The following is a 68,858-nucleotide window of genomic DNA, read 5'->3' as shown; positions in this document are numbered from 1 at the left end:
GCGCGCGCCCCCTGCTGCCTGCTGCGAGAGACGACAGTCTCCCCCTTCAGTCCGTAGGTTCCAGGAGCCCCCCACCCTCTCACGTCGTGGGGCGTTCTCACAGCCTCGCTGGGACCGTGCCCAGGAGGGACAGGCGCTTAAAAAGCAAAATGGTGCCTCCATGAATGGGATCAGCACCCCCTGAGGCTATCATCTCATTTCACAAGGGGCCTAAGTGACTTTCCTGGGTCTCGTCACACAGCAAGTTAGATAATAGGACCTGACCAGAGTCTAGGTTTCCTGACAGCAAGTCCAGGCCCCTACAAACTACTGCCGGAACAGAGAGCTTAAATTCTCCAGGGCACTGTAAGAGGAGCTCCGCAGAGACTGAGAAAACTGGGTTCTGCCTCCCACGAGCCTCTAGCCCCAGAGCAGGTGCAGGTGCACAAACAGCCCAGTGACCAGCATCGTGCACCTATCTGTTCTGTCTCTGGGCTGAGCCTAGCCAGGCAGCGAGCACTGACAGGACCCTCCCCAGCACCAAGTCCAGGTGTGGTCCCAGCCCGCAGAAACACCAGCCCAAGAAAGCTCTAGATGCACCCCCACCCCCAGAACTGAGGCTGTGGTTTGGATAACCAAGGACTGTTTGAATAACCAAAAACTGGACACAACCCAAATGTCCTTCAACAGTATAATGGAAAAATTGTAGTACATTCATCTTTGTAATACTCTACAGCAACGAAGAGTAAACATACAAACACAAAACTTGCAAACACAAAACTTGCTACATACAGGGCTACATACACAAAACTTGCAAACATAGTGCTGCGTGAAAGAGACAAGCTGAAGAATGATAATTACAGTATGATGCTACATATCTAAAGTTCAGAAGCATGCAAAACACCTCATGCTATATGTTGCTTATGGATAAGTAACTGTGGAGCAACTGCATGAGACCATGAATGGAAATGATAACCCCAACTGGAATGGTAGTTAACTCCAGGGAATGGGACTGGAGAGAGGCTCAAAGGGGTTGCGTATGTGTCTGTAATGTGCTTTAAAAAAGAAAAACTGAAGTAAGTGTGGCAGAAGCTACAGTAAATAAAATTGGATGGTGGCCTCTTAGGTATTTACCGTGTTTTTATCTATAATTTTCTTAGAGTTTGAAATATTTGATTATAATTTTGTAAATGGAGGGGAGGAAAACAATTGCTTACCTAAAAATAAGCCCTCTGATAACCTGCTTTCAGGAGCTCAGCCTGCTCATCTCCCCACTTGACCATTCTCCTCCATCTTTCATCTCATGCACTGATGTTTTTCTTTCCCAACTAGAATCCACATGTATGTGACCTCCAAATCTACGTCCAGCCCAGAAACCTTCTCTGATCCAACACATTGTCCGGTGTCTCCACTGGCCCATGTTTCTCAGATACCTCATCTTCAAGACATCCAAAACTCTCCCCTCCAATTGCTGGTTGCCCACAGCTGTAAAGATGTGTGGGGAGAAAATATACACCCAAGCATCTTGTTGAGACTTTTGAATGCTGATGATAAGGAAACAATCTTCCAAGCTTTTCAACAACAGAGAAGGCTTTCTACAAATAAAAATTAACCTGACAACAGACTTTCATCCACAAGTGAAATTCTGGAAAATGGCTATTAGAAACAGTGAAACTTCTGCACATACAGCACCAAAGAGAGACCTTTAAAATAGTTTTGAGTAGAAAAAGAAGAAAAGGAAGGAAGGAAGGAATTTATACACAATACTCTTATATAAATTTAAAACATATATACAAAACCACCCTACATGTTTCACATGGATCCATAAATAGTAACAAATAGCAAATACACGAGAGAGAGGCTGATTGGGGTGGGGGGGAACTGGCAAGAGGATAAGGATAAAGAGGAAAAGACAAAAAGAGGAGTGGGGTCTGGTATGGACCTCTGAGGGTAATGGTCATGAAGGAGTAGGAGAGCCAGCTCTCTGCTTCTGAGGTCTAAAAGCAAAAAAGAGTCATTAAAAAAATTTTTTTTAAATATTAAATGCAGAAAAAAGATTGAGAGTCATTGGATTAAATGATGATGCAGAGTGACAGCAGGGAGAGCTTGTAAGAACTTGGATTCAGGTATGTATTTTTGCTTAGAAAAGTGCTAAGTTTCAAGTGATATGTGATGTGTTTGGCCCAAATCAATCCTTACCCAGAATTCCCTAGAAAAAGCTGACACCCTGGTGATCTTGAACCAGAAACTCAAGCTCATGGCAGCCTACCTGGCTCTTTTTTTTTTTTCTTTTTTAAGATTTTATTTATTTATTTGAGAGAGAAAGATAGCGAAAGAGAGAGAGAGCATGGGGGGGCGGCGAGGAGGAGCAGAGGGAGAAGGATAAGAAGACTCCACACTGAGCACGGAGCCCCATCCCACAACCCCGAGATCATGACCCCAGCTGAAATCAAGAGTCGAATACTTAACCAACTGAGCCACCCAGGTGCCCCTACCTGGTTCCTTAGGGGCCCTGAAAGGAGCACCTAGCCAAAGGGGAAGACACTAATCAGGCTGATGAGCGGTTTCCTGCCCTGCTCACATCTCCTCCCTGATACCCACATGTATGTGTGCACAAGCCTCTGTTCTATGCCAGGAGCTGTATCTTTATTACTCATTTTAGATTTCACTAAATCCAAAGAAGTGGGCTGTATTAGGTGAAGCTGACATCAGTTACATTCATTCATTTGGTTTATTCATTTAACAAATATTTGTGGACTGATCATTCTGTGCCAAGCTCAGTTTCAGGCACAAAGAGAAAAAGCAATAAACAGAGCAGATAATCTCTGTCCTTGAAGAGCTTATATTCTTGTTGAGAGAGATAGTAAAAATAAATAAGTTAGTAAAATACACATTTATTGGATGGTGATAAGTACTACAAAGAAAAATTAAGCAGTACAAGGAAATAAGGAATATAAGACAAGGCAGAGAGGGTCAGGTCAGGGAAGGCCTCATTAAAAAGATGACATTTCAGCAAGGACCTTAAGAAGATGGGGAATGCGCCCTACAGATATCTAGAGGACAAGTGTTCCAGGCAGAGAGAACAGAAGTGCAAAGGCCCTGAGGCAGGAGTATATTTGGCCAAGGGAAAGCCAGAGGCCAGTGTGGCTGGAGCAGAGTGTGTGCGTGCATATGGGGAGGGGGGTATTGAAGAGTAGTGGATGAGATTAGAGAAGTAAGAGTTGTCAAGGGCCTTATCAGCCCCTACCTGGAATGACTTGGGAAGTCACTGGAGGATACTGAGCGAAGAAGTGACATGCTCTAACCCGATCTACCAGAACCACGCTAGCTGCTGGGTTGAAGACTGAAGACAGGCAAGAGAACAGACAGGTAGCTACTGTAGTGATCCTAGCAAGAGACATGAAGCTTGGCCCACGGTAGCATCAGTGAAGGTGGTTGGATGAAGTCAGATTCTGGGTCTATTTGGAAGGTAGAGTCTTATGAGAATGATGCTGATGGACTGGATATGAGGATGAGAGAAAGACTGGACCCAAGGCTGACTGCGTTTTTTGGCCTGAGCAGCTAGAAGGATGAAGTTGCCACTTTCAGGGATGGGACAAACCATAAGGGGAGCAGGATGAGAACAGATGAGGAGGCATGAGGCTCACTCTGTGACTGTGCACATGCCTGATGGAAGCCTAGGTCTGTCTGACTCGCAAGCCCTTTCTTCTTTTGCTCCCCCACACTGCCTCCCCGGAGAAAAGGCAAAGCAAGCAGGGTCCTGTCCTTGCCTCCTCTGCCTTCCCCCAGGTCAGCATATTCTGGGGAAATCATGCCTTCAAACACTGGGCTGTAGTTAGTTTTTAACCTGCTGTGGTAAGTTGGCTGCATCGTCAAAGATTCGTCCATTTAGTGAACAAGCATTATGACCTGTCATTGTTCTTAGCCCAAAGTCTGGCCTGTCACTCCCCTCCCGTCACAGCTCTCCCATCCTGAGAAAGAGTCAGGCCACGGGATGTGTTTTGTCATCTGCTGTCATGTAGCTAACCACTCCCAAACTTGGTGGTTCAAAACAACAACTACTGTATTTGCTCACAACTCTGGGGGTCGGGATTTTGGGCAGAGCCCAGCTGGGATGTTCTGCTTCATGTGGTGTCAGCTAGGATTTCTTAGGAGGTTGCAATCCGGCTGGCTCTGCAAGCGTAGGACCTAGGCATCTGCACCGGGCCCCATGCTCAGAGAGGCCCTGGGGTTGATCTAATGCTCTGCTGTTGCTATTCTTGAAATTCATAATCATTTTTGAACAAGGGACCCTATGTTTTCATTTACAGTGGGCTTCACAAATTGTGTAGCTGGTCTGGGTTGCTATCAGATGCCTGGGACTGGAGCATTCTGGATAGCTTCATTCACAAATCTAGGGTCTTGGCAGGGTTGGCTGGAAGGCTGGAACCTCTCTAAAACTCTCCACATGGCTAGTTTGGGCTTCTTCAATGGAAGCTGGATCCCACGAGTGAGCATCCTGAATGGCAACAGGAAGACTTCAGATCATAAGGCCCAGCCTCAGAAGTTCCAGTCACTTTTCCCACATTCTATAGGCCAAAACAAGCCAGAGGGCTAGCCTCGATCCAAGAAGAGTGGCTGGGGACATGGCAAGGCCTCCTTGTAACAGATTATGTGTGAAGAAAGTATTATTACACCCATCTTTAGGAATATACCCTACCATATGATATGTGTGTCCTGTCTGCCCAACAGGCCAGAGAAGGATGTGTTTGCTGCTTCCCCTCCTGCCCTCTCCCTCCCTCTGCCACACTCCCACTGGAGCCTAGCTGAATTGGTTTGTCTTAGATAGGGCAGGGATCTGTTTAGTCCACTTAGACGCTGAAAATGACTAGAGGACTGGCCTTGAGCCAGAGAGTCTGTGAGGCCTGTTAATCACTTACCAAGTAAGGTAGTGGGAAAAGGGTGGGCTGGGTGAACAGGTGAAGGAAGCTTGGGTTCATGGTTCTACCCCTTTCCCTCTGAGCAATGAGGACAATTGGAAGGAGGAGTCCAAAGCAAGTATAGAGCCTTGCTACTCCAAGTATGGTCCCCAGACCAGCAGCACGAGCTTCACCTGGGGGTGTGTTAGAAACGCAGAAGCTAAGGAACCAGCTCGGGCCTACTGAGTCAGATCTATAATTTAACGAGACCCCGAGGTGATCTGTATGCATGTTAAGGTGTGAGGAGCTGACAGACTCTGGAACAGCAGTTCTCACCCTGGCTGCCCAGTTGGAATCACCTGGGAAGGTTTTATAAGTCCTGATGGCTTGGCCACACCCCAGACCAACCAAATCAGCATCTCAAAGTGGAACCTGCATTAAGATGTTTTGCTCCTCACTAGACAGTTCCCGTGGGGAGTGAGGAAGCCAAACTCCAAGCCCTTCCTGAGTGAGGACTCCGACATGCCTCTTCTCTGGAAAGCAAGAAGTCAGGGCTGAGCTTCCTGTGAGGTCCAACCCTCCTCACCAGGAGCTGTAGACGTTCATTTTCCCAGATTATACTCCAGACCCTGCAGGCTCTGGGTTCTGCCCATGTTCCCCCTTCCCACGTCTACCCCTATGTGTGAAGCCAGGACTCTAAGGGGCAGCTCTCCATGTAAGTGTGAACAGCAAACAAATCAGTCTGGACACAAACAAGGCATTTCCTAACAGGAACCTCAGTTCAGTGCTGAACAAACAGGCAACCAGAGCCCCCGCCCCACTCCCAGACCTCCAGCTGTCAGCAAGGCTCAGCCTCTGCACCTGGCCTGGAACGTGAGCTTTCCTGGGACTTCCAGTGCTCCCTCCCACCCAGTTCTCTCCCAATCTGTCCCCAACCCTGGACTCAACCTCCCCCAGCCTTAGTAGGGGGTGGCAAAAGCTTGGTGACAACCCCAGAAACCCACCCGTGTGGATGAGGGGAGGTCTAGGCTGGTACTGCAGAGCCTGTGACAAGTCTGTTTTCTCCCTGCCCAACACCACCCAACATTTATCTGAAGACTCATACATCTCCCACTACCACCATCACATCTCCATTTTCCTTTCTTCTGAGCACAGAAACCTCTTTCTAGATGGTTCTCTCATCCTCTCCCCTCTCCAACTGCATCTGCTTACAAGACACTTGGAGAGGTCACACACACTATAATCCAGTTCTTTTTATGTCTTTCTATTTCAACAATGCCCCTGAGTTTCTGCATCTTCAGATTGGGTTCTAATGCCCATGATGCAGAGAGGAGCTAAAGACATGGGCGGTGACTTTAAGAAAAAGAACCAATACCTTTGTTTGGTGTTAGAAGTTCCAACAGTTATGAGCAGTTAAAGCAAGGTAGTCTTTAAAAGAATTTATCCTCTTTCACACACACTCTTCCACTACAACGCCATCCCCCATTCACCCCAAAGGAAAAAAAAAAATCTCACCCCAAGGGCTGTGGGCAGGGAACAGAAATCAATTCAATGAAACTCAATTTCAGCCATTTACATTGACACCCTCATCATGGAATTTAGAGTCAGATGGACCTGGGTTTGAGTTCAGGCAGTTCACCAGCTGTAAAACAGACCACCTAACTCTCCAAGATGCAGTTTCCTCCTCTGTAAAGTGGGAATAACAGCATGGCTGCGGGGATCAAGAAGGCAGCACCAAGGGGCGCCTGGGTGGCTCAGTTGTTAAGCGTCTGCCTTTGGCTCAGGTCATGATCCCAGGGTCCTGGGATCGAGCCCCACATCCGGCTCCCTGCTCCGCGGGAAGCCTGCTTCTCCAGAGCTCTCCCACTCCTGCTGCTTGTGTTCCCTCTCTTGCTGCCTCTCTCTCTGTCAAATAAATAAAAACCTTAAAAAAAGAACGAACGAATGAAAGAAAGAAAGAAGGCAGCATCAATATGCACCCCGCACAGAGCCTGTGGTAGCACAAGATTTGATAGAGGACCATCCCTCTTTCTTGGCCATTTCTTCAGAAACTGGAGGAATAAGGAAGATCCAGAATTCAGTTCAGCAAATAGGTTTGTGCTTACTATGTGCTAGGCACTGGGGCAGGCATGGCTGCTGGCCAGAATGGCAGTGGAGATGCTGACTTGGGTCTTGGGTTGTCACAGGGGGTCACAGGGGCATGGTGTAGCATGAGCTGGAGGCTGAGTCCTGGACCCAGTTTTCGCTTTTGTGCAAATCACTCCCCACTTAGTTGGGCCTCACTGTCCTTCCTTTTCAGCACAAGAAAGGGCTTTGGCTAGTTTGCTGCTAAGGGCCCAACCAGCTCTAAAGTACTCTAAGCAGGTAGAAAACATACTAGTATCACTGCATGAGGCTTGTTTGCCCCAGTCCTCATCCTTCCTCTCTGATCATTCCTTCTTCCCTCTGTCTTCACCCATCCTTAAAGCTGGGAGGCCCCGAGAGGCCCATACTATAGCTAGCCCTTCTCTCTTCTCTCCCAACATTTTCTGTCTGCCTAATCTCACCTACTCCTTGCCTTCATAAGCTTCCCTCTCTTTGAAGGTTATCTGCAGAGGAAAGTTTCCTCCAAGGAGTCTTCCTGGATCTCTGAAGTTATAACTACTCTCTATCCTTCCTACTCCCATAGAATCTGCCCCTTTAGTCTGACAGTTGTGAATCCCTCCCCCCCTTCCCCCGCCCCGGGGCCCCAGTCATGAGATCGTGAGTTCCCAATGAGAAGAAACTGCATTCTTCATTCCTTTGTACCCCTCATTAACTCAGCACATAAAAAAGGCCTCAAACAAATAGATGTTTGTTAACTTCAGTCTAATTGAAGAGCCTAGGATTTCAGAGAAAGTCTTAAAAGCAGCATACATAAGAAAAAGTTAGGAAACAGTAGGTAACTGCAAAGTGCAATGTGTGTTGTCCGCATATATAGTGCTTCCCCAGTGTCACGGTGCATCCTGGGGAGAGAGGAACAAACAACCCTGTTTGCTCTTGACCTGTCAGGGCAAGGGGATGCAGGAGGGGCAGCACAGGTGTGGGCTGGAGCTGAGGCAGCCAGGCAGGGGGAGGGGGTGTGGGGTTTCCCTACGGTAGCCCCAGGCCTTCTCATCCTGTGGGCTGGGCTTCCCTGGGCCTGATGTGTGTGGGCCCTGCGCTTGCCCCACTTAGCACCTTTCTCCTGGATGCAAAAGCCACCCTTTGGAAAGATGAGAGAGGTGGAGAGACACCCTGCAGAAGAGAGGGCAAAAAGGAGAAAAGGGACAAGAATTCTCGAGGGTGTTGGGAGAAAGGGCAGCAAAGGGGCCCCCACAACACATCTTCTCCAACTTCCTAGGTCCCAGTGGCTCTAGGACCCTGACTAGGGCTCAGAATGTTGGTGTCCATAGCTGTGCTTTTTCCCTCAATCCAGAAAAAGAAACTTGTTCTCTACCTAAGTGACATAATCCAAGGGCCAAGCCTAGCGGTCAGTAAACATCAGCAATTAGTGTTATTACCCTTTCCCCTCCTTTTCCTCCTACACTTCAAACCTATAGGCAAGTATAGAGAATAACGAAAAGAATATCCATATGCCCACCGCTACATACTTTATCAAACATCTATACTACAGTTGTTTTAAGAAATTAAATGTCACAGGAGCGCCTGGGTAGCTCCATCAGTTAACTGTCTGACTCTTGATCTCAGCTCAGGTCTTGATCCCAGGGTCATGAGTTCAAGCCCCGAGTTGGGCTCCGCGCTGGGCGGAGAGAGAGAGAGAGAAAGGAAAGAAAGGAAAGAAAGACAGAAGGAGGGCAGGAGGAAGGAAGGAAGAAGAGAAAGAAAGGAAAGGAGACAGAGGAGAGAGAGCAAAGAGAAAGAAAGAAAAGAAAAAAGAAATAAACTGTCATAGAAAATGGGCAGCCTATATGCCCTGCCTAGTCCTGTTCCCTTCTTCCTCCTCAGAGCTCATCCTTATTTTTTTTTTTTTAAGATTTTTATTTATTTGAGAGACAGAGACAGTGAGAGAGGGCGAGCACAAGCAAGGAGCGGCAGAAGGAGAGGGAGAAGCAGACTCTCCACTGAACAGGGAGCCCGATGTGGGGTCGATCCCAGGACCCTGGGATCATGACCTGAGCCAAAGGCAGACGCCCAACCCACCGAGCCGCCCAGGCGCCCCTCATCCTTATTTTAATTGCCGTAGTTTTCTTGCTCAACAATGTCTTTATATGCTTACATCACATATTTATGCCTTAGGTTATCCATGTTTTAAACCTTTTTATGAAGAGTGTAGCGGCTTTGTAGTGTGTCAGCTTAGCTAAGCTAGGACTACATTTCCCAGAATTTCCTTCGGTGCATGGCTGTGGGCTCAGGCTGGCCACAGGAGAAATCTGCATGATAATTGGCAACGGAAGTGAAGCCGAAGCTGCCTAGCTGCCTGTTTACACCGCGTAAGGCAGGCCCTGGGATGGCTCGTGCATTATGACAGGTTTGCTGGCTCACCTTGCTGATGGGGGAGGTGGGGGGAAAGCAGCTGGGCACAAAGCTCCTTTATTTCCCATCAGAGCCTCTTCAGTTTCCCCAACTCCGGCGCGAGGTGTGGATTTAGTTCTAAAACGAAGGACCAGATTCTTCTGCAGGTCACCTGCATGAACAAAGCTAGAGGCTTACAGATGGTGTGAGACTGAGGCAGTTTCCAGCTCTCTCTTGCTCTTGCTCCTGGATTCCAATTTGTCCTTGCTCCCCCACTTCACATCCATCCTTCCTTCCCAACTGCCTGTCCCTGGATTTAGTCCCCAGCCACAAAGAAGTAACAATCTTATATAACCAGCTCCCATAACTGGGTACAAATTCTCATGATAAAGTCCTTATTCTTTGTCATTCCTAGTCATCCTGCTTCTCAGATCGGATCCTGACTAATCCAGAATATGCTACCAGGCATGGTTTCCAAGAAGATCAGAACCTTAGTGAGTGGTGGGTTCTCTGAATTTGGTCTGGATTATAGAATTGATTCTGTGATCTAAATAGATTTAAAGGCATAAATGAGGGCGCCTGGGTGGCTCAGTCAGTTAAGTGTCTGCCTTCGGCTCAGGTCATGATCCCAGGGTCCTGGGATCGAGCCCCACATCAGGTACCCTGCTCAGCAGGGAGTCTGCTTCTCCCTCTCCCTCTGCCCCTCCCCCTTGTTTGTACTCACTCTCTCCCTCTCTCAAAATAAATAAATATTTTTAAAATATAAAGGCATAATTGACCCCTTACCAAGGATTACCAAGGGTTACCAGGGGTACAGGGATCACTGGTACTCCATGTCATAGAACGGGAGAAAAATATTCTTTAAGTGATCACCTGTAGACAATTGTAATTTGGTGCTTATTGAAGTCAGTGTTTTGATTGACTATTTGCTTGAATATAATTACAATAAGATTGGTGGATTGTTAAAATGCCCTGAAGAATTTGGGGAAAGAATATGATGAGTCAGGGCTTTAAATTCTCATCTCAAGATCCGTGTAAGGGACCTGAAAGTTTCTATGGCTGACCAAAGAATTCCTTTTACAGCAAATGAGGAGCAACAATGGGCTCGGGCTCGTGGAATTTACTGGTCTTATCATGTTCCCCATCACCCTGAAGCAGCTGGCCTGAGGGAAGAGTAGAATGGCCTTTTGAAGCCTCGGTTATGGTACCACCTGGGTGGCAACACCTTGCAGGGCTTGGGTCATGTCCTTTGAGATGCAACATGTTCTCTCAGTCAGCAACTGACATATGTTGCTGTTTCTCCCAAAACAGGGATTCATGGGTCAGGAAGCAGAGGTTAGAGATGAGAACAGCTTCCCTCAACATAACACATGGTGCTTCTCCAGCAAAAAATGCTGCTTTCTGTCTCTGAAATGTTGGGTTCTGCTGATTTAGAGGTATTAGTTCCCCAAAAAGAAATATTTCCACGTGGAACACAGAAGTGGTTCCACTGAGCTGGACGTTGACACTGGACTTGCTACTTTGAACTTGTCTTGCCAGCGAATCAACAGGCAAAGAAGAAGGTTATTGTCCTGCCTGGGGTGACTGTCTTGACTTCCAAAGGGGAGAATGGGGAGTCTCTTGGTATTCCCATTCCTGTGATTAAAGTCAATAGCAAAACTACCACAACCCAATACAGGAAGAAGTGTTAGGGGTCCAGACCAGAAGCCAAGGTCACCTCACCAGGCAGGGAGTATGAAATGGGAAGAGGAAGAGTATTTATAAATACCAGCTAAAACAGTTGCAGAAGTGAGGATGAAACTTTTCTTCTTATTTCAATGTAAATATTTTTCTGGTTTTTTTTTTTAAAGCTTTTATTTATTTGACAGAGACACAGTGAGAGAGGGAACACAAGCAGGTGGAGTGGGAGAGGGAGAAGCAGGCTTCCTGCGGAGCAGGGAGCCCGATGCGGGGCTCGATCCCAGGACCCAGGGATCATGACCTGAGCCGAAGGCAGCCGCCCAACCAACTGAGCCACCCAGGCGCCCCAATATTTTTCTGTTTTAATAAAAATATTTCCTTCCCCTCCCCATTCTCCTACTGTCTAAATAAATTTTTAAGATTATTTGTCAGTAATTAAGTTACAGGATATCACAGCAGAAATGTGCCTCAGCTAGAAGAGAAATGAACATCACCGTAGTGTGAATCAAGAGACTTTGTATCTTCTTTGGGTGGGGAGCATTAAGAATGTACTTTTTCTTTCTCCATATCGATAACCACTTGATCTCACACGTTTTCACTGTGCAAGGGATAGATGCATCATGTTAAGCAGAAGTGCAAGTTTGCTATCATTTGCTTTCAAACTTTATTTCAAAGTTAAGCATAGTGAAAACGGGTATTTGTGGATGCCAAGTTGACCAAGGATGGACTATGGTGGCTTTGTACAGTGTCAACTTAGCTAAGTTGAATCTCACTTCCTAGAATTCCCTTTCCTGTATGGTTCTGGGCTAGAGTTGGCCATAGGAGAAATTTGCGTGACATTTGAAAAGAGGGAGTGAGGCAGCCATGTTTATTCTTGGAAGGTCACTATAGGGTCAGGGCTCTCCATTCTGTTCCACTGACCCATTCATCTATCGTTATGCTGATACCACACCATGTTTATCATTCTAGCTTTATAAGGAGTGTTGATATTGGGTAAGGGGAGTTCCTTCATCTTATTCATTTTATTCATACTGTCTTAGATATTCTTGGTGTTTCAGTATATAGTTTTTGAATCAGTTTGCCAAGTTGTACAATTCCATAAATTTTTAAAATTCTACTTGCCTTTAAGATAATTTTGGGAAGAATTGTCATCTTTTGACATTGAGTCTTACCATCCATATATTCAGATCTTATTCTATGTCCTTCAATATTGCTAATTTTCTCTGTAAGCATTTTACACATTTTTTTTTTTAACAACTGATAATCAATTTATTAAAAAGGTTGATTTAAGCATCTGCAATGGTGACTTCAGCCTCAACTCCTGGCTCAATACTGATGGAAGTAATCTGCTTAACAATCTCCGAAGGACTGTGCAAATCAATGAGTCGCTTGTGGATCCTCATCTGAAAACGATCCCAGGTCTTAGAACCTTCACCACAAGGAGTTTTTCTTGTAGCGATTCTCAGAGTCTTGTTAGGCATCCGAACTGGTCCTTTCACTTCGAGATTCTTTTCCTTTGCGCCTCTGATCAAGTCAGCACATACCTTTTCCAAAGATTTTACGTTGCGGCTGGTGAGAGTAATTCTGATTCGGTGAATCACCACCTCCGGTTCCACGGGTGTCTTTCCGGTGTCTTGAAAAGCCATGGCTGCGGCGCGGCTTCCTGACCGACTTGTTCCCATTTTACACATCTCTTAAGTGTATTCCTGTGTATTTTATAGTTTATGATGCAGTTACAAAAGAGATATTTTCAATTACATTTGCTAATAATATTTACCTTTACCAATTCTTATATATTGATCACATTTCCAGAAATCTTTCTCTGTGGATTTGCTTAATTTCTCTATAGATAATCATATTGTCTACAAATTCTTCCAACTCTTATATCTTTCTTTTTGTGGCTTATTGTATTGGCTAAGATTACCAGTACAATGATAGACACTGTGGTAATGGATATACATGTCTTATTCCTGACTTTAATTGGCACTGCTTCTGAAGTCTTATTTTTAAATATGATCCTTGCTATAGATTTTTTTTTTAAGATTTATTTATTTATTTGACAGAGAGAGAGAGAGAGCACAGGTAGGGGGAGTGGCAGGCAGAGGGAGAGGGAGAAGCAGGCTCCCAACAGAGCAGGGAGCCCAACATGGGGCTCAATCCCAGGAACCTGGGATCATGACCTGAGCTGAAGGCAGACGCTTAACCGACTGAGCCACCCAGGCGCCCCTTGCTATAGGTTTTTTGTGACTATCCTTTACCCTTTAGTTTGGTAAAAGGTGTACTTTTTAAATGAGTTGAATTTTATAAAATGTTTTCTGTACCTATTATTATATTTTTTCTTCAACCTGTTTATACAGAATACTACTTTGATGACTACCTTTACCCTTAAATTTACTAAAACTTTACTTTTTTTTAACGATAAAACTTTACATTTTTAAATTATTGTAGAAATTGATCAAATGTTCCTTCTGTATCTATTTTTTTTCCTTCTGTAGCTATTAAAAGTGTTACATATTTTTCTCTCATCTGTTAATACGGTATATTCCTTAAAAGATTTTATGATGTTGGGGCATCATTTTTTTTTAATATAAACTGCCAAATTTGAATTGCTAATATTTTATTTAGCATTTTAGCACCTTAGTATCTTAGGATAATTGGTTTATGATTTTTATCTTGTAAACCATCTTTTCCTGGTCTGAATATCAAACTTAACACTATCCTTAAAAATGATTTAAGTTAAAAAAATGATCTGGGTAGCTTTCCCTTTTTTCAACTCTCAGAGAGCATAAAATCAGGACTACTTGTTTTATAAAACTATTGGAACTGGATTCTTTTTTGGGAAGAGGGGAAAGTGGTTCATAAAATGTTAACTACTAATGAACAGTTAGTGGTATATTGTTTTCTATTTTTTCCAAAGTCAATTTTGACAATTTATATTTTTCTAGAAAATTACCTTTTTCATATAAGTTTTCAAGTGTATTGACAATGCTATTCATGATAATTGCTTACAATAGAATAATCTTTGTTTACAACCTTACTATGTCATCATTCCTTATAATTTTTATTATGCCTTTTCTCTTTTTACTCTTGATAAATCTTGATAGTGGTTTGCTGATTATATTATCTTTTCCAAAGAACCATTTTGGGTGATTTTGTTGATCTTCTCAACGTACTGTCTTTTTCTATTAACTGTATCAATTTTTTCTATTTCATTATTTTTTGTTTTTATCTGCATTTTTCTTCTATTTTCTTTAATTTTTTTCCCCTATTGTTTTTTTCCCCACCTACTTATGTTGAACACAATTCATTTTTTGCTAGTCATTATTTTTATTGTTGCTTTTTGTTACAGAAATTTTTTTTTAAGATTTTTATTTATTTATTTGACAGAGAGAGACACAGCGAGAGAGGGAACACAAGCAAGCTTCCTGTGGAGGGAGAAGCAGGTTTCCCCCAGAGCAGGGAGCCCCATGTGGGGCTCGATTCCAGGACCCTGGGATCATGACCTGAGCCGAAGGCAGACTATTAACAACTGAGTCACCCAGCTGCCCTGTTACAGAAATTTTTAAATATAAACAAAAGCATAAAAAGAGTACTATTATGAGGGGCACCTGGGGCACCCCTAAAAGGGGGGCAGTATATATGTGGAAAATTTCATCATTTCTCTAGAAGGTAATAAAGGAAGTGAACAAATTTTTAAAAGAATGGTAAACAGAAAATACAAAAGAAATAGGAGAAAAAAGTCCAAATCCAAAAGCATTAACACAACATAAAAGAGAACCTTAGCCAATGTTTAAATGAGATGAGTGGTTCTAAACCAGAAGGGGATGGTAGGCCAGGATAGCTTTCCCAACTTCGTGGTTCTTGAATTTGCTCTTAAAGATGTTTTTGTGAAGGGCTAAAAAAAACAATATGAAAATACTGTTCCCACATCTCTGCCTGAAGAATCTGCTAGAAAAAAAACTTCTGACAACCAAAATGACAGGACAGAAAGCAGCATAAGGTATAGTGGCCATGATCATCTCTGGTCCTTAACATCACAAATCTAAATCTGATCAAGTCTTTAGCTCTAACTCCCAATTCACAGGAAATATGGTGGCCAGAGCAACATGTTAAACCCCACAGGGATGCAATCAGCCAAATCCAGACTATGGGACACTCCGTTTGACATACTGCCCATCTTCATAATTAAATAAAGCAGAAGAAAAAAAAGATGAAGAGAGAACCTATAGTTTAAGGGTCATAAGAGACATATTAACCAATTGCAATTATTGGACCTTATTAGGAGTCAAAGAAACTGTATAAGTATTTATGAGGTAATTGAGGAAATTTGAGTCTTGGAAACTGAATGACATTAAAGACTATTGGTGTATTCTTTTAGGTATTATAATGGTATTTTTTAAGGTATGATAATGATAATGATTTTAAGGTATGATAATGATAATGATCCTTTGCTGGTTTGGGGCGCCTGGGTGGCTCAGTCAGTTAAGCGTATGACTCTTGATTTGGGCTCAGGTCATGATCTCAGGGTTGTGAGATCATGCCCCACATCAGGCTCCATGCTAGGCGTGGAGCCTGCTTGGGATTCTCTCTCTCCCTTTCCCTCTACCTACCCATCCCTGTCTAAAAAAAAAAAAAAAAAAAATCCTTTGCTGGTTTGGAAGCATGGATTGTATTTCTATTCTTTTAGTCTTTGTCCATAAATTTTTTAAAAGATTTTATTTTATTTGAGAAGACAGAAAGAGACAGAGCATGAACAGGGGAAGCAGAGGGAGAGGGAGAAGCGCACTCCCCACTGAGCAGGGAGTCCGATGTGGGGCTCAATCCCAGGGCCCCAAGATCATGACCTGAGACAAAGAGGCTTAACCAACTGAGCCACCCAGGTGCCCCCATAAATTTTTAATATACAATCTTAACTATTATTTTTGCCTACTAATAAATAAAATTAGTCAATCACCTTAACAGGCCATTGTTTAATATGCTCAATTTTATTATTGCTGTTGAAAGTTTAGTTTTCTAATTTAAAAAAATATTAATTGATAGTTGATGAAAATTTATTGACAAATTAATAGATCTCTATGCTTATTTTTCTTGTGCCTCCTGAATTTTGTTTTTTCTTGCTAACCTACTCTTTAATATGTCTCTTATAAGGAAGGGTCTTTGGGTAGGAAACTAAGGCTGAATAATATTCCATTGCGTGTGTATAACCACATTTTGCTAATCCATTCATCCATTGATGGGCACCTGAGTTGCTTCCATGCTTTAGCTATTGTGAATAATGCTGCTGTGAACACGGATGTACAAATCTGTCTTCCAGACTCTGCTGTCAATTCTTTTGGGCATTAATTTTTATTAATTTAGAATGTCCTTTGTCTTGTAACCTTTTTTGATTTAAAATCTATTTTGCCTGATATTAGTATAGCCACAGCTGCTCTCCTGGTTACTATCTGCATGGAATATCTTTTTCCATGGTTTCACTTCCAATCTGTGTCTTTGGATCTCCAGCGAGTCTCTTGTAAACATAATATATTTGGATCATTTGCTTTTATCCATCTGTAAACCTCTGCCCTTTTTTCCCCTACATATACAGTAACTTTTATCTTCAGGCACCAGGCCAAAGTGAAGAGGAGTTTTGCAAAAGACTGTAGGCACTTCTATTCCCCTACCCTTTGGGAGAACAAATATGAGAACCATCCTTGTGAGGTGGTATCTCCTGATGGAGGGGACAGAAGTTGCTTTCACCTCTACTTTCAGCAAAGGGTACTTGTAGCTTCGGATGGCAGGTGTCAAATTCTGTAATACTTAACTTTATTTTATAAATACAACAAATGTAAAATTAAATGATGATGATATGGTATTTTAACCCAACCCAAATAGGAATTTCATAATTTGATAAGTCTGATTGAAATAAATGTTCAATACAGATAATACAAACTAAGAAAAACATCTGCCAGCAGTCAGTGAAATGGATAATAATAGAACAGAACATTACATTTAAATAGTTATACTGAAATCAAAGAATAGCAAATTTACAAAGGATACAGAGAATATGTAGATCTCACATCTACAAAGTAGTAAACTAAGACTCAAATGATTAAGTGATGGAAATAGCTTAATGCAGAGAAAAGCTTGTGTCAAACCCCAGTTTTGTCATTTACCAGCTGCATGATCTTGGCTCTTGTTAACTTCTCAGAGTTTTAATTTCTTCACCTGTACAAAGTAAATGTATTATCTAATTTACAAAGTGGCTATTAAGATTAAATATGATAAAATACCCAGCTCAATTTCTCAAAGCCTAATAACTGCTCAGTAATTATTACAATCTTATCCAAAGTCACAAAACCTACTGGCAGAGCTGGTACTGGAACCCAGGTGTCCTGTTGGTTAATGTGCTGCCTTTTCCAAGGCTGCACTGTTTCAAGGCTTACATTTAAGTCATTTTATTTTTTTTTTAAGATTTATTTATTCATCTGAGAGAAAGAGAGAAAGAGCTCTTGTGGTGGGGAGGGGCAGAGGGAGAGGGAATCTCAGACTCTGTGCCAAGTGCATAGCCTGAAGCAGGGCTCCATCCCATGGCCGTGAGATCATGACCTGAGCCAAAACCAAGAGTTGGTCGCTTACCCCACTAAGCCACCCAGGCATCCCTAAGTCATTTTAATTTTTTTTTTTTTTAAGATTTTTATTTATTTGACAGAGAGAGACACAGCGAGAGAGGGAACACAAGCAGGGGGGAGTGGGAGAGGGAGAAGCAGGCTTCCCGCTGAGCAGGGAGCTTGATGTGGGGCTCGATCCCAGGACCCTGTGATCATGACCTGAGCTGAAGGCAGACGCTTAACGGCTGAGCCACCCAAGAGCCCCATCCCTAAGTCATTTTAAAACTAAGGATCAGTTCCATTGGTATACATATGGATGGACACATGCATATGACTTCAACCTATTTGTATTCTCCCTGGAGGACATAACTAGATTAATTTCAAAGTTGACCTTTGATAATTAGTATTATGTTCATACATGAAGTACAGCACATTAATAGGTCACTATATCAGTGAATTTGTGAATCTCAAACAGGAAGTAAGGGAGAGCCTATGAAGAAATGCTCATGTGGAGCTCTCCTCCCTACATAGTACCCACCCCCCTTAATAAAAAAAAAAAAAGTTGCATTTTTCCAGTTAGACATGGTAGACCATATTCAGTGGAGTATGTCTGACTACCCTCGGGGTAAAAACAAAGAAGTTCTTTCTCATTGGATGGGATATACTCTCTGTCTTTTGATTGGAGAGTTCAATCCATTTATATTTAAAGTAATTACCAGTAAGGAGGGACTGACTTCTGTCATTGTGCTATGTGTTTTGTTTTTGTTTTTTTTTTAAGATTTTATTTATTTGCGAGAGAAAGAATGAGAGACAGAGAGCATGAGAGGGAGGAGGGTCAGAGGGAGAAGCAGACTCCCTGCTGAGCAGGGAGCCTGATGCGGGCGGGACTCGATCCCAGGACTCCAGGATCATGACCTGAGCCGAAGGCAGTCGCTTAACCAACTGAGCCACCCAGGCACCCTGTGCTATGTGCTTTCTATATAGAAAGCCTTATAGCTTTTTTGTCCCTCATTTCCATCACTACTGTCTTATTTTATGTTTGGTTTTTTTGGTTAGTGAAATGTTTAAATTCATTTCTCATTTCCTTTTACGTATATTTTATAACTATTTTATGGTACCATGAGGATTACATTTAACATCCTAAAGTTATAAAATTCTAATTTGAATTTATACCAGCTTAACTTCAATAGTGTAACAAAAACTCTGCTCCTTTACAACTTCATCTCTTTCAATTGTTGATATCACAAAATTACATCTTTATGCATTGTATGCCCCAAAACATAAATATTCTAAATACTGTAGTTTCTTAAATTATGTAGAAAACAAGATTTGGAGTTACAAACCAAAATTACAAAAATACTACCTTTTACATAAAATAATTGTCTTTTCTTTAAATGTATTTATCTCTTAAATCATGTAGAAAACAAAAAGTACAGGTACAAACCATTGTTACAATTAATTTTTAAATTTTTGTGTTTTTTAATCAATCAATACTTCCCTTTATAGCTTCAGATTTTGACTCATCCTTTAAAAATCTTTTCCCTAACACCTACACAAAAATAAATTCCAGACCTAAATGTAAAAGCTAAAATAACAAAGAATAATAACAGAATATCTTCATAACTGGGGCAGGCAAAGGTTTCTTTTAAAGGACCAAAAACAGATTATTAAACTTAATTAAAATTCATAATTTTTGTTCATAAAAAAAACCCAACAATAAAAGAATGAAAAGGCAGGCTACAGAATGGGAGAAGATATTTGCTTCTCTGTATATTGCAACAAGGAACTTGATCCCAAAATATCTATATCTATCTATATGTAAATCATCTTACAAAAAAAGAAAAGATAGTAACCCAACACAAAAATAAGCAAACTACTTGAACAGGCACTTCACATAAAAGAGGATATCCAAGTGGTTGATAAGCTTATGAAAAGATGCTGAACATAAATAGTATTCAGGGAAATAAATTCAAATTAAAACCATATTTTGCTAAACTCACAAAGCTAGCAACTTTGCTAACCTCTCTTGCTCTATTTACTTATGTTTAAATTGGGAATATTAATGTCTGTCCTCAGGAATTTACAGTCTGCGGAGGAGTAAGTGAAATAACAGAAAACAGATAACTATGTACTGAAATACAGTGAATCGTGTACTGAAAATCCAGAGCTAGAGGGGCGCCTGGGTGGCTTAGTCAGTTAAGCATCTGCCTTCGGCTCAGGTCGAAGGGTCCTGGGATCGAGCCTCATGTCAGGCTCCCTGCTCAGCAGGGGAGTCTGCTTCTCCCTCTTCCTCTCCCTCTGCCCCTGCTCATGTGCTCTCTCTCACTCACTCACTCTGTCTCTCAAATAAATAAATAAAATCTTAAAAAAAAAAAGAAAATCCAGGGCTAGAGATACAGTGACTATATTCTTTACCAAAAAATCAACACAAATAAGACTTAAAATGTTCTTAAGCCTTCTATCTTGTAAGTTTTATCTTGTTCTTTGTCAACTGGCCCTAATTCCAGGGTGCTTGCTCCTGCCAGATTAGCCCATGGTGAGTCTCAGTGCATAAAGTGACATAGACCAGACACTTTATCTTGGCCTTATAAATCTGTCCCCATCCTTTCACTGAACCCTTTTAAAGCTTAGCCCAGCTCATCTACCAATGTAAATAGCCTCTCTCCTCCTCATAATGGTTACCATTTAGCTAAAAACACCCTCTCATTTACAATCCCATCAGGTGAGTATTATTTTCTCACCCAAGAGATCATTCCCATTTTACAAGACATTGGAGGCTTGGAGTGAATAATCCACTTATCTGAAGTTACAGAAATGTTCAGTGGCAAAGCTGAGATTTAAAGACAGGTTTATCCAATTCCAAAATCTACATTTTCTATCACTGTGCTCCACTGACCCCCAACAGCATGAGCTGTTACTGTCTTTGTGAGTCTGAAGAGGTGGGTGCTCGCATCTCTCCTCACAGGCATGCTGTTGGCACCTGGGCACTGCCATCTGCAGCGCGGGGGGGGGGGGTCCTCGGGGTGGCACAGCCCCACCCTCTTAGAGGAAAAGCTCCTTAAAAAGAAATATGTTGGGGCGTCTGGGGGGGCTCAGTTGGTTAGGCGTCTGCCTTCGGCTGGGGTCATGGTTTCGGTGTCCTGGGATCGCGCCCTGCATCAGGCTCCCTGCTCCACGGGGAGTCTGCTTTTCCCTCTGCCTGCCGCTCCCCCTGCTTGTGCTCTCACACACTCTCTCTCAAATAAGTGGGAAAGGAAAGGAAATATGTTGAGAAATGGAATGGTGTGTGTAGGATTTGGGAGTCAAGTTTCACTTGATACCCCCAGTGGCTCTTCTGAGTTTGCATTCCACCCACACCCGTTCCCCAGAGCTGTCACTGGTGTCTCCTCATCTCTGACCCAGCACCCTCTGGGCAGACCACAGTAATCCTAGACCTAGGACTAGCTGGGCCACCCACTGATGATTTCACCCACAATTTCAGGTTCCAGGCTGCCTAGGGGGTTTGTCCAGAAGGTGGGGCCAGTAGTTGCAGAAGTGGGAAGAAAGGCAGGGCAGGAGGCTGCTTTACCTCAGCCAGGTTCCTCTAGTCCCTACCTGGCAGAGCAGACAGGGGCATGTTGTGTCCCAAACAGCTGATGCCTATTGACAATGGCATGGAACTGCCCTCGACCTGATTGAGTAGTTTCAATGTTAGCCATTAATGTGAGGAGGCAGAATGCAATAGGAGCCTGGGAAGCAAGAATCCCTCTGAGCCCCACAATCACAGCACAACGCTCACCATGCACCAGGCTAATTCTAAATGCTTTACAGGCGTTAACTCGTGTAATCCGCACAGCAACTCCACGAGGTACCTACTAGTATCACCCACTTAACAGGTAAGGAAATACAAACAGTAACTTGTAGTTTGCCCAAGAACAACAGCTAGTAAGTACTGATTATTCATCTGTAAAACAGGGATACAAATGCCGGCCCTAAACCTACATAACTCAAGTTTTGTACACAACTCCTATGCATTGGTATTTCTTAAGCTGGAACCGTTACGGTTTTTCCTCTTCCACCTTTTGCGATATAAGAAAGATTTTTTTCCAGTGGGGCCCAGGTAATGTGGGTGGAGAAAGTTCCTAGAAAAAATCCAAAAGAAATTGGTAACCGTGGCGGTGTCTCCCCAGGCAGGGGAAACTGAGTGGCTGGGGGGGGGGGGGGGGGTTCGCCGGATGGAAAATTTACTTTTCACTGTATTTATCAAGATATTTAAATTAAATAATACATTTTTTAAAAAAAGGTCTGCTTAGTCCCAGGTGAATCTGGGAATCTGGCCAGGGCTTCTGCTTCAAAGATGGTGCAAGGATAAGGCCAGGCCGGCGCCCAGTGGTGGAGTAGCTCGCCCAGGACCACCAGGGAGCCACAGCGAGCTCAGGATCCTTTCCTGACCGCACCTGGGTGGGCATTTTCAAACGCGGAGGGACGAAGGGAGGGAGAGAGTGCCCACCTTGACTTGGTGGCGCGCACGGGCTTTGGAGGGTCGGGCGCCGCGGCACGCCGGAGGCACCCCCTCCGCGTTTGGAAGAAAAGGCCGGCCCCCCGCCCCGCCCCTCCCCGCCAAATTTAAGAGCCCTCGCCCAGCGCTGGGGCTCTTCCTGGCCAACAAGTCTCTCTCCCTTTGTGCGGGGTGCTTCCCCCCTCGCCTCCCGCGCTCCCCGCACGGCTGCCCACAGGCCCTGGCTCCTCTCCCCGGGCCCGTCCGGGCGGGGATCGAGCCATGCCCAGCCCGGTGCCGCGAGGCCGCCGGCCGCCCACTCCCCCCGGCGCTCGGGACCAGCCCCCGCGCTCAGGCGGTTCCCCGGCGCCCCAGCGCCGCCCGGCCGGCCCAGGCACACCCCGCGCTCCCGGGCGCCTCGAGTCGTCCTTCTCCGTCGAGGCCATCCTGGCCAGACCCGCCCGCCGCGCGCCCGCCGCCGCCGCCCCGCTGTCCGTTGCGGTCGGCGCCGCCGCGAGGCTCGGCACCGCTCCCTCCCGGTTTCCCGCGACGTGGCTGCCAGCCTACCTGGGCGTGGGTCTCCACCAGCCGCGCCCCCAGCCGCCCGGGCCGGGGCTCCGCGTGGCTCACTTCTGCGGCCTCCAGGGCCTCGGCGTCACAGGTACGAGGTGCCCGGGCGCCCGCGACCTGGGAACTGGGCGGGCGGCTGTAGCGTGGAAGCCGCGGCAGTGGGCACAGGGTAGAGAAGTCCCTGAGTTTGAGGACCACGCCCGGTCGGAGTGGGAAGGGGCCCTAGGACCCTTGACCTTGCCGTGGAATCCGAGGCCAGAGAGCGCAGAGACTAGACCGCCGCCGCACGAGGCTTCCCCCGCACGCACGCTGCGGAGGAGGGTGGAGGTGTGTGTGAGCGCGGGTGCGGAGCGGGACGTGCGGGTGGCTCAGAGGGGGCTTCGGTAGGCCCGGCCCGGGGGCTGGGGCTGCGGCGTGTCCCCTCAGAAGGGATTTATAGTCTCTCGCCCCCTCCACACCCGCTTCGGATAACGCTTGGTAGCGCAGACTCCTCGCCAAAGCAGCTCTCTTCCCAAACGAACGGCCCCGTCTTAGCTGGGAGAAGCGGCTCCTGCGGTGCTGAGGCTCAGCGAGGAGCTGTTAGGGAGCTGACAAATGCCCAGCCCCCGGTGCCGCGCGCACGGCTCACGTCCGTGGAGCTTAGGCTCCACACTGAACTTGCTTTGAGCCTGCTTGCATATAGCGCTCTTAGAAGGGGAACCTCGGGCTGTGGGGCGCAGGCACTTAAATCCCAGTGAGGATTTAACTGTTGACCTAACCTTCTCCTCTAGCATTAACATCCACCTACAGGAGTTTTTGCCATTTTGGGCAATTTGATTCATGCTTCCCCACCTCCCCTTGAGGAAAACAGGAGCAAAGTTAGTGCAAGCCTTGTCAACCCATACCAAGATCGATGTAGCACAGTCTTACTTGGTGCTTACTCCCTGGGCTCTCCCCCTTCTGCATTTCCATCCCTTTCTGCTGGGCATTCTCCACCCCACCCCACCCCCATTCTAGGCTCTCAACCCTATCCGAATTCATGCCACTGCATCTGAGCGATATGCGCATAGCTCCAAGCCAATTTTCCCTAACTTCCTCAGACAGCTGAGCTCTGAATTGCAGTTTACTGCTTTATATTACAGTGATCTCATTTTCAAGTTAGTTTTTGCATAGTTATTACATTCATACAGTTGAAACTTCAAAATGTTTACGAAGTTAGATGGAGAAGAGTTTCCCTTAACATTCCTGTCTCCCAGTCACCTGGTTAACCCCACCCCACCCCACAAGCAGCCAATGATACCAGTCTCTTTATTCTTCCAGAGATGTTTTATGCATTTGTGTGTGTGTGTATACATATGCTCTTTAGGCTTAGAGCTGGCTCACTGCTCAGGCCTCTGGGGCACCCCAGACTGGGCTCCAGCAGAGGAACTTCAGGACACTGAGAGACCCCAAAAGAGGGTTCGGACTATGTTTAACTTGAAGCAGCTGGAAGAGTTGGAGAACGTGTTTACAAAGCAGCACAATCTTGTGGGGAAGAAGAGAGCTCAGCTGGCGGCCCAGCTCAACCTTACGGAGAATCAGGTGGGAGCAGGGACTCCTGCAGGACTTGGGCTGTACCTGGGGGCCGACGCTGCTCTCCCGAAGGCCCTGGGTGAGGTTGGGGGGAAGACATGGGCCTTCTTCCTCTGTGCCAGGCCACTGGGGGAGACAAGCCCTAATCACTAGCACACTCCCTACATGAATGATGAAAATAGTCCCATTTGATGGGGCGCCTGGGTGGCTCAGCCGGTTAAGCGTCTGCCTTCGGCTCAGGTCATGATCCTGGAGTCCCGGGATCTAGCCCCGCATCGGGCTCCCTGCTCAGCGGGAAGCCTGCTTCTCCCTCTCCCACTCCCCCTGCTTGTGTTCCCTCTCTCGCTGTGTCTCTCTCTGTCAAAAAAATAAATCTTTAAAAAAAAAAAGAAAATAGTCCCATTTGAAACCACATTATGGGAACAATACATATTAATCTAGAATTTTGCATGTTAAAAAAGGAGGTGACAATGAAATTATGTTCAAGGGACTAAATTTTTTAAGATTTTATTTATTTGACAGAGAGAGATAGCAAGAGCAGGAACACAAGCAGGGGGAGTGGGAGAGGGAGAAGCAGGCTTCCCACTGAGCAGGGAGCCCGATGTGGGGCTCGATCCCAGGACCCCAAGATCATGACCTGAGCCGAAGGCAGATGTTTAATGACTGAGCCACGCAGGTGCCCCTAAATATTAAAACTAATAAACATTCACTTGACCTCCATATTCTCTTCCAGCCACTACACCATTTTTCTGCTCTTTTCATAGGCAGACTTCCCAAGAACTTGTTATAGTTCCTCTCTCCATGTCCTCACTTCCCATCTACGTAACTCATTCCAGTATGAATTCTTTCCCTCCCATTCCATCAGAACTTCTCCTCAGGGTCTCTTAATGACCTCCATGTTTGCCAAAGTCAGCAGATGCTTTCCTTTCCTCATCTTACTCCCCACTTAGTACAGTTGACTACTTCTCTTATTGACACGCACTTCTCTTGGCTTCTGGACACTGCATTCTTGGTTTTCCAGCTCTCTGGCCACTTCTTCTCTGTTACCTCTGTTGTAGGGTACTCTTCTCTTTGTGACCTCATATTTGTCGTCCACCCCTCTAGCTGATCTCATTTAATCCCATGGTTTTAAATACCATCTATAAGCCAACAACTCCCAGGTTTGTACCTTAGCCCACCCCCTTTTTTTTTCCTCCCCTCTCTCGCATGTACATCTACCTAACTTCTTGAGGTCTCCACTTGGATGTCTCTGGGTAGGCATTTCAAACTTAACAAGTCTAAACCTCAGTTCTTGACTTTTTTTCTCTCCAGATCTGTTCCTTTCCCTACTCATGGCCCCACCATCCGTCCAGTTGCTCAAAATACCAAGTCATCCTAGATCCCTCCTCTCCCACTTCCAATCCATCGCCAAGCCTTGTCACCTGTACCTCAAATACAGCTGGGATCGCTTCATTTTTCTCCATTGCCCCCAGTTCATCCTGGTCCCAGCTCTTTTTGGATCATCGCAATAGCCTCCCAGCTGTCTCTCTGCATCCCCTTTCATCCATTCTTCACAAAGCAGCCTGGTACGCAGTTCACTTGAGGTGCAAACAGGACTATGTCACATCCCACTTAAAAGCCTCAAAACTGATACTCCTTACCCATAGCCTCCATGGTCCTGGGTGATCTGGCCCCTGCTGACTTCTCCTACTGTCCCTTTCTTTACTTCTCCATCTCACTCTCAGATACTTCAGCCTCTTTTCTGGTCCTCAAACACCCCAAGCTTTCCTACAAGTTGTCTCCTGATCCATCCTGCTTTTCTTTGTCCTCATTAAACTGGCCTCTTATCCTTTGAGCCTCAGCTTAAGTGCTGGTTCCTCAGGGAGGTTCAAACCCCCATTTGTGTTTTTGTTTCCATGTTTGTTATTTGTCTCTCTCTGGACCCTAAGTTCCATGAGGTCAGGGACCATACCTCTACTGCTCACCCCGTATCAGCATCACTTAGGATGGTGCCTAGTACATAATAGGAGCTCAATAAATATTTGTTGGATGAACAAATGGTGTCTGAAATTCTAGGGAAGGGTGTTTTGGAGGAGATGCTTCTTTTAGAAGAAAGAGCAAATGTGGGCACTGTGGAATAGGGGAAACCGTGGGACTGCTGGTCACATTCTAATCTCTGACCATTGCCTCTGATTGTAGGTGAGGGTCTGGTTCCAAAACCGCAGGGTCAAGTATCAGAAGCAGCAAAGGCTGAAGCTGCCAGCTGCGTCTGCCATGGCTGCCTCCCAGGATGAGCCCTCCAGGAGCTCTGATGACGGCGTTCAGAGAGAAGACACTGAGTCAGGAGTGGACAGCTGAGGACTGGGACAGAGGCTCAACCTAGGCTGTCTGAGCTAGTTCTTCTTGGGGGCACACACTGGAACTGAGCCTTTTTTCTTCATATGTATAATGGGTGCACTGACAGCTTCGTCCTCCCAGAGCTGACAGGATGTCTGTAAAGTTGTTAACAGTGTGCTAGGCCCAGGCCTAAGTGTTCAGCAAGTGTTAAGGTTTCTAGGACTCACCTAGAGGTGGGTCCTGGGGGTGTGGTGTTTGCACCAGCACCGGCCTCTCCAGGGATTAATCTTTTCCTGGTCTGGCTGTGGAGAAGAGGCCTCCTTGAATCAGTGTCTGGACCTAGAAGCCTCCTCCCCACCAGAGATGGTGGAGTTGAGAGCAAAGAGGGGGGAAAGGTAAACCAGTTAGCCTCCTACCCCTCAGAGTTTCCCAAAGTTTTGTTTGAACTGTTACCATTTTCAGGAGCTCAGCCCCAGCTGCCTACTTAGGAGCAGACATGCTACCCTGACTATCATCTTTTTCCCTCTAGCTACCCACCTTGACACCTCTCCATCATTACATAAAATAGAGCAGTTTGGCTCTGCCTTTGTCAAGGCAGGCATTTTGTCACAAACTCTCCTGTATTTCCATGAGACAGTTATAATTTCTCCCCCTTCAGGACCCTAACTCATGGTTCCCTTTCCTTCCCAGGAAGCTGCTCAGTTTCTAGGAAGCCTACTGATAGCCTACTCTTGTGATTGCTCTGGAATCAGCAATTCCAGAGCTGATTTCTTTAATACTCTACATTTCTGGGCAGGCCTCTGTTGACGGTATTGATAATGTAGAATGGCTTCTGGGTACTAAGCTGTGCTAGTGAAAGAGGCCTGCCCTGCCACCTGGTGGTGGGAGAAGGCACGGTCCCCACTGCTGTCTGCAGTGTTCTGAGGGAGAGCAGAAAAGCAGGGAGCAGACGTGGCCTTGGAAAAACCACATGCCTCCAAGTGGTGGTAGACCATCCTCTCCTAGACACTAGGCCACGGGCTTGAGGGAGGTCAGGGTCCAGCTTCAAGAGCCCTTCTCTCTCCCGGTCTTCAGGGAAATCCTTCCTAATGCTGGACCCAAAGTCAACTGTTAATCAAAGGGATCCAGCAGCATCTGCCTCTTCCAGCACCTGCCTCTTCAATTGACTCACTTTTTAAAAATAAAACAGTTAACCTATTCAGCAGTTACTGGGCTCTACCCAATCCCCCAATGTCACCATGAGACCGTAACAGAAGCAGATACATGTCCTTTCTCGAGCACAGAATCCATTGGAGGGCAAGGAAGTAAGGCATGGTGGTCAGGCTTGGCTGTGGGGACAGATGCTAAAAGTCAGTGGTTTCAGCTATGTGGTGTCCTGAATGAACAGGCCCCTCTCCTGTTACCAGGACAATGTACATATGCACACTCCTGCATACAATTTCAGGGGTCCTCAGACTTGAGGTCCACCGTGTACCCCCTAACACCACCCCTAGGCTGCAAGGTCCCTATGCCCCTGAAGAGTCTGAGAGAAGCACAAGTCCAGCTTGAAGGCCCAAGGAAAGGGGAATTCTTGCACCCGACCGAATAGGATGGATAGGTGCAGTAAGCTAGTCCCTCCTTTCTGGTAGATCAGAGAGGGTAGAAGTCGGCCGGCTGCCTCCCCCCTCCCCCCCGCCCCGACACACACACACACGCTGCCTCCCCCCGCCCCGACCCACACACACACACGCCCCCGCCCCCGCCTCGGCTGGGTCCAAAGAGCGCTGGACAAAGCGGGCCAATGGGTGGACAGAGACAACAGGGCATATAAACACGAAGTGGACACAGACACATCAAAACTATACACACACCCATAGGCTATAATACACAGGTACGTACGAAGACACGAAAAACCGCACAGATGTAAAACACAAAGGCAGACCCAGTTGCATCCAGCCACCGAACCAATCGACCTAAACATGTAGATTAAATTTAGATTCGGACTCGCTAGGGCGCAAACCCTCACAGCCTCAGACACACACGCCGGGGGCGGGGCCGGGAGGGGGCGGGGCCTCCGGGTCGAGGCGCGGTCAAGGGTCAAAAGGCGGAGGCGCGCCCAAGATGGCGGCCTCCATGTGCGACGTGTTCTCCTTCTGCATGGGCGTGGCGGGCAGGGCCCGGGTCGCCGTGGAAGTCCGCTTCGTAAACAGCGCTAAGGTGAGGCTAAGGCGGATCCGCCGGGAGCCCTCTACCCCGTCCGGCCTTGGAGACAGCCCCATGGGATCCCAGGCCCGAAGCCTAGAAGCTCCTCTGCGGCTCGGACTCTGCGGCTCGGTCCCTACTCGCGACCCGGGGGCTCCCTGTCTGTGCCTGCGCGCAGGCTTCCGGGGAGGTCACGCGGTGGACCGGGGTCTCCGAAGTCTCCGTGCGCGCGCCCCCTTCCCGCGGGACCCGGTGCGCCAGCCGGGAGCCCTGCTCCCGTTGCTCCAGGCGGGGCCGGGGCGGGGCCGGGGGGAGGGTGACGCCGGGCTTTTGGGGCCATGCTGGGGACTTTGCCTCTGGGCCGCAGGTATGGTGGGCGGGGATATGCTGAGCAGAGGGAACTGAGGTATAAAAAGGCGTGGGTCCTCAGGGAACTTTCGGAGTGAGATTTGGAAGTGGGGTGTGGAGAGAGACTAGGACCCTTCACAAAAGGCCTCGGAATGCTAAGGAATTTGAAACAGAGCTCGAAGCCCGTGGGAGCATTTGAAGCGTTTAAACAGAGGAGTGACATGATTTTGTCGTTATACTATTTTTGTTTTGTTTTTTTTTGTCGTTAGAATATTATGTTTTAAAAGTTAATTGTAGAAAAATGCTAAAAATGCATATAAGGAAAGAGAAGGTAAAAACCACTCATAATCCTATACTTATGCAAATATGTGGATATTAAAATTACAATTTTGGAAATCGCTGTTTGATGTAGCAGTAAATCAAGGTCAATAAACCTATTTGTAAATATTTTTAAGAGCCGTTTCAGGGGATGGCCACAGCGCATTCAACCAACTGCTTATTTATGGACTTTTATGTTGTATTTTATTTTTCATCCCTGAGGTCAAAGGACTTGGAGCTCAATTTCTGTGCACACATCCTTTTGTTCTCTCCAGCAGAGTATTTTTTTCCTAGTTAACTTTGCCAAATTATATGTGCAAAATGGTATCGCTTTGTTTTCATTTACATTTCTTTGTTTACTGAGTAGTTTGAGTAATTTATCATGTGTAATGGCTGTGTGTATCCCTGGTCCCCCCCCAAGATGTCAGCCTTCTAGTCAGTCACCTGCCTCCTGCTCTCCCCAACCCAAGCTTCCATTGCCTTCTTTCCACTCCAGACACATCTGGAGCATTCCTCTCCTTCCATGATAAAGCAGCTCCCCTTTATCCTTGGCCTCCTCAGCCGCTCACATCTCTATCTGCACACAGGCCTCTGGTATCCTTGATCGGCTCATAGTTTGATGGTGTCCGGGTTCCATCACTCCTAGCACACAGAGATAATCACCTTCCCATGCACTGTACCCCCTATCTCTCAGCCCCTCCTCTCTTCCCTTCTTCCTCTCACTTCATCCCATCAGCCCCTCTACTTGCCCAATTGTCCTGTCCCAGCCTTCTATCAAACCCCACTTCTGGAAGAACGAGCTGGCCAGCCTCTCCATGCCCACATCTGATCTGCAGCTGGAGAAGATCACATACCCACTTAGACATGGTGACAAGATGGATTGTCGCAGGCTTTTTGCATCTGTATTCATCAAGTGAGACTGGGTCTGTAGGTTTTTTCTTTGTGCTATCCTATCAGGTTACCACATCAGAGTTATGCTTGTTTTTTAGTAAAATGGAGAAGCTTTCCATTTTTTCTGTGTTACTGAGTAGTTTAAATAGCATGAGAATTACTTATTCTTTGGCTTGAGAGAGGTGGCTCATGAACCATATGGACCTCACATGGTTGTTTGGACTATTTTCTCTATTGCTTCTCTGGATATTGGCAGGAGTGATCTTTCAAAAATTTACCAACTACTGTGCCAGGGACAGGACCATTCGGAACATGATAGTGTCTGACCAAAGAGGATGGATGCCAACCAGAATGTCATACTGGTGTGGGTCAGCCAGATATCGGCACTGCTTCTTTCTCTAGGCTTTCTTCCTTTTGAATTCAGTTCTGGTAATTTATATTTTCCTAGAAAATTATCCATTTAGTAAAGCTTTTAAAATTTACTACATAGTCTTAGAATTTTACACAAACTTTTTTCTAAAACTTATTTTTCAAGTTGGAACTATCTTTGCAAGTTTATGCCCTTTGCATTCAGGTTCGCTTCTCTCCAAGCCTCTTGGTGATATTAATGAGAGCTGCTTTTCTTGGAACACTCTTATGTTTGGGGGATGAGTGGTTTTATAAAGGAACCAGCTCTGATTCTGTTCCCTTTGTTTTTGATTACTAAATATTTTCTGCATTTCGTCCTCTGGAAAGAGAAAGACATTGTTGTTTACCCAGCGTTGAGATTTGAGATTGTCAGGGATAATGTGGGTCCATGTTCATCTCCCTTTGTCCCATAGAAGAAGGCTATCTTTTCGTTTTGCTAGATTGGGTCCAGTGCTAAAAGGCATGGAGGTGGGGTTCCAAGAAGACAACTAAGGGTACATCAACGGCTTTGGCCAGGGGTTTTGTTCCAGCTGTCCCACTCTGCGGTTGGAGCTCCCAAAGTTGTTCAGGGTTGAGATCTGTAGCTCATGGGTTGCTCGGGGCCATCCTGGTCTATACATCCCTGCTTCTCTGACTTTGGGAGGTGCTGCTATCTAGCCACAGTGCCAGTGCTAGAAGGAAACAGGGAGCTACCTGAGAGGCCACATGACGGGACGATTTACGGCTGTGTCAATCAATCCATCCCTCCCTCCCTCCCTCTCCTCCTTCCTTCCTCTTTCCTTCTTTCCTTCTTTCTTTTCTTTCTTTTCTCTTTTTGTGACAGTTCAGTGCTAGCAGGGGCAGCACGCCTCTTCTCTAAGTGAACCGTGGGCATAAGTGCCCCACAGGGCCAGTAACTGCCTGGGTCCTGAAGCTATCTCCTGAGTCCCTCTGCACCTCCTTCATGTCTTATGTGATGTGTACAGTGCTTTAGACCAGAGCTCCTCAGACTTTAACATGCATGTGAATCACCTGGGCATCTTGTTAAAATGCACATTCTGCTTCAGCAGGTCTGTTTGCGGGGGGGAAGGAGGGGCTGAGATTCTGCATTTCTAACAGTCTTCCAGATGATGCCCATGCTGCCCATCCATCACGTCATTTTGAGTAGTAAGGAGCTAAAGCTCATAAGGTACATTCACCTGGGCTGAGGTGCATCCTGGAAACTACCTGGTAGGTATTATGATAATATTTTTCATATACAAAACAGATGCAAAGAAGTGAAACAGTTGGCTCCAAGGTCACAGCAGGTAGTATTAGGGTTGCTGCTAGGATTCGTCATTCCTTTCAGTCATTCCTTTCCCTAACACTGAAAACTGGCTGGGTCCTGTGAGTACCTCACGGACCAGAGAAATACGGCACATTCTCCCCCAAATTAGGCCTCCCTCTTCTGTGGCATAGGAGCCCTCTGCAACCCTGAGCAGCAGCATCACTGCCAGGATCCTGGAGGGGCGCATGGGTGACACCAAGAAGACTGCCCTGTCATTACCAGCTCCTGGTACAGGAGCCTCGGTGCTCCTGCGGCCATTCCAAAAATTCTGCTCCTCTGGCTGACATGGTGGCTCCCTCCCCATCCCAGTCCCTCTGCTCTGAACAGGCTGAAAGAAGTGTGACTGAAAGTAGGTCAGAGCTGCATTTCCAGAGGAGGCAGTTATGGAGGGTGCTGACCTTGCTCCATGAACCCTCCCAAGGCAGAGGCCTCTCCTGAGATGGAGGCCTGTGGGGGGTGATGCTGGGCAGCCCTCCGGGAACCCTTGGAACTGGGTCCTCTTTCTCTCCTTATGGCCATCCTATTCCTTCTCTCCCCTGGTAGGGAAAAGGGCTGTTTGCCACACAACTGATCCGGAAGGGGGAGACCATCTTTGTAGAACGGCCCCTGGTGGCTGCGCAGTTTCTCTGGAATGCACTTTATCGCTACCGAGGTAAGCACATCTCGTCCACTCCTCGTGGCTGCTGGGCCCAGCTGCGTTTGTGCATGGAAGACAGTTACATTAGCTGATGTCTCTGGGACTTCAGGTGTTGGGAGAAAAGTTCATCTTCCCTTGGAGAACCGTGCCTGAGAGCCATGCTTGTCTCTAGTCTCAGGGCATTTGGGGAGTGAGCGGTTGAGGGGCTCTTCTAGCCTGCTCCCTGGGGGCACTGTCCCTCAGGTGGAACTCAGTCTGAGCCAGAGTATAAGGGCCTGGGTGTCATGTTAAAGGGCTCTGTGCCGAAGTGCAGCCCTCCACCAAGAGGAGGCCACGTGCCCTTTGGTCAAAACAGGTGGAGTTAGGGGTCAGAAGCAAGTAGGATGCCCTTAGCTTTTCCAGCCACATGCTTTTTTCACACTTTTCTTAGGCTAGAGACAAACATGAAGGAGGGTCAATTGGCTGCAGAATGTGGGGAAAGTGCAGTCTGGGGGCTAGGAGGGAAGCTCCACAGACTAAGTCCCATTGGGAAAGCGGGGAGTGCCTGACAGAAGGGATGGGACTCCAGAGAGGGAAGAAAACCAGTCTGCCTTGGAATGCATGTGAAATTATTCACTCATTCTGTTCTTTAACACAGTCGTTCATTCACTTACTTCCCAAATGTTTGTTGAGCACCTACTGTGTGCCAGCCACTATTTTTAGCCCTGGGGATACTGCTGTGAACAAGACAAAACATGGCCCCTGCTCTAAAGACACTCACATTGTCCTGTGTGGCTCTCTCCCTCAGCCTGTGATCACTGTCTTCGGGCACTGGAGAAGGCAGAGGAGAATGCCCAGAGGCTGACTGGGAAGCCAGGCCAGGTTCTGCCTCACCCCGAGCTGTGTGCCGTGCGCAAGGACCTCCACCAGAACTGTCCCCACTGTCAGGTGAGCATCCCCAGGGAGTGCACCTGGAAGGGGGCGGGGGGAGGGGCCTTAGCTGAAGTCCTCTGTGAGGAGACAGGAACGACAACAGACCTGACTGACCTGCTTGGAATGACAACAGACGTGCTTCTGGCCCCTCTGAGCCATGATGGAGGGGAAGACATTCAGAAGGCTCCATTACTGTTCCAGTTATTTTGTCCTTCCTGTCCCAGTCCCACTGTCTAGAAAATAGGTCTGGTGGGAACTTGCCCTCTTCCCGGGAGCCTGGCAGGGGCTCTTCTCTCTACCTGAAAGCTCTCTCCTTCCCATAGTTTAACAAGGCTGGGTGCCCCTCTCACGTGCCCCTGGGGCACCGTGTGCCTTCTGCTTTCGTGACGCCACTGAGCTACTGCTCGGGCTGCTCAGGGAAGGAACGCAGTTAGCGGAGGTGAGCACCACTGAGGGATGTCTGCGCCTCCCCCCGTGGCCGGATCCTAGGGTGTTGACCTCCACCCACTCCACCAGGTGGTGTACTGCAGTGCAGAATGTCGACTGGCAGCTGCCGAGCAATACCATCAGGTCCTGTGCCCGGGGCCCTCCCAGGACGACCCCCTGCATCCTCTCAATCAGCTGCAGGAGGCCTGGAGGTAGGTAGCATTTCATTTCTTCTTCTCTTTATCTTCCCTCTCTGCCTGCCTGCCTGAGACCAGCAGAGGCAGTCATCTTTCGGAAATTGCCATCCCACAGGTTTTTCCTCCATCTTAGGGTTAAACAGAGGTCACATCACCTTCAATGTGAGCCGCCAATCCCACCAACCTCAGCATTTTACACACTCCCAGGAAGAGCCCCATTGCGCCCATAGGGATGTAAAGGCCTGCCCACGTCCTTGCCAATAACTTCCTCTCTTTGGTTATGAATGGAGTGGGTAGGAAGGATTCTCTGTAGCAGTCAGACCGGGCTTCCCTGAACGCAGCTACTAGGGAGGGAATTTCTAGGCCAAATCTTTTTCTTTCTCTCCAGGAGTGTTCACTACCCCCCTGAGACGGCAAGCATCATGTTGATGGCCCGGATGGTGGCCACGGTGAAGCAGGTGAGCCCACCCGGCCCTCCCAGGGAAGCCGGTTCTGACCTCGTTTGCCCCTTGGCCTCAGTCTCCCCCTCACCTCGAGAGGGAGTATTGCTTGGATGCAGAGCTCCCCCTGGGCTGTGGAAATATCAGGAGCAGCTAACCATAGGTCTGGCAGGAGACTCTGATCTAGGAGAGGGCGTCCTGTGCGGCATCAGGTCATGCACTCAGCTTTCAGGCGCCACTTTCTCAGGATCATGTCTCGTGTGTCAAGTGAGAGGAGCCGCTCCAACCCCTTCTATTAACATTGAAGCTCCACAGCCTCATCCTCCTGTTTCTCCGAGTGGTGTTGAACTGGCTAGCCTGGCCCAGCTGGAGAGATGGTTGGGTGCGGGTGTTGGGGGGGAGGGAGTCTCCAGGCTGAGGAAGGGTCTATCGAGAAGCTCATGTGTGCTGGTGTTTCCCTGATGGCAGGGGCTTCAGAATCACGGGCTACCCTCCCACCTGGGCACAAGGGGCAGCAAGGAGGTGGGTGTCCCTGAGTCCACGCATGCACATGCATGCACACACGGGCATATATGAATGTGACTTTGAAGTATATTTGTTCTGCTGCAGGCCAAGGATAAAGATCGTTGGATCAGGCTCTTCTCCCAGTTCTGTAATAAAACAGCCAATGAGGAGGAGGAAATTGTCCACAAACTCCTGGGGGACAAATTCAAGGTTAGGCTTCTCCTGTGATCCCCCCACCCCCAAAAGCCTTGGATGTTCTGTGGCTGCCTGACAGGAGCTCCACATTTGGTCCCTTCCCACCACAGGAAGAGGTTAGAGCCTGGGGCCAAAAATCTATTCAGAGGGCCTATATTCCTGCCACTATTTAACTTTGTGACCTCATATGGACCAAGAGTTGAGAAGTGGGGTGATGACAGAGGAAGGAGGGGTTGAGCGCCCTGACATGGTAAGGCGGAATCTCATGATAGGATGGCAATGGGCAAGTCAGTTATAATGGAAAACGGAGGACTGGGGGTCCACAGGATGAGGGAGCAGCATGAAACAGGAGGATTTTAGCTGCCGATGTGCTGAGTACCCACTCCCACCCAAAGATAACACATTCTCACTGAAGACAGCAGACTTCCATGGAGAAGCTGCCTGAAGGCACAGGCAGGGTTTTAAGGGCAGCTGGGGTGGGCCTTCCTACATTCATTCTGAGGAGAGGAGGTGGGGAGTCAAGCTGGTCCGGAGACCAGGTCAGGGAGCCTGGAAGATGGTGGTGAGGACAGACATTCCAAGCCACATTGCCTCAGCCCTCCTGGTACAAGCGCTGGAAAATAGGGAGGAGGGGCGCCTGGGTGGCTCAGTCCTTAGGCATCTGCCTTCAGCTCAGGTCATGATTCCAGGGTCCTGGGGTCGGGCCCCACATTGGGCTCCCTGCTCGGCAGGAGGCCTACTTCTCCCTCTCCCGCTCCCCCTGTTTGTGTTCCCTCTCTCACTGTGTCTCTCTCTGTCAAATAAATAAAATCTTTAAAAAAAAAAAATTGGGAGGAATTTGGGGTTCGCCACCCTGGGTTGGAACAATCCACCAAAGTGCTAAGGTTCTTTGGAAATAAAGACTCTGTGGGCTTCCTTTGCCTTCAGGGAAAGCTCTTCTACAGAGCTGGCCCTTTTTCCTTCCCTCACCTGGTCTTTTGGGCCCTGCCTGGGTGCTAATGGCAAATCCCCACGTCTCTCCCTGCTTCCCCTAAACCAGGGCCAGCTGGAACTTCTGCGGAGACTCTTCACAGAGGCCCTTTATGAGGAGGCGCTCAGCCAGGTGAGTGTGGGGAAGGTGGGACCAATGGCCTTCTACTCATTCCAGTTCTCCAGGAGCAACCAGGTTAGCACCTCCTACTTGGAGAGCTAAGCCAGAGCTGACTTGGTATGAAGTTGGGATGGGACTAACTCACAGAAGACTTCCCAAATGGAGAGTTATATCAGGAAGAAAAGCGAGTGGTTATAACCTGAGCACTCATTTTTCTTTCTCCCCACAGTGGTTCACACCAGATGGATTCCGGTCTCTCTTTGCTCTTGTTGGGACCAATGGCCAAGGAATTGGGACCAGGTTAGGAGAGAATGTTCCAAAGCTATTGAACTTGTTCCTCAGGGCTGGGGTGGGAGATTGACAGAGGAAGGTAGCACACCTCCTTTCAGGATTAGGTTGGGGTAAGGTATGATTCTGTGGCCGGAGAGCTGGACTGGACACAATGGTGGGAGTCAGAAAGACTAAGGTGGTAGAATTTGCTCTTGGGAGCCCTTGGTCTGTTGGGGAAGATGGGCCCCTTCCCTGGAGAAAGACGTGGGCTTAACTTGCCTGGAGGTGGAGAGCCCTGTGAGCTGGGCCTCCTCCTCTCCACCCATGGATGCCTGGGACCCCCAGCTCCCTGAGCCAGTGGGTCCATGCCTGTGACGCTCTGGAGCTGAAGCCTCAGGACCGAGAGCAGCTGGACGCCTTCATTGACCAGCTGTACAAGGACATCGAGGCAGGTTGGTGAGATGGAGCCTTGGTCTCACCCAACCTCGGATGCCCCCCAGTCAGACACACAGTCTTCCTCTGAGGGAGTTCTGACCTAATGGATGGGGAAGATAATCCCTCTGCGCCTATGGGAAGCTTCAGATCTATCCACAGGACACGTAGATAAGCCATGACCCTGAGATCCATACAGAGGCTCAATGCTGGGGGTGGGGGGTCCTGGACAAGTAAGGTGATATGTACAGAAAAGCTCGTGCCTCCAAGAAGCAAGTTCAGGGGAACTGGTAGTGACCAGGTGGCAAGACAGGAGAGCCACTGCTATCCTCATAAGCCTGGGTTCCTTTGCCCCCCAATAACAGCTGCATATTACTGTCTTACAGCAACTGGCGAGTTTCTTAACTGTGAAGGATCTGGCCTCTTTGTGCTTCAGAGCTGCTGTGAGTCCCGGTGTTGAGGAGGGGTGGCCCCTTGTAGGCTGGTGGAGAGGAGTCTGGGAGCAGGATTAGGTCTGAGCTTCCTTGGGGATTCTCCTGGGCCTTTTCGTTCCATCATTTTCTCATTCGTTCATTCACTGGACTTAATATATGTGTATACATAAAACCTTCCAGTGGGCCCGGCCCTGTGCTAAGGCAGGACACGGAGTTTTGATTCTTGCAAACGGAAGCCTTGGTTTTGCACCACCATTGCCCTGCCAGGTTTGGGAGGGGAGTGTTGTGAGGGCCTGGGACGGCTAGAAGGCGAGTCTCCTTAGCACCTGACAGGGAGGGGCAGAGCCAGCTCACACCATTGTCTTTTCCAGATCTCAGCCTCTCCCACTCTGGTTTCCTCACTGTAAGCCCCCCTCCCAGGCCATGGGGCCATTCCGCCCCTCCCAAACTAGGCTTGCAGAGGGCCTGGCTCAACTGTGGCAGGACTGAGTTCAGTGGTCGGGCATGGCCATTCCTTTCACAGCCCCATCCCTCCCTTTGTGGGATACTGGAAACAATGGAGAATCAAGTTGCCCAGGGCCGAGGACAGCAGGGGCAGGGATGGCAGGTGGGAGGGGGTGGGAAGAGGGAGTGCATTTTGCATTTGTGCCTTGCTGTGTGGTCTTCAGGAAAGAGTACTGGACAGGGAGTTGGGAAACTTGGGTGCCAGGACCTGCACGGCCCTAGCGGGGGTCAGAGAAGAAGGAAGGATGGGAGCCGGTGCTCTGCAAGGCTGTTACTTTTGTTAGTCAACAATCCTTGTGACTTGCCTCTCATGATCCAGGTAACCACAGCTGTGTCCCCAATGCAGAGACCTCCTTCCCAGAAAACAACTTCCTTTTGCATGTCACTGCCTTGGAGGATATCAAGCCAGGAGAGGTGAGGGGGCTAGGAGCTGTGGGGTGTGGGCGGCGGTGGGCCTTGCACGTTTTCCCTCAGTACTGGGAGCAACAGTGGCTAGAGCCCCAAGTTCTGGCTGTTTGGTTGATCCCCACATGCCCCAGGGCAGCCATCTTTTTACCCATGATTATGCTCTAGCCCCACCCTACCCCCCCAGTTCTTCGAAAAATAACCGGAAAGCCTCAGAGCAGTGACAGAGAGACAACTATATGCCCAGCTTCTTCTTCCTAGCCACCTTTCAATAAATCCACAGCTTCTAAGAAAGCAAGAGATGGCTCTTGGTGGCTTGGGCTATGGTGTATGTGTGCGTTTGGGGGCTGTTAGCACAGTGCACAGAGCCTTGGTTGACTCTTCTTCCAGGGCGGGTAGCACCATGTCAAGATAACCTCTGACCCCAGCCACAGACCTTGGCCGTTGACTGCCTGTAACCATGGCCTGAGGCTACCCACAGTCCCCTCTCCGTCTCAGACACAAGCGGTTTGAGCCTCTTGGCGGTGTGCTGAGGGCACAGGGAAATGGATGAGGGCTGGCTCCTGGGAGGTGGGGCAGCAGGTGGGGAGTCCCTATTCCCATGTAAGGGAGAGCACAGGCCATCAGACCCCACCTCTTCTGTGCCCCCCAGGAAATCTGCATCAGCTACTTAGACTGCTGTCAGCGCGAGCGCAGCCGTCACAGCCGCCACAGGATCCTCAGGTGCCGGCCGGGGCTGCGGTGGGCGGCCGGGCTCCCGGAGGCTCCGTCCTCATGGCTGCCTGACTTCGCCCTTCCCACCCTCTCCCATCCCCTGCAGAGAGAACTATCTGTTTGTCTGTTCCTGCCCCAAATGCCTGGCAGAGGCTGATGAGCCCAATGTGACCTCGGAGGAGGAGGACGAGGATGAGGACGACGAAGAGGAGGAAGGAGAGCCAGAAGATGCAGAGCTGGGGGATGAGATGACTGATGTGTGATGTTACCCTGCCTGGAAGGGGCCCTGCCCCAGACCCTGCAGGAAAAGGGGGCCTCCCCGCAGAGAGGAGGCTCGGAAGGAACTCCCCACTCCCCTTGCCTGCTTTCTCCACACACACCCCCTCCCCCACCCCCCCATTCCAGCTGTTTCTGCCGGAGGGTAGGACGGAGGCTGGACACTAGGCCCAGGCACTCACCTCCCACCAGACCTCATGCCCTGGACACTGCTGCTGAGTGGCTCAGGCCCTGCGCTGTCCCCGAGCCTCTCAGAACTGCCCCCGCACAACACGCGCGCGCGCACACACGCTCCAGGTGTGAGCAGCTGCAGCCAAGGTCAGGCCCTAACAGCGTTTCTTCCCCTTGGCCCCATGGCCATGTTTACCTGTCCACCTGAGGCTTCACCCCTTTCAGCCTGCTTCAGACGGGATAACAAGATGGCAATCTGAGGACGGCCTGACCGCACTGAAGTGAAAGGAGGGGGGGTGAGCTGCCTCCACCTTCTTCCCCACCTCCCACCGTTGCAGCTGCTAAGGCAACTGCCTCCTGCTAGCACCGCTGGGAGAGGCAGGAAGGAGCAACCTGGCCTCCAGAGCACCTCCCTGGAGGCTCTGTGCCAGGGACACTGAACCAAGGGTATACTTCCTTCTGTCCACCTCCTCATCCCCACTATTTGGACATCTTGGGGAGTGGAGATTAACCCCTTCCCCAGACTCCGGAATCTCTGTACCTTGTGCCTTGCCTCTCAGGCCCTGGCACAGTGGCTGGCCACATGGGGTATGAAGAGGCCTCTGCCTCCCTCAAGAGGGGCATGTGGGGGATCATCACCCCTTCCTCAACACTCTTTCCCACCGAGGACTCCAGCAGCTTGGCTGACACTGGGGCATGAAAGACCTGCGCTCCTTAAATTTGGATGCTCAAGAGGTTTCTCTGGGACCAGTTTAACATGAGACAGTGAGGGGCTCTCCTGGCTTCAATCTCCATCTTTAGGGTCTCCAGAGAGGAACATTGAAGTCTTCCAGAAAGCTAGAGGAGCTGGGCTGGATATTCTGACTTAAGCCCTGACTGTGTCACCCTCACTCCACCCCCCCCCCATTAGCACCACCCCTCACTCTTGGGTTGGATGCTATGAGAATTAAAGCCCATCACTTGCAATTTCATTGCCTACCTTCCCTGGGGGTGGGGGCGCCACATCCCCCTGCTGAGGGATCTCTGGGAGGGCAGGTGCCCAGCGCATAGGCTGTCTTAGATCATGAGTCGGGTGGCGCCCCACCTGTGTGAGGCCTGTCGGGTTCTTACTCCTTCACAGCAGCCAGCACCCCCTCCCACCCCCGCCTGCCCACTGTCCTCAATAAAGTGTGAGTGGTGACAGGCCTCTGCAGGAATGCTTTGTGGAGAAGGATTCGACAAGCTGCTTGGGGCCCGCAGCAGTCACGTAGGTGGTGCAGAGGCACGTAGTTTTACACCAGGTGATGGCAGGAGATGGGAGCTGCAGCTCCTCAGTTTGGGCTCCTCTCTGCACTCTGCGCCTACACTCTGCTGTGCAAATGTTTCTAAATGCCAAGAGCAAGGGTCTTTTGCAGTCTGGTGTGGATCCCCAGGACCAGGCTATCAGAGGAGTCTTCTCAGGGGACTGACCCATGGCTTCCTGAGTTCTTGAGCAGGAAGCAGGCTGTATTGGGATCCAAGATTAGCAGCAGCCCAAGCACTGGTCCTAAAGGACCTTGGGCAAGTCATTTTCCCTCTGTGGGCCTCAGTTTCCTCCCCCTCAAAATAAGGGCATGGGACCAGATGAGTATGAAGGCTCCTCCCACCCATGTGCTCTTATTCTAGGACACGGTTGCGACCCTGATGAGAGGCTTTATTGCTAAAAAATCAGTGAGGGTTTATTCCTCAAACACCAGTAACTGCTGTGAAGTACACTGAGGAGACCCTGGGAAGGGGAGGCTGGAGCAGGTGGGATGTGACAGGTCACAGGTGGCTCTCAGGCCACCTGCCTTTAGCCCCTTTTGTTCCAGATTCTAGCCAAGAAGCTCTGGGGCCTCTTTACTCTTCCCATAGCATGAGATGTTTGGGGGCCCTGAGGAAGGGAAGGCCCGTGGCGTGGCTTTTAGCATAGCCAAGGCCCAAGCCTTTTCCCTCTACCCAGCTCCACCTGTCCCCAAGTGCTATCCCCAAATCCCAAAGAGCAGAATTCCTGGATTTTCCTTTCCCAGCCCAGAGTTGCTTTAAGGGTGGTATGTGGGACCAACTCTTCTACCAGAAGGTCCAGGGTGGTTGCAGCAGCTCAAAGGTGGGGATGCTGGTGACATTGACTGGGATGGAAATGATGGCCCATGGCAGCCCATGCTGTTCCAGGGAGCGGCGGATCATGTAGCTGGGAGGGCATGAAGAGAGGTAGGTGGTGATGGTCACTTTCTCAGCACCCCATCATGCCCCACTGTCCCCATCACTCTGGGAGTTCTAGAGCCCAAGGACTAGGCCCTCCAACTGGGGCCCTCCAACTTGTTTGGCCCAAGGACTCTTGGCCCTCCAACTGAGGCTTGCGGGAAGGGACTGGTGATTTCCCTTGACCTCCCCAAGTCATGGCACCCAGGCTGGTGCTGATACAGCCAGAGACAAGGAGCCCTCACCCATCTCGGCCGAGCAGGAAGAGGGCAGGGATGTCAGCTGTGCGCTGGGTACTGTCCTGGATCATCTCCACGTAGAAGCTGTCATTGTCAACCGCATTGTCAGAGATGATCACTGCCCGCCCGCCGTGCTCCTGCACCACTCGGGTCTTGGAGAGGAAGGAGCAGCCCCTGGAAGAGGTGATGATGAGACCAAAGGAAAGGCAAGGTGCTAGCTAGCCCTCCTCCAGACTGTCAACACTGGAAGGATGAAAGAAGAACCAGGGAGAATTTCTTATAAATGGTCAAAAGGCATGGATCATAAGATGTTTCTTAAAGACCATTAAAAATGTGAATTATTTAAGAACAGCTATTTCAGAGCACCACCACCGACACTGATCTCAGAATCTACCCTACACCTGCCCTCCTCTGGTGCCTGTCTCTGTCCGCTCCTTACCCTCTCTCCACCAGAGCGATCTGGTCCTGGATGAAGAAACCGTTGCTGAGCTCCCCACAGGCCTCCGAAGGTTCTGCAGGGACAAGGTGAATCTGCTCATACCTTGTGTGCTGAAAGACATTTAGATACGTCAGAGTGAGGAGACATGCCAGTTTTAAGACTAGGCTGACTGCCCCATTCTCTTGGTTCCTCATGAAGTGTGAAGGGAACTTGGAGTGGTTTCTGTATGCTGGGCACTGAGGTATTTTTTACTAAATTCTCACAAAGTCTTATCTAGTTGTCCCCCCTCTACCCTGCCTTTCTATGAGATACGTAGGGGAGTTGCTATGGACCCAGAAAGGGGAAGTAACCTGCCTTAAGTCACGTAGTGCAGACAGAACTAGCAGAGCCCTTGGTTTCTCACTGTTTCATGTCCCCAAAGAAGATAGCTTGTCCCTGTCTGGTGCCCGAGTCTGTATTACACCCAGAAGGGTAGCTAGCTGGAAACCCTTTCTCCCTGCACAGCAGCCCCAGGAGGACAGAGTTGGGTTCTGCACCCTTCCCTGTCTCAGCACTCAAGTATTGGTTGAAGGGAGGAGAGCGTCACCTTACTTAGTCGGATGGAGGTGGAGACAAGATCAGAGAGAAAAGGGTCTCCCTGAACTTACAAAGATACCACCAAAGTCCTTGGCAGGTGTGGCTGTGAAGATGTATCGAATGTCTCCAGGACTCAGCACTTGGAAGTACAAATAATCATGGATGCGTAAGCCTGAAAGATAAAGAGTACAGATGAGAAGCCTCCAGGGAACAAGCTGGTTCAAGTTCAGATCATGGACCCTTATCTTCAATGGGGCTGGTTATAGTCTGGCCTCAGGGACCTAGCTTTGGCTGAGTGAGTCTTCCAGGTGGGTGAGACAGATGGTCTCTGCCCTGGGGAGGACAGAGCTGATACAGAGAGGGTTAGTAACCCCAGAGAGATCAGCTGCAGCTGCTGCTGCACAGGGAGCCAGGAAGATGAGAGCCTTTGTGTTCTCTCTCTCAGGATGAATCCATCTTTGCTCTGAAGTGGACCTGAGAGTTTCAAGGTGGAGCTGTGGTGGCTTGAGTATAAAACGATTCTCACTAGAACTTCAAAGTTCACTCCGGTTCCATTGCCATGCCCGCTGTCCAGCCAGTATCATTTCTTGTCTTCACAGATCCAGCTTCTTAACTGGTCTATCTGCCTCCATTCTTGCTCTCTACCGTCCATTCCCTCAAACAACAGCCAGGGGGCTTCTTAAAATATCGTAAAGCAAATATGATGAGGTCACCACTCCTATGGCTCCAGTACCCTTCAACAACTACCCTTTGCACTAAAAATAAAATCTAAACTTTTAACTGTGGTCTGCAGGATCCTCTTCCATCTGGCCCTTGGCTGCTACAACCTCATCTACTCCTCCCTGGCCTCCTTTCAGTTTCTTCACTTCTCTGAGTCTTCTTGCAACCGTTCCCTCTATGTGGGAGGCCTCTTCCCCTTACCCCACCCCAGCTCTACTCTTCACCTGGCTCATTCCTACTCATTGGTTAGGTCATAGCTGACATGTCACTTCCTAGAGAAACCTTCTGCCCTGTCACTGCTCTCCCCCTATGCCCCTTCAAAATCAGCTTTTTCTCCATTGACACTTTCAACATAATTTGTAATTATACAGTATGCGTAATTTTTTTTAATGTCTGTCTCCTCCACTAAGGCAAGAACCACAGTTTTGCAGCTTAGTTCAATGCTGTATCTACATTATGTAACAGCGGCTAGGATATGTGGGTGCTCAATAAAGGTTGTTGAAGGCATGAACAACTATTTTCAGCTCCATTGCACTGAGGAAGAGAATTTTCAGAACAACCAGATTTTTCTGGGGTTTGGGATCTTCTCTTCAGCACCAAAGTTTAATATTTACCTGGATTTGAATCCTTGGTTTCCTCAGCCCAGAGAGATTGAGGAATGTGGAAGTGTGGAAGCTGCTGCCACAGGTCAAGCAGTCAACTAACTATCAAGCCGTTACTGTGTGTCAGGGTTAGGACTGACTGTGGCTTTAGTTGTCCTTGTCTCCTGCCCAAAACACAGCCACCAGATAGAGTCCCACTGGCTTGGCACTGGGCTCTATGCCTTTTATCCTGGGAGTGGCGACTTCCCATCAGATACAGATACGTTCCCAAGAAGCCTTCTTTAACACTAAACTCCTCCTCCTTCCCACATACATCTTTGCCTGGCCTTTGCATCTGCTGATCTGTGTAAATCAAGTATGGGTATACGTATGTGCCCATGTGTGTGTATGGGTGTGTATATTTATGTGCTCCTTCAGGTGCAAACAGGTTGTGTGTGTACGTGTGTGCCTGTACATGTGAGCCCACGTGTAAGAATGTGTGCTCCCGTATGCGTACGTGAGTGCTCACATACGTATCTCCAGCTTGTAATATCTCTAGCTGTCCCTTGTTCCTTCTGGTCGCCCCTTCGGCCATCTGGGTCGGCGCTACTGGGGGCGTGGAGAGGAGTCTTGCTTCGACGTGGGGAGCTGAGGACTGAGGCCAGCGTCAGGCCGCACCCTGCTCATGTCGCTGGGGACCAGCAACACACGCAGTCCAGTCGCCTATCCCCAGACCTGCCCTGCCCCGAACTCGCGGGGTCCCCAAGGTGACCCGTGACTCCCGGGCCGACATGCGAGCGAGCTAGAGGGCCAGCCCCGCCCCGCCCCGCAGCCCCGCCCGTTGCCGCTCACCGTGGGCCGCGACGCACGCGGGGAGCCAGAGCACGAGACAACACCAGCCCGCGGCGCCGGGGACCATCTCCAGGGCCCGGCCCGGCGCCGCGCTTCCTCCAGCCGCCCCGCCGCGCTAGCTCGCTGGACTTCAGCCTGACAGCTGCTCTGGCCTCCAGCCCCCAGACCCGCTCTTACTGCTGGTTGGCGGACGGGAACGAGGCCCACGGCTGATTGGCTCTGATGCCTGTTCGTGTAGCTACACTTTCCGCCTCTGCGCCTTAGCCCACTTCCTATTGGTCGAGAGAAGTGGAGCCGAGGGCTGATTGGTCTAAACTCTTAACAGCAACTGCCGCCCCCCAGCAACCCGAGCCCCAGCATTTCTTAGTTTGGATTCGATTCCAGGGCCGCGCGGGCTGGTGGGCGGGCCCGGGAGGAAAGCGAACTGGAAGTGGGCACCCCTCTGGACTCGCTTCAGCCGCGGCAAATCGGGGCCGTCAGCTGATGCGATCTCGGCCGGATTTTCCCTGCGGCCGCCTAGCAAGACGACGATTTGCTTCTCCCAACTGTGCTTTACTCCTCCTCACCACCTTTTTGGGAAGGCGTTCGTCTGGCGCCCAGGTGGTCTCCCGCGACCTCCGCTCCGCTCGTCCTCTGCCCAGTTCCACCAGTGCCTGCACGCTCTCTGTCGGTAGGCGCTGGGGACGCGGCTTAGTGATCCCCTCCCTCGAGGAGGCTGTGGCCAGCGCAGAGCCAGAAAACGGGCATTGGGGCCAGGTGCCGGGTGCCCACGCCTGCTTCTCTACTGCTTAGCGTACAGCTGTGACCTTGGACACCTTCGTAACCTCTCAGCCTCAGTTCCTTCATCTATAAAATGGGCATGATAACAGTACCAACTCGATAGGACTGGAAGGGCTTATGAGATCTCTCACCAAGTGCTTATTTAACGTAAGCCTATCCCATAGTCAGCGTTCAATAAATGTTTATTGTATTCCCTGGTCTGGCGTTCGGGGTGAGGGGGGATGGAATGAGGGCTAGTGGGTAACGCGGGCTCAACAAGGATTCTACATATTCAAAGAGGAAAGCACAACCAAAATCCGGCGACACTTAGGTAACGAACACTTACCGCTAGAGCGCCCTACGACGCCCAGCCTCTGGCCCTTCTAGCCGTGTCGACTCTGTGGTAGCAAGCCATAGAGTGGCGGAAGTGGCTCGTCCCCTTCCTCTCTCGAGCCAACGGCTTGGCGAAGCTTCTGGGGACTTCTCTGGCGCGGGGGATTGTGGGGTTGCTGGGCCGCCCGGACGTGGAGAAGATAGGAGGAGTAGCGGCCCACTGAATAGGCTTCCAAGATGATGGTGAGTGGCGTTTCGCCTATCTGTCGCCATCCGCTGCTATCCGGCCCGTGGGTGGCGCCGCCCGGCCGGGGTCGGTCCCGTAGGGCCCTCCGCTGCCTATTGACTCTGTACTTGCCCGGACCCCACTGTCTCCGGGCGACCCCGGCCCGCCGCGGCCTGGCTCGGCCCCAGCACGGAACTGGGGCCCTGGGCGAGGGCTTTGTGGGGCCGGAGGGAAGGCTTTGGTCTGGCCGGCTGGGGACTACAAGCCCCAGGCTGCTTCGGGGCCGCGAGCCCGCTTAGGGGACCGGATTTTTGGAGCCCCCCACAATCATAACCGGTGTTAAACGAGCGCGACTTGAGCGTGCATGCATACATGGTCGGCGGGTGCGTTGGGAAACGTGGGATGTAAAGACGTGTGCTTCCTAGAACGGGCTGAGGCAGCATGGGGCTCAGCCAGGGTTGCTCGCGGGTCCCCCGGCCCGCCTGCTGTTGCGTAGTGGACACAGACTTGGCTTGCACTTTAACACTCACTCGTTAATTCCTTAAGGAATGCCTACTGAATGTCATGTAATGCCAGCTGGTTGTTGGGGGTGCCGCTCCTCAGCCGGGAGAATGGACAGGGCACGTGGGGACACTGCTTCAGAGGTGGGAAGACCCGGGCTGTGACTCCGACCTTGTCTGTCCTTCGGATTTGGCAGCAGACCAGGCTTTTCTAGTTGGCCACCTAACTCTGGGTCTCCTTGTCTTGAATTAGGGGTGTTGATGAATCCCGGAGGCCCCCTGTAGCCCCTCCCGCTTCCGCATCATCCCTTTCTGCCACCTCAGAGCTGTAGATGCCTCCCATAGGTCCCAAGCTTGCTGCTGTCTCTGGAGTTGCTGTAGAACAGGGCCAGCTTTTAAGGGGGTGTCTGAGGCAAGACCCTGACTAAGATACTGCTCCCTGTGGTGCACTTGGCAGTTCACTCATTCGTTTCGGTCTGTCAATGGGAGGAGGTCCTCTGTTCTTTTTCTGGCCTGCTGCTACTGCTTCCTGTCCCGGTAGATGTCAAACTGACACCTATGAGGTGTTCATTCTGTTACCAGATGCCCTGTGAATCCCAGTTGTACCCACGATAGAAGGAACCTAGAATTTATCTGTACTCTTTCTCCCCGTCATACCTCTAGTACTGCCCTTTTCTCAGTCCCTCTTCGGCGTTACCTATTCTTGAAGTCACCTTCATCTTCCGGGTACAGGCAGCAGAGCCCTTGAGAGTAAGGGCTCTGGAGCCACACTGGATGCCTAGGTTTGTAAATAAGCTGGGCCACCTACTAGGTGTGTGACTTTGAGCATGTTATTAAACGTCCTGCCCTCCGTGTATTAAGGGGATTCTTTGAGCTAATACATATAAAGTGTGCAGCATGGAGTAAGCACTCAGCAGATGTTAGCTGTTCTGCTAGGTGGTTGTTTGCTTCCTTTCCTCCCTGTAATCTGTCATGCTGACAAGGCTACCATAAGAGTTTTGGTTGATATTCAAAGAACTGAGGATCACAACCAAGGTTCTTCTGTCTGGTGATAAAACCCTTCACCGAGGGGCTCCACCACACTTGGGTTTTTCCTTAACTGACCCCTGCTCTGTTTCCTTGCTGTGTAAGTTTTTAGGGAGGATGAAGATGAAGATCATTAAGCTGAAATTCCAGAGCCTTCCATGATACCCTTGGCAGATTACTGGTTCCACTATTGTTTCTTTACTTGAGTAAAAATGAGTGAGATTGAAAAGTAACTTAGAAAAGAAGCTGGACTTTCCATAGCAATGCATGCCCTTTGGGAGCTAATAGAAGAGGACCCATCCTGCTTGACCTGGCTTGGCTCAATCCAGTTCTGCCACCTTTCCCTTCCCTTAGGATCCCTCCTCTATCCAGCCTGCCATTTCTATAAGGACTACAAAGCACAGGGAACGTGGGGACTATGGTCAGCTGCTTCTGAGCCCTACTTTGTACTGAAGAATTCTCTGTGGATTTAGTGTGAACATACTGCCAGTACTTGTCCAAAAATTAGAAGCCAGCGCTATATCATGGCTTATATCAGACACTTACAAGTATATGTAAAGTTGAGTTTTCAGTATCAAAAGCATATTGCATATTGCTTCACATGTGGCCAAAGCTAGGCACTCCACAAATTGAGATGACTATAATCCTTACCTTTGGGAAGCTCATACTTTAAGATGGCTGGTGGTATAAAAGTTGTACACAAGAGGAAGCAGAGGGAATTCTGGGATCCTCTGTTCAGGGTGCCCCTAGTAGCTGCTGTTGAAAAACATCTTGGAAGAATTGGGGCTTTGATGAATTGCTCTCCTGGTAAGAAAGTGTTTTGTTTTGTTTTTTACTTTTTAAAAATATCTTCATACACACATATTTCATTAAGTAAACTCTGCAGCCAACATTAAGACTCAAAACTCATGACCTCGAAATCAAGAGACACATGCTCTACCATCTGAGCTAGGGTAGGGGCACCGTGGTGGCTCAGCCAGTTGGGCATCTGACTCTTAGTCATGATCTCAGGGTCCTAAGACAGCTCCGTGTCGGGCTGTGGGCTCAGTAATGAGTCTGCTTGTCCCTCTCCCTCTGCTCCCCCTGTCCCTGTATATGCACGCGTGCACTCTCTTTCTCTCTGTCACGTAAATAAATAAAATCTTTAAAAAAAAGGGCGCCTGGGTGGCTCAGTCAGTTAAGCCTCTGCCTTTGGCTCATGTCATGATCCCAGGGTCCGGGATGGGTGCCCTCCCCCCACTGTGGGGAATCCCCGCTCAGCGGGGAGTCTGCTTCTCCCTCCGCCCCTCCCCCTGCTCATGCGCGTGCTCTCTCTCTCAAATAAATAAATAAAATCTTTAAAGAAAAAAAAAAAGGAAAGTGCCAGGGTAGCTTTTGTAAATAAGCATATAGTTTGTGGAGATGGAGGTAAGAAAAAGCCTTCACAAGCATTTTTAAGTTATTCTATCCTGGAGGTAGGAGAGGTTGGAGAGGTAGGAGGTTCGAGAGGTAAAAATTTGTTGAAGGCAATAGGAAGAGCTTGAGATCCGAAAGTTAGTTTTTGGTTTGAAGTGTAAGACTATCCATGGCAAGGATGAACTGAAGAAGCTTGGGGGCTGCCATGAGGAATAATTTAGCAGGACTGGGAGAACGTGGGGCCTTTGGCGGGATACCTTTTTCCTTACAGAAGGTGTAAGAGGCCTGAAAGAATGCTGAGAGTATAAAGAAGCCATTTCTTGCTGCCAGACCTGGGACACTACTGTGAAAGGGAAGGAATTTTCCCTCTGGCCCATGCCTAACCCCAGATTTAGGGGGTTATCTGACAGGTATTCTTTAAAAAAAAAAAAAGGTAACGTATATGTTCATTGGGAAAACATTGAAACAAAACAGAAAAATACACAGTACAAAGTATCAAAACCCCTTTTACTCCCACTCTCTTATTCATTAGTTTGTTGCGCATCTTTCCAGTCCCCTCTTACGCGTTTACGTATTATATCCTGCCTCCTTTCTCTCTCTTTATATTTTACATAGATAAAGTGTGAATCAGAACATGCCATTCCTCTGCTAAAAGTTTTTCCAGGGCTTCCTTTTGTAGGAATAAAATCCAAACTCCTTACCATGGTCTACAATTGAGTATGCGATCTGATTCTTGCCTGCCTCTTCAGCTCTATTCCAGTCTTCCTCCTGCCCACTACCATCCAGCCTCACTGGCCAAAGGAGTTGGCCTTTATCAGGAATTGCCCAGCAAATATGTTGTCAGCCTCATGGGTCACTAGACTTTCTGATGTGTGAATCCTTGATTCCTTATTGTTGGATCGAGATCTCCCTTGTGCTTTTGTTTCCTTTGTCTTTCCTGCTCAGACACCTGAAGTACTTGTAGGGGTGGACAGGGGCAGTGGCTTTCAAACTTCATATTGCAATCCGTGGTAAGAAATAAATTTGAAATCCTAGCCTAATAGTGCACACATAGCATCACAAGTTTTGAAACAGTACCCTTACTATATTCAGTTTCACATTCAAAATTAACTCACAAACACAGGGAAGACTGATTCTGGTTTATGAGCTCATCTCTGAAGGCACAGGTTTTGATAGAAACTCTGGTTTGTTAACGTGAAGAATTACTGTCTGTGCTAATAATGGTCACTGAAGCAAAGGTCTCTAAGCAGGCTTTTAAAATAGGCAAGGATCCCTGTTTTCCCAGAGTTTCTAAGGCAGGTCTGCAAATTAAGCCTCTATAGGAATAGTGAGTGTTCTGGAGGCTAGCATGCAAAATAGAGAAAAATTTCTGTGGGACATTTGATTGGAGACTGGTGACAGGGAAGCGCTATGGAACTGGCATGAGAGATGGAAACACTGTTGTACGAATTAGATTTGTTGTCATTTTGTGAGGCTATTTGTTTCTCGGCCTGGCTCCTTCCAGACACTCCAGCTAAGCATAGTTAGTAAGGCTGCTTGCCTGGGCATCTCCAGGACACCACCTGAAGCTGTTGGCGCCTCGTGTTTTGCATCAGTGCCCCATCAACTTCTCTAGGATTAAGTTGTAATGCAGATAAGTGGTGGTTTTGCTGGAGGGTGAACACTGAGCTTCTTCCTCCTGTGCTGTGACCTAATTCTTCAACACAGGGAATAGTGTCAGAAGTTGAAAAGGGTATGCTTATTCTGCTGAGCACTGGAGAACACAGTATTTGATTTGTTCTTTTAGACTAAATCATGCTCCTCGTACCATTTTCTAGCACACCTGCAGGGTATGCTGTGGTCTTGGCAGTATCTATGGATGTAGGGGCTGGTTAAGGAATCAGTGTGGTAGATAGTGGGAATATGGTTTTAAAAAGCCTCCAGAGGGGCGCCTGGGTGGCTCAGTCGGTTAAGCGTCTGACTCTTGATTTTGGCTCAGATCATGATCTCAGGGTTGGGAGATCGAGCCCCGCGTCAGGCTCCGTGCTCAGCAGGGGGTCTGCTTCTCTCCCTCTGTACCGCCTCCTCATGTGCATGTGCGCACTTGGCGCGCGCTCTCTCTTTCCAATCCTTAAAAGGCTTACATATATTTCTGTTATGGGAGAGTATCCTTTCTCCTTCCTCCTTGAATTTCATTGTAATAGATGATTATTAAAAGCGGTCCATTGCTCTTTCTTCTCCAGCCCACACCAGTTATCCTGTTGAAAGAGGGGACTGATAGTTCCCAAGGCATCCCCCAGCTTGTAAGTAACATCAGTGCCTGCCAGGTGATTGCGGAGGCTGTAAGAACCACCTTGGGCCCTCGTGGCATGGACAAGCTGATTGTAGATGGCCGAGGTAAGTCTGCAGGGTTCCTCAGGCCAGGGTGCAGGAGAGGAGACTCCTGGGGAATGTTTGGGGCTAGCTGAGGTTGGCATCACAAATGCCACTGCTTTTAAGATCTCTGAGGGATTGCTCGCTATGAAACAGTTCCATTTCGTACTTTGTCCTGAATGCTGAACCCTATGGGAATATATGGGAGAAGTTGGGCTCAGGAGCCTTTTGCTTCTTAGAGAGAGGCAGCCTGGAAACATGAAATAGAACCCTCTGAGTTGCCTGTGGTCGTTCCCATTGTATCATGTTCACAAGACAGAATTCCCCCTCATGTTTTAGTGTATTAGCTGACGTGAGATGTTAGGGTATCAACTGTGTCAAGAATATCTAAATGGTTTCTCATTCTCAATTAATAGTTCCTACGTTCAGTTTGAGGTGTGCTAAATGCAGTTCAGAGAAAATCAGGCGCTCATGGTCGTTGGAAGCTTGTGATTTTAGGTGGCCCTTTGTGCACAGAGCTAAGTCTATAAAAAACATCAGTTTGCATATGCCATGGGTCTCCTTTGTCCCATCCCAATAAAGTATGCATGGGCTCCAATTCCAGCTGGGAAAAGGGTCTTTAAGTTTTTACTTTTTGTTTTTCCTTTTAAGGCAAAGCAACAATTTCTAATGATGGGGCCACAATTCTGAAACTCCTTGATGTTGTCCATCCTGCAGCAAAGACTTTAGTGGACATTGCCAAATCTCAAGATGCTGAGGTGGGAAAATCAAGCATATGTGTTTAAATAAAGGTTGAAATACATGCCTGCTTGTTCCTTTGCTTTTCTCTCTTAAATTTTTTTTTATTTTAACTCTTAAATTATGATTTCACAAGTAATACATACTTGTAAAATATTTAGATGGAATTGATAATCTTTTAAAATTTACACTATTTCACTGCATGTAGCTGAGATCTTAGGACCAGGCTCATGTACTGTCATTCATATCACTGACATGGTAAATAATTTAATCTCTCATGTGTTAGTCACCTTGTAAGATGGGCCTGGAAACTTTAAGGTTTCCAGTTTACCTGTTGTTGTATTTTCCATGCTGGTAAAATATAGATGACATAAAATTTATCACCTCAGCCATTTTCAAGTGTACAATATGACGGCATTAATCAGTCTGTCTTAAAACATTTCTTTTTTTTTAAGATTTTATTTATTTATTTGAGAGAGAGAGAGCACATGGGGGGGGGGGTCAGAGGGAGAAGCAGACTCCCCGCTGAGCAGGGACCCTGATGCGGGACTTGATCCTGGGACTCCAGGATCATGACCTGAGCCGAAGGCAGCCGCCCAACCAACTGAGCCACCCAGGCGCCCTTAAAACATTTCTAACATTAGGGGCGCCTGGGTGGCCCAGTCCATTAAGCGTCTGCCTTTGGCGGGTCATGATCCCAGGGTCCTAGGATTGATCCCCGCATCAGGCTCCTTGCTCAGTGGGAAGCCTGCTTCTCCTTCTGCCTCTGTCTCTCTCTCTGTCTCTCATGAATAAATAAATAAAATCTTTAAAAAAAATAAAAATAATAAAAAAAAATGTTGAGAGGAAACAGGCTTGCATTTTAGAGTATTACAAATATGTTCTGAAGTTATATAGAAAGGTTTATTAGGACCCAGTAGTCTATGAAACAGTATTGCTTGTATAAAATTAAAGTGAGAATAGTCTGGATTTGACCTGTAACTGTCTTCAACAAGGGACTAATACCTTTCTGGCCAGGAATTTGGCAGCTTAAACCTTTTACCACAGTAACACTTTTTCCCCCTTGAAAATCCCTCACATTACACAATGGACATAAGTGAGTTGAAAGTAAATTTCTACCAAATCAGAGGTGAGCTGGTTTTAGCTCTTATTCTTTTTCTCCCTCATTAAAAATAGGGTTTAGATCCCATTGTAGAAAATGACTATGTTAGAAAGGTTAGCAGACTAGTGATCTGCCTATTCCAAACAGTGTTTAAAATGTAAAGGACTTTGGCTGGTCCTGGAAGGTTTGTTTTAGTGGGATTTGGCTGGAAATTATTTTTTTGTAAACTCCTACAGTACTTTGTACTCCTTAAAGAATATTTGTCTCATGTCTCTTACTACCGTGGTTACTTGAGACACTTAAGCATTATATTATAAGTGTGACTGAGACTATCTTATTCATCATGCCTGTGTGCAATGAATAAGTTCTTGGTTAATCTGCTTATGTGATTTATATCCTGAGGAACTTTGAGTGTCCAGATCAGCCCTCTTTGAAGAATGGGCCTGGCTGGGGAATTAATTTTGTAGCCCAAAGCCATTTGATGGGATGGATACCTAACTACCATCACCTTCCTTGTACTTGTTGCCATCACCTCTGCTTCCAGAAAACACATTTCACACCCATTAAGCAGTCCCCAGTTTAAATGGGTAGGTTGCCTAAAAATGGCGTTTCAGACTTTATCTCTAAACATAAGAAAATGTGAATTTCCTTTCATCCTCTTCCAGGTCGGTGATGGTACCACCTCAGTGACCCTGCTGGCTGCAGAGTTTCTGAAGCAAGTGAAACCCTACGTGGAGGAAGGTTTGCACCCACAGATCATCATCCGAGCTTTCCGCACTGCCACCCAGTTGGTATGGGAATATTGGCTACCTTGGCCTTGTGCCTGGGTGCCTTCATGTTTCTCTTAGGATACCTTTAGCAGGGTATAGGGAGACTGGTAATAGGGTTCTTTGGACGTTTTCTGACTTCTCCCTACGAATCTCAGTTCTACCATTCAGTAGCTATCTCCTTAAGCCTCAGGTTTCCTGATGGGCTCAGTAAGTGAGAGCTGGTGTTTTTTGATTTTTTATCAAGTTCCTCATGGCGCACATCTTGAGACCCTGCTTTTATTGATCTTTGACCTTCTTTCTGTGATCTTGGGCAAGTCAATCCCTCTAGGCTTCACTTTCTCCCTTTACTGTCTCTGTTTCAGGGGCATGTGGGTGCCTCAGTCAGTTAAGTGTCTGACTCGTGATTTCAGCTCAAGTCATGATCTGGGGTTTGTGGGATCAAGCACCGAGTCAGGCTCCATGCTCAGTGGGGAGTCTGCTTGAAATTCTCTGCCCCCCCCCGCCCAAAAAGTTATTTACTATCTATTTCAGGTTGGTAACATTAAAACGAGATCATATATGAGAAGTGCTTTTGAAAAGATACTAAGTTTAACATACAAATATATTGCATAACACATCTAATTAATATATAAAGTGCTAGACATCGTCATGGGTGTTTTCCATAAGCCAGAAGGTTTGGCCCAATCTAGCGTCTTAGGTTGTTTCCACTCATTTATTTTAGTGTGTTCCCTGCATATTCAGAATTAAATCCTGGAAATACCCTGATGATTCTTCAGAACTATACCTACACCATACCTGTGCCTTTACCTGTTGGTCACTGGGAGTTTCCTAAACTGTAAAGATGTGTGTTTCCGGGCAGCTACCAGACTTAGAAGTGTTGTTTCAGCTGCAGAATGGGAATGTTTAAGATTTGGGAGTAAACAGATTGGAGAGTGGCAAGAGAGACTGGGACCCACCTCTCCAGTTTGCCTCTGGCACCAGAGACTCACTCGGCTTCTGTTGTTGGCAGGCAGTTAACAAGATCAAAGAGATCGCTGTGACCGTGAAGAAGGAAGATAAAGTGTAAGTTTTCGGTGGGCTTTATCAGAACCTTGACTTCTGTGGCCAAGTTGGACGTAGAAGCGTGTTGCCACCCTATATGGGCCTGGGGCTATTTGGCTCTTGCCAGACCCTTGGCTGTGCCCCAGCTCACACAGCACAAAAGGGGCTGTCCACTGTAGTTTTAAAGCTGTCACACATGAGGTCTCTGACTGCAGTCACCATCTGTCAGTGATAATCTGTCCTAAAGATGTGGAAGATGAAGTTGGTGTGGGCTGAGTTTAGAGACCAGAACAGACACCCCCTCCACATTGCAGTAGACTCAGATAAGAGGGGCTTTCCGGGCCTGACGCAGGTCCCACCTGTCCTTATGTCCCAGGGAGCAGAGGAAGCTGCTGGAGAAGTGTGCCATGACCGCTCTGAGCTCCAAGCTGATTTCCCAGCAGAAAGCCTTCTTCGCTAAGATGGTGGTGGATGCGGTGATAATGCTCGACGATTTGTTGCAGCTTAAAATGATTGGAATCAAGAAGGTGCAAGGTGGTGCCCTAGAGGTAAGCCTGCTGCCGCCTCCCTAGGAGGCTCCTGCATTCACATGGACTCTCCAGGCAGGTTGGTATAGGAGGTGAGCACACGTTCCAGGTGTTGAGAGAATGCATGTTGGGCTGGGAGTCAGACTTGAGTTGTAGTCCCCATGCTGTCGCTACAGCCTGTGATTATACATACATTTTGTAATTTCTCTGGACCTCTGTTTACTTGTTGGCACAAGAGCAGATTGAACTCGTTGATTTTTAGGATCTCAGTGTGATGTGGAAGGGGGCAGCGCTAGCTCCACCCGATAGCTTACCTATGACCCTCTCAGTTAATAAATCTGAGAAGTACTTCTCAGTCCACTCTTTTCCAAGGGACACGCCCAAGCTCTCCCTTTTATTCATTTATTTTGCATAGATGATACATAGTTCTAAATGTATAAAGGGGCCTAAAGATAAAAATAAATGTCCCCTATATGGTTCCTGCCCCAGATACAACCACTATTAAGTGTGTGTGTGTGCAGGTGCTTCCAGAATTAGTCTGTGTATTTCTAAGTACATATGTAAATAGTGCTTTTCTAAACACAGTGTTCATTTATAATACACAGTGTTGTAACTCCCTTTTGTCCATTAAACAACATATTTTAGAATTTGATCCATATCAGCATGTGGGGCTTTTAATTCAGTGCTGCATGGTAGAACTTTCTGCGATGGCGGGACTGTTACCTGTCTGTGCTGTCCATTTTATGGTAGCCATTAGCCATATGTAGCTACCAAGCCCTTGAAATGCAGTTAGTACAACTGAGGAACTGTTTTTAATTTAACTTTTATTTACTTATGTGGCTCATGGCTAACTGCATTGCCCAGCATAACTGTAACTTGTTCTTTTTTAACACAGTGGTATCTGTCCGGAAGCCTTTTTTGATGTTGGTATCTCCGTGCCCTTTTGGCCCTTCTCCACTCTGGCCTGCCCTACTTCTTCACTCCACCTTGGTGACCTGGCCTGAGGTGTTATAGACAGGGCAAGACCTGCCTGAAATATTATATCCTGGCCCGGCCCTTCACTTTTTTTCTTTGACTTTTATCCTTCTAGATTACATCCCCACTCTGTTCTCCTTCCTTCTGTCTTGGCACATGTCAGTAGACTGAGATTCTCTCTTCTGTAATAAAGCTATGAGGAATCTGAAGGTCATCTGAGCAACTCCCCTGTCTTTGGCCCCTGTACCGCTCCTTTCTCAGCCCATCATGGTTTACTGACTTTGTCTCTACCCACTGCTTTGGTAGCAGTCGCCCATCTTCTCCGGGTCTTCCTGTTTCCCTAGACTCTTGAGATTAGATTGGCATTCACTCAGCTAAGGATCAAAATAATAATTTTATCTGGTGAGAAAGCCAAGGGCTCCAGCCTACTTTTTCCTTAGGCCGTCCCACATTTCTTAAATGTGTATAAAACCTGACACACAGAATTCAATAAGTGGTGGTAGTAATTATTTACTTATTCTCAGGATTAACTGAGAACTTCCTGATCTGTATCTTCAGTCCTTACCTCCCCCTTGAGCCTCATGGTCTTGTATCTATCTGCTGCTGAACTCATCTCAGTCCTCCAGACCTGTAGCATTTTCTGTGTTCCTTGACATAGTTGGTGTCTCCATCATTTACTCACGTCACTCACACACCAGGAATCCAGGGTCATCTTTATAACTCCTCAAAAAATAAAAATAAAAAAACTTTCTCCGAAAATCTTTACAACTCCTCACAACCTGTCAATCACCATTGTCTCCTCTTGCCTGCCAATTTACTATTTACTTCCGTGAGCTGTCTCTTTCACTTACTCTCAAGACTATTGTCCTGGCAGTGGCCACCCTTCTTCCAGTCTTGGATCCCCTCAGTCAGCCCTGTTTTCTGTTGTTAAGGTGAAGTTCCACAATTTACTACCCTGTGGAAAGCCTGTTGGGGTTCCCACATTGTATACAGGATGAGAGGCAGGCTTTAGCAGAGTCTGTAAGATTCTCCTGCACTGACCCCTGCCCTCTGCTTTATATTCCTGCAGCTGCCAATGGCTTTGCATTCTCTGATGCCACCACACTGCCTCTGCGGAACACCTTTCCCTTTTTCTGTTTGATTTCTGCTTATCCATCTTGATTAAGCTCAGGCATCACCGTCTTTGGGATGCTGTGGATTTGGGTGATGCACAAACGTGTTCACTGATAGACTACAGTATTAGAGATTAGCATTGGCAGAGAACAGAGAGGTCATTGAGCTGAATATACCCTTTTTTATCGAGTGGGAAATGACTTGGTCATTTAGTAAGAAAGAGATCTGGGATCTGAACCCAAGTCTTTTGATAGTGCTGAAGTCAGTCCCAAGTGCAGCATGCTTTCTTACTATTCCCTGCTATTAAATCCAACCCACAGGAAGCTCATGTTCTGAGGGACTGAAATGTAGGAAGCCACAATTGTAGCTAGGGAACTGTACAGGGAGTTTCTGACCCTTTGCATCCTGGGAAGTGGAAGCACCTAGGCTCCTGCACACAGGTCCCAGTGTGTGTGCACGCATGCAGGGCAGATACAGAGGGCTGTGGGGAGGGTGTCCAGTAGAAGACTGGGCAGGGGGTTGAGTTGGGATTGAAGGGGGAGGCATTGGGCAGCCTGTGCCTTATTCATAAACGCCCGGTCCCGTGCCTGGCACCAGAGGCTGGCATTCAGCGTTCTCCCTTGGCTCCTGCTTCAGAGGTCAGGCTTAGAGGATGGCCCATACAGCCCTTTACCGTGCTTAGTCTCTGCAAGCTGAAGGATTGATTTCTTTCTACTGGAGGGACAACCAAAATACATTTTGTATTTTTCCAAGCTTTTATGTAAATGAAAAGGCTTTGTTGTAACAGCAAAGTAAAGACATGGTTAACTCTTTCATGTTCGGGGGAATGGACACCCGTTAGCCTAGTACACCACTGGCTTGATTTCCTTTCGTGCCAGTACTGAACTGTTGACTGTTTGTTTGTTTTTAAACAGGAGTCCCAGCTGGTAGCTGGCGTCGCATTCAAGAAGACTTTCTCTTATGCTGGGTTTGAAATGCAACCCAAAAAGTACAATAATCCAATGATTGCCCTTTTAAATGTTGAGCTTGAGCTGAAAGCTGAGAAAGATAATGCTGAAATCAGAGTCCACACGGTTGAGGTAGGCCCTATCAGCTGGCAGTGGCCGGGGAACGGTCAGCTTTCTGGGCTAAAGCCTTGGATCTTGGGGCACCTGGGTGGCTCAGATGGTTAAGCATCTGCCTTCGGCTCAGGTCATGATTCTAGAGTCCTGGGATCGAGCCCCATGTCGGGCTCTTGGCTCAGCAGGGAGCCTGCTTCTCCCTCTCCCTCTGTTCTCCCCCCCTGCTCATGCTCTCTCTCTGTATCTCTGTGTCTCAAATGAATAAATAAAATCTTTAAAAAAAAAAAGTCTTAAAAAAATAAATAAAAAAATAAAGCCTTGGGTCTTTGTGGCCATCTTGGGCCCAGCTCTGTATCTCAGGCTCCCTATGAACCCCATTCTCCTCCTGGCCCCCTGAATATGTTGATGTCCAAGTACCAGGCCCACTTCTTTTCCCACTCTACTCAGAGTGACCTGAACCTGAAGAGATTTGGATAGGGAAGGCCTGCTGTAATATTCTCCTCTGGCCCCAGGGAAGGGGCTGGCGGTGGCCTTCCACCTATACACCGAGCCCAGGATTTTGAGTCCTCCTTTTTGAGCAGATGAAGGCTCTCCTACACTGGGTCCCACACTGTAGGGACAGGTGTGCTCCCATCACTGATAATACCAAGGCTGTCTCTGGAGGTAGCCGTGTCACCCAGCTATAAGCAGGTGCTGTTAGGTAATGTGCCCCCAACACGGAATGGCCTCTGGGGGAAGGGGTCTTGTCGTTGGGAACTCCACGGGTACAGCTTCTCAGAGGAATGTAGAACTCTGTGAGGCTAAACTATTTCTTAAATCTTGGCATGCCAGCTCTGGAGGAACCCCCAGTCCTGGGCTTATTTTCTGTTTTGGTGTTTGAAAGTTTTAGGTGGTTGCTAAGTTACTGTATGGGGTCCTTGTTTAGTTGGACTGAGGAGAGGCGATTCTGGTTACCCTTGTTAATTCCCAGATAAATCAGCATATTTTACTTCTGGGGGTTGGTATATTTTAGCCTACCATCTATGCTAATCTCTCTCCAAAAGCATCCTCATCCTTTTCTGGGTCTCTTCAGGATTATCAGGCAATTGTTGATGCTGAATGGAATATTCTCTATGACAAGTTAGAGAGGATCCATCATTCTGGAGCCAAAGTCGTCTTGTCCAAACTCCCGATCGGGGATGTGGCCACCCAGTACTTTGCCGACAGGGACATGTTCTGTGCTGGCCGAGTGCCGGAGGAGGATCTGAAGAGGACAATGATGGTAACCAAACATTCGTGTGCTGCTTCTTGGCTTTTGCGGGCCTGGAGGGGTTTTCATTTACTCCCGGTATACTGGAGCGCACTCTCAGGTTGGCATGTGACTCTAGGCGTGTCTTTGCTTTTTTTTTGCCTTGAAGCATTCCAGTCCCCATGTGTACATGCTCAGTGTAACTGAAACAAGTTAGGAAATCTGATTTGTGAGGGTACCTAGTAGTAATGCTGTGATCAGCTATATAAACTCAAGTACTGGTGTTTCCGCAAGGTTTCCTCCTTTTCTTTTGAGCATCTCACCAAAGACGTGTTAGGTCCAAAGCACCGATCCTAACTAGTTGTTGGGCCCAGGGCACGCTAGGTTGGGGGAGTGGGTTTTGGGTGAAGTAAAGGGTCCCCATCTCCTTTTAACTAGGCCTGCTTGCCTGTCATGTGTCTTTGTTCTGTTTTATTTTCTCCTCTTCCAGGGGGTAACGGTGAGAGTGGGTTATCCAGGGCAGGGGGCTCTGGGGCACTGTGGCAGGGTTTAGCGTGAGAATTGGCTTTTGAGGCTAGATGGCACGAAGCTCTCTTCTGGCTTCACGTGAGCCTTAACTGCCAGGTGGTTCACCTTCTTGTGCTCATCAGGCCTGCGGAGGCTCCATTCAAACAAGTGTGAATGCTCTGTCGTCAGATGTGCTGGGCCGCTGCCAGGTCTTTGAAGAGACCCAGATTGGAGGCGAGAGGTAAGCCATAGGCCTGGGCTGCCTCTTGGTTGAGCTCACGGGACCTGCCTGAGTCTGGCCTTCTGCCATCTTTTGGGGGGTGGTATACAGCATTTGCTACTCTTTTTTGAGGTCTCATCTTTTGGGGTATAAAGAACTCAGATATGAAGTATTTCGAGAGGGAAGGAGATCAAGTTGGGTCTAAAGTCTGACTCCGCATTATTTTATGCCCCTGGGTACAGCCCCAAACCTTCCCCAAAACATGTCTACAAGAGTGGGATTAGAAAGCCCTAGTGAGGAACAGAAGAGCAGCTGCCGAGCTGGGAGGATGTGGTGAGGTCAGACGCAGCAGGCTGGCAGCAGAAAGAGGTTGACGTGTGTGATTTGATCCTGGGTGTAGGTACAATTTCTTCACTGGCTGCCCCAAGGCCAAGACTTGCACAATCATCCTTCGTGGCGGTGCTGAGCAGTTTATGGAGGAGACAGAGCGGTCCCTGCACGACGCCATCATGATTGTCAGGAGGGCCATCAAGGTACTAGGCTGGGGGTGTCCTGCCTCCCCAGCCGATAAGACCCTGGATTTGTGTGGTGATTTCTTCCCTGTATAATCTGTCTTCCCTGAGTTGCCTCACAAGTCATAGAGAAGTAGCCTCAGTCTCTCAAAATAGGTCACGCCGCCTTAAAGGCTATGACTTGTGAGCCAGCAGGGAAGCTGCTGTCGTCAGCCATCCCAGTGATTGTACCAGTGCCCTCAAACTACAAGGTGACCTTGAAGATGGTCAGGGACCAGAAGGTTCACTGGATTGCAGTTGGGATGTGCTAGATAAGAGCCGCATCTAGGCTTCCTGGGGTTTGGGATGTGGGAGGAATGAGGAACCACTCCCGTTTCTGTGCTAGAGGGCCTGCTGACCGGCTGGTCCAGCTTGGCTGTGGCTGGAGCTTGGACCAGGGGCCTGTTAGCGTTGAGAGGTGCGTCTGGTCTCTGCAGAACGATTCAGTGGTGGCTGGTGGCGGGGCCATTGAGATGGAGCTCTCCAAGTACCTGCGGGATTACTCCAGGACCATTCCAGGAAAACAGCAGCTGTTGATTGGGGCGTACGCCAAGGCCTTGGAAATTATCCCACGCCAGCTGTGTGACAATGCTGGCTTTGATGCCACGAACATCCTCAACAAGCTGCGGGCGCGGCATGCCCAGGTGGGTCCTTGCCCTTGGGGCCCAGGGATTGGGGGTGTGGGGATGAATGCTGAGCGTGTGCTGTGCCTGCTCAGCTCTGCGTGTTGGGCCCCAGGGACAGGGCTGGAACTGAAGCCAGTACCAGCTAACTGGGCCTCGAGGGCAGAGAGAAAGCTGCGGTGCCAGGACTGGAGCTTCCAGGGCTTTCTTCAGTGCCTCTACTGAAGATGATCCTGCTCCTTGTGGTGCCATCGGAGGAGCCAGGGGGACCCTGCGGCCTCCTCCCTGGAAGCACACGCTGACCACGTGTATGGGTTCCCCAGGGTGCGGGTGAAGCAGGCCGGAGCCCTGCCAACCAGCGGCCCAGCCACAGCTCTACCGCCTCTAGGTTGGGATCTCTCTGCGAGCTTAATTTGTTATTTGCTGTTTAGCAAGTGTTTGTTGAGAGAGATGTGTTAACTGCTCGGCACTGTGACAAAAGCACTCAGTGAGTGACCTTGTTTGTGACTTGTGTGAGGGCTTGAAGCGTATCATTCACTTCTCTGCACCTCCATTTCCTCATCTGAAATGGGGGCTGACGGAAGCAGTGAGCTTAGTAAGGGATTAGAAAGTGTTCCTCTTGAGAAACACACAGTCCTTGGGGTGACCTGAGGACGGGACCTCCCCAAAACACAGTATGTTGCCCGGAAGAGGGCCCAGAGCTCTTTTGTGAGCAGCATGTTTAGGGTTTGAAGGGGGTGGGTGTTAGGGGCACGGGTGGGAAGACGTGCACATCCAGGTTCCTGGTGTGATGCCAGGCAGACGCCATCTTCCTTGGGGAAAGGCAGGCAAGTTCAAGAGAGTGAGGTTTCCTAACGCCCGGAGTCTTTTGGAGGATATGCGAGAAGAAATTTGAGAGCAGTTCCCTATTAACCTCCCCTCTTTTCCTGTTCTGTCAGGGGGGCATGTGGTACGGAGTGGACATCAACAACGAGGATATTGCCGACAACTTCGAGGCCTTCGTGTGGGAGCCAGCCATGGTGCGCATCAATGCCCTGACCGCAGCCTCTGAGGCCGCCTGCCTTATCGTGTCGGTAGATGAAACCATCAAAAACCCTCGCTCAACAGTGGACGCTCCCCCAGCTGCGGGCCGGGGCCGGGGCCGGGGCCGCCCGCATTGAGAGGCACCCTGCCCCTCACGCGAGTGGCTGGCGGGCTGGCTGCAGGGTATGCTTATTCTCCCTGTCTCGGTCCATTGGTATTACGAGGAAAGGGTAGTAATTGGCCCACTCTGTTCTCACTGGAGGTTATTTAAATAAACGTAAGACTTAGAATTCACTTTGCAAATTACTTGGGCACAGGAGTTTTACTTGGAAATGTCTTGACTCCAGCTCAGGATTTTACTTTTGTATATACTCACCCACAGATAGAAAAATTTTCTTCTTTTCTGTTGGGCTCAGTCCTCAACAGCCTCTGGTTGTTAAGGCAGAGTACGGGTCTGCTCTGCAGGCAGGGAGCTCCACTTCAGGGGCCTCCATCCGGAAGTTTCACTTTGGGGTTTTTTTTGTCCCAGAAGTGGCTAGGAGATGTGGAGTCCCCTTCCTTTTCTGATGTCATCTTATTTAGCCCTGGCCTCACCGGGCACTGCTCCCAGGGTTTCTGTGGGTTTGAGTAGATGTGTTACATTACCTTGTTTACTCCTTCCACCTCCATACTCTTGGCTTAGTCTTTGGTCTCTCCTTTTTCAGGATCTCATGGTTGAGGGCTCTTGGAGAAATGTTCTAGAGAGGCCACATCCTCTTGAAATTCTGTGGTGATTCCTTATAAGTCCATTGAGGAGGTGGCTGAAGGAGCACCCACCTGGTCTTGGTTCAGCCACTAATGGTCTTGGGGGTTCCTTTTGCTTTCTTCTGACCAGTGGAGGTTTGGAGTGGCCAGCACAGATAAAGTGGAAATCAGCAGGATCTGACTGCCCTCTCGTTCACACTAGTCCTGAGAGCCGGCCTATAGCTAACTATCATTAGTAATTGTTGAAGCTGGAGGTGTGACTCTGTGACCTTCAGCCACGGAAGTTTTAGTTGCCTGACACTGGGAGGTGATTAAAAAGAAAATCTCTTGAGTTTGGCCCACTCTTGGTTAGAGGGACTCAAGCAGGATGGGGTGGTGGGCAGGTCCAGACTGTGTAGTCTGGCATCCCTCCGAACTTGACAGTCTCTGGGTAAACTAACTTTTCTGAACCTCAGCTGCCCTGCCTGTGTGGGGAACATAAGAATAGTTGTCTCAGAGTTGTGGGGATGAATATTCATCTTGTTTGATGCTAAAACCACACGCAATTTAAGCCCAAGCATCTGGTCTTTTTTCTGATTTTAAATATTTCCAGACCTGAGTAATCTAATCAGTGGGGCAACCTCATTTGGCAAAATGGGGTAGTTGAGGCCACAAAGTGATGGGCAATTTGGTCTCTCTCCCAGGCCAAAGCCTGATTGGCTGGCTAAAGCTTCCTACGGAGGTAGCCAAGCCACTGAGGGGCCGGGCAGTGTCTGGTGCTCTTGCTGGACTTGTCCTGGGGTTGTCCATAAAGATGGACTCCCCAGCTTGTGCAGATACCAAAAGTGAGCTCTGGTGGGGACAGTGACGTCTGCAGCCCTGCGACAGGTCTTCCTAATGCTTTATTCACTGTTGATGCCATTCAGGTCATCCACCCACTTCCTGCCTCAGTGCACTTGAACTGCAGAAAGGCTTGGTGACACAGACAGACAAAAATATGGCCACCTACCATTTACTTCCCTGGCAGATAATCCAGTTTCACCATCTTTTATTGGATACAAAGTCATAAATTCTCTGATGCCCATGTGAGTCCTTTTAAATACATAACACTCAGGTACATTCGGCGAAGGGCATCTATGGGTGACGTGGAGCAAAGTGCTGGGATGGTGACGCCTGGCGGCGGGGGGTGGGGGTGGGGGGGGAGAAGTGGGGCCAGGGAAGGCCCCCTGGGGGCTGGAGGTACAGGCACCACTTCAGAAACAAAACCAAAAAACGCTCTGCACCCCTTCGCCTGCTGTGCTTGGGGTGGGGGAAGCTACCCTCACAGCTCAGGCCCATTGCAGCCTGGCTGTGCAGGGAAGGCAGGCCTGGGGGCCGGTTGAGGAGGTCCCCACTAGCAGTGCCCACGAGAGCCAAGCCTACTGGTGCCAGTCATGAGGCAAGCCTCAAGGTTGCCTCGGGCCTCTGCACTTGAATGCAAGACCCCGCCAGGGCAGAGTTGAGGCCAGGCCGCCCAAGGCCAAGCCCCCTGGAACTGTGCCAGCAACGGCAGACAAGGCTTGGGCTTGTGGCGGGGAAGCCTGCCTGATTGTCAGGGCAGTCTTGGGACTGGCGAGGGTCCCAGGGGGTTAGGGAAGGAGTAGGAGCTGGTTGCCCTGGTATTCCGGTCTCCACCCAATCCTAAACCTTATCCTCAGGCAAAAGCTGCAGATGAATACACTTGTCCAGGAATAAATACATACACACGATACACAGCAGTATATACAGAAATGCAGGCCTGGAACAAGGCTGGGCAAGAAAGCATGATCACCAGGGTTAAAAAGAGAAGTGCCAGGCCCCTGGAGGAAGGACTGATGGGCTGGACAGGTCAGTTTGAGTTAACTCCTCTGGGCAGGGAGGCCCTGCCCCCACTCACCATCTCTGCCATCTTCACCCCAAGCCCCCGAGGAATTGGGTCTTTGGCACCAGTAGTCCCTCTGGGAAGGTCTTCAGCCTAGCACCTTAGAGGGACTAGGGCCTGGGCCGCTTCCCACCCGTGGCCCAAAGGACCAGGGCAATAGTCAGGACCCAACGGCAAAGGATGGAGCCAAACCTTGGAGCTGCAGGCCCTGGGAGGGAGGTGGCTTTTTGCTTCTGAAGCACTTCTCGAGGGGCTGGTTCAAACCGCTCTCACAGGCCCAGGAAGTCCTGAGCTGCCTTGGTCCTGAGGTGGTTTCTTGGCCAGTGGAGAGCCATGGGTCTGGGCAGCACCCTTCCTCTCTCCCAGGGGTCAGATGTATACAGCATCTCCTTCGTTCCCTCTAGGGCCCTGGGGAAGCAGCCCAAAGCCTGATGAAGTGCTCAGGCTGAGTGTGCCAAGCCTCCCAGATGCTGGGTCCAGGCCATATTGCAGGGAGAGGTGTAGGGACACCCGAGTGCTGGAGCGCATGGGAGCTCTACATGTGTCTGGGACCCCTAGAGCAGGGCCTGCTTCAATTTGCTCTCTCAGATATTCCTCTCCTTTGCATCTTACCTAGGTGTGAGATACAGAGGTGGAAGCTCCTTTGAGTGAGTGAAGGATAAGGTGCTTTAGGAATGGCCAGACCCTCCATCCCTGTTACCCATCCTCAGCCATGCTCTGTGGTTGCCAAAGAAGTGAACAAATGGAGCATCCCTACAAATAAGCTCCCCATATAGTAGCAGGGCTCATCCCCCTGCGAGTCAGAAAATAGCTTCGAGTTGGGGGACATGGGGCCCGCACCCTACCACTTCTCGGCATGCATGAAGTCCAGCCTGTGTGAGTCTGTGAGCCCGTCAGCAGGGGCTGGGGCCAATGCCATATGTACTCCTACACATCCTTCACACACTCAGCTGGGAGTTACAAGGTGGGGACTTCCTGGCCAAACTTCCTACCGGTGGGGGGTGGGGGGTGGGGGTGGGCTGTTCACTCTTCTGCCCCCAGTGCTGGTGGTGCTCAGGGCTGTTGCACGAATGAATGACTGACTGAATGAATGACTGGGTGAATGAACCTACTCCTAGAATCAGTCCTTTCAGCACTGCCTTTCTCCCACTCTAGCTCACTGCCTGTGCACCCTGACCTCCTTTTCCAGGACTGATGCCAGACATTCCAGTGGGTACCCACCCAGGGAGAAATTGCCCAAAGTCTTGTGTTCAGGGATGGAAGCTTCCTGGGGCAAAAGTCCCTCAGTAAGGCAGGCTCAGGCCAAGCAGGGCATCCCTTTGTGCTTTGTCCAGGAGATGGGGAGGGCAGCACCTCTGATCCTAGGGTCTCGAGCAGGAGCTATAGGGGGTACAGTTGGCAAGGCAAGACAGATGTACCCAGGGCACACCCATATCCCTTCCAGGCCCCTGGAGGACAGAGAAAAGTTGTGCTTCTTCCTTTGACTCCTGGGGACAGGGCTGGGGAGGTGGGAGCCAGTGGGGCCAGCTGCTCTGGGGGGGGGGGGGGGGCCACACAGCCAAGACTTCGTGCAGGACTGGATAGGGAGTTGCCAACAGGACACCCTTGGTATTTGGGGTCTTCAAAGGGCAAGGCCAGAAGGAGCTGGGACAGAGCTGGGTGTGGAGTTAGGGGAGCTGGATACTGAGCCTGTGGGGTCCCAGTCTGAAGGACTCATTACAGGGTAACCTGGGGCTGGGTCTTGATGTCCAAGCCAGGATGCAGCAGAAAGTTAGGTCCCTGGAAAGGGCTGAGAAACTACAGAGAAGTCCAGCCCCAGCCAGGACCAGCAGCCTAATGGTTAGGACAGAGCTGGCCCTGTATAGGAAAGAAGGAAACCCTAAGATGGATCGAGGTTAATGTTTGAAAGAACTTTCCAAGTGAATGTTAGCAGGACCCAAGGCCTCTACACCACTATGGGAGTTCTGAGAGGAGGAACTGCAGAGACCTGAGTCTTTGGAGCCTTAGTGCCAGAACCTGGTCTTACCAGAACTGTGCAAGAGTCCATGAAAAACCTCCATCTGCATTCTGTGGTTTCTAAGCCAAGTGGCTCTGGCTCAGCCCCAGCACCGTGCCTAGGCAGAAGCACTCCACAGCCCATGGGGCCCGTGAAGACTGAGGAGGGAGGCAAGTCTGATGAGGCTGCTCTTCCTCCTCTTTGGCTTCATGGGTGTGGTTCCCTACCAAGACCATGTCTTCAAGCAAGCTAGCCAGACAAGGAAGCAAACCAAATCCCCTCCTCCTGGCTTCCTCCAGACCCCAGCACAGAAGGGGGACTCCCTGCCACCCACAGCACTGGGGACCCAGAGGCCATTAGATTGCTGCCCAAGCACCAGAAAGACATTTCTTGAGGACAGGAACTGCTGCTCACTGCTGCTAAGGTTTCCCAGAGCTAGGACCTTACCCCTCCAGAGGCTCGGGACTGGTGGACAGTATAGAAACATGCACCTTTTACCTCTGAATTTAGCTCTGGTGTGTCATGAGGGTATGTGGTGGCTGAGAGGAAGGGTCTTGTTTCTACAGCAATAAAAACTAGGTTTTCTCTACTTGGCAATTTATCCCCTTTGAGAATGGTGGTTTCAATATTCTGGGGAAAAGTTCTGGATGAATGTTTTGCCATTCCAAGCCCATTCCCACTACCTCGCTGCACCCCCGCCCCCCACTTTTGGCTGACCACATTCCCAGACCCATAGGCCTATCTGTGTTATCCCTGGGGAATGTGGACCGAGAGCCTAGGCAGGATGTCTGAAGGGGATGCCCCACAGAGGGCTGGAACAGGGCAGGAGGAAAAGAGTCCTCCTTGCCAAGTCTGAGCTGCTTTGGGGAGCCCCCTCAGGCTGGGGCCTAGCAGAGGCCCCTGACCGGGAGTCTGGGCCTCAGGAAGCAGGGGGCCTGCCCCAGTAGCCTGAACAACCGAGGAGCCACTC

The 68,858-nt window shown here is 48.9% G+C and overlaps 5 protein-coding genes across 5 annotated transcripts; 3 read left to right on the top strand and 2 right to left on the bottom strand.

The window, feature by feature from the left end:
- Window positions 1-12,271: 12,271 nt before the first annotated feature.
- LOC118007444 (40S ribosomal protein S20-like) lies at window positions 12,272-12,704 on the bottom strand. The gene has a single exon (XM_035000485.1). It carries the CDS (start codon window positions 12,674-12,676, stop codon window positions 12,317-12,319), a length of 360 nt encoding a protein of 119 aa, XP_034856376.1. The 5' UTR covers window positions 12,677-12,704; the 3' UTR covers window positions 12,272-12,316.
- A 9,675-nt stretch (window positions 12,705-22,379) lies between these two features.
- Window positions 22,380-26,555, top strand: NOTO (notochord homeobox). Its single transcript, XM_035000549.1, has 3 exons — window positions 22,380-22,758; window positions 24,013-24,227; window positions 26,397-26,555. Exons 1-3 carry the CDS (start codon window positions 22,380-22,382, stop codon window positions 26,553-26,555), a joined length of 753 nt encoding a protein of 250 aa, XP_034856440.1.
- Window positions 26,556-28,610: 2,055 nt separating this feature from the next.
- On the top strand, window positions 28,611-39,525 carry SMYD5 (SMYD family member 5). The gene is made up of 13 exons (XM_035001301.1): window positions 28,611-28,730; window positions 32,530-32,638; window positions 33,411-33,550; window positions 34,052-34,173; window positions 34,547-34,616; window positions 35,208-35,312; window positions 36,337-36,399; window positions 36,617-36,687; window positions 37,003-37,109; window positions 37,476-37,532; window positions 38,347-38,441; window positions 39,085-39,155; window positions 39,253-39,525. Exons 1-13 carry the CDS (start codon window positions 28,635-28,637, stop codon window positions 39,407-39,409), a joined length of 1,263 nt encoding a protein of 420 aa, XP_034857192.1. The 5' UTR covers window positions 28,611-28,634; the 3' UTR covers window positions 39,410-39,525.
- Window positions 39,526-41,248: 1,723 nt separating this feature from the next.
- Window positions 41,249-45,362, bottom strand: PRADC1 (protease associated domain containing 1). The gene is made up of 5 exons (XM_035001302.1): window positions 45,200-45,362; window positions 43,118-43,218; window positions 42,471-42,580; window positions 42,038-42,205; window positions 41,249-41,781 (listed from the first exon to the last, which is right to left on the bottom strand). Exons 1-5 carry the CDS (start codon window positions 45,264-45,266, stop codon window positions 41,661-41,663), a joined length of 567 nt encoding a protein of 188 aa, XP_034857193.1. The 5' UTR covers window positions 45,267-45,362; the 3' UTR covers window positions 41,249-41,660.
- Window positions 45,363-46,394: 1,032 nt separating this feature from the next.
- Window positions 46,395-63,575, top strand: CCT7 (chaperonin containing TCP1 subunit 7). Its single transcript, XM_035001299.1, has 12 exons — window positions 46,395-46,534; window positions 51,661-51,814; window positions 52,442-52,548; window positions 54,296-54,421; window positions 55,410-55,462; window positions 55,818-55,989; window positions 58,971-59,135; window positions 60,190-60,378; window positions 60,996-61,093; window positions 61,473-61,605; window positions 62,061-62,267; window positions 63,185-63,575. Exons 1-12 carry the CDS (start codon window positions 46,529-46,531, stop codon window positions 63,404-63,406), a joined length of 1,632 nt encoding a protein of 543 aa, XP_034857190.1. The 5' UTR covers window positions 46,395-46,528; the 3' UTR covers window positions 63,407-63,575.
- Window positions 63,576-68,858: the final 5,283 nt, after the last annotated feature.

The sequence above is a fragment of the Mirounga leonina genome, unplaced genomic scaffold (assembly GCF_011800145.1).
Source record: "Mirounga leonina isolate KUSES-001 unplaced genomic scaffold, KU_Mleo_1.0 Mir_125, whole genome shotgun sequence".
Taxonomy (NCBI): Eukaryota; Metazoa; Chordata; class Mammalia; order Carnivora; family Phocidae; genus Mirounga; species Mirounga leonina.
Note: the sequence above shows the minus strand (reverse complement) of the source record. Positions and strands in the feature narration are given on the sequence as shown.

Bases quoted from the DNA above. Each gene is read 5' to 3' on its own strand.
- LOC118007444 (XM_035000485.1), bottom strand. From the start codon at position 12,676: ATGGCTTTTCAAGACACCGGAAAGACACCCGTGGAACCGGAGGTGGTG.
- NOTO (XM_035000549.1), top strand. From the start codon at position 22,380: ATGCCCAGCCCGGTGCCGCGAGGCCGCCGGCCGCCCACTCCCCCCGGC. The intron at 22,759-24,012 runs GTACGAGGTGCC...TATGCTCTTTAG, and splicing joins CCAGGGCCTCGGCGTCACAG to GCTTAGAGCTGGCTCACTGC. The intron at 24,228-26,396 runs GTGGGAGCAGGG...CTCTGATTGTAG, and splicing joins TCAACCTTACGGAGAATCAG to GTGAGGGTCTGGTTCCAAAA.
- SMYD5 (XM_035001301.1), top strand. From the start codon at position 28,635: ATGGCGGCCTCCATGTGCGACGTGTTCTCCTTCTGCATGGGCGTGGCG. The intron at 28,731-32,529 runs GTGAGGCTAAGG...CTCCCCTGGTAG, and splicing joins GCTTCGTAAACAGCGCTAAG to GGAAAAGGGCTGTTTGCCAC. The intron at 36,688-37,002 runs GTTAGGAGAGAA...TGGGACCCCCAG, and splicing joins GGCCAAGGAATTGGGACCAG to CTCCCTGAGCCAGTGGGTCC.
- CCT7 (XM_035001299.1), top strand. The intron at 59,136-60,189 runs GTAGGCCCTATC...GGGTCTCTTCAG, and splicing joins TCAGAGTCCACACGGTTGAG to GATTATCAGGCAATTGTTGA. The intron at 60,379-60,995 runs GTAACCAAACAT...TGTGCTCATCAG, and splicing joins ATCTGAAGAGGACAATGATG to GCCTGCGGAGGCTCCATTCA.
- PRADC1 (XM_035001302.1), bottom strand. From the start codon at position 45,266: ATGGTCCCCGGCGCCGCGGGCTGGTGTTGTCTCGTGCTCTGGCTCCCC. The intron at 43,219-45,199 runs GTGAGCGGCAAC...TTTATCTTTCAG, and splicing joins CGCGTGCGTCGCGGCCCACG to GCTTACGCATCCATGATTAT. The intron at 41,782-42,037 runs GTGAGGGCTCCT...ATGCCCTCCCAG, and splicing joins TTCCTGCTCGGCCGAGATGG to CTACATGATCCGCCGCTCCC.